The sequence below is a fragment of the Halichoerus grypus genome, chromosome 5 (genome assembly GCF_964656455.1).
Source record: "Halichoerus grypus chromosome 5, mHalGry1.hap1.1, whole genome shotgun sequence".
In the NCBI taxonomy this organism is placed as follows: Eukaryota; Metazoa; Chordata; class Mammalia; order Carnivora; family Phocidae; genus Halichoerus; species Halichoerus grypus.
This window is the reverse complement of record NC_135716.1, coordinates 12,926,625-12,998,713: the sequence shown is the minus strand read 5'-3', so window position 1 is coordinate 12,998,713 and position 72,089 is coordinate 12,926,625. Positions and strand designations below refer to the sequence as shown.

Here is a 72,089-nt window from a genome sequence, read left to right as displayed (position 1 = left end):
TTGTCCCATGGTCATTCTGACTGATTTTAGGTGCATATGGAGGAGAGAAGTAAAGGTCGAGGAGATGAACACTTGATGAAACTACTGGTATGAGTAGGAAACATGGTTAGTGATAAATGACTCCAACATATGTACCCAGTACAATAGACATGTGTCTAGCATTACCACATTGAGTGTTTTTTGGTCCTAAGGAAGTCCTGTAAGGTAGGTGAGTGAACGTTATTGTTTCCACTTTATAGGGAAGAAACCAAAGGTCAGAAGGATAAGTGACTTACACAAGATCACAAAGCTAATGCAAGACAAGGGTGGTGCATAGAGTTGAGGGGTAGAATGGGAATTTGTAGGCAGGTGTCATGATTTTAAAGTAAGGGTTTTCTGGGCTGCCCTCTTACCTTTTGGAGAAAAGTTATGTTAATAGAAGATATCTGTGGGCAGATACATTTGAAATAAGAGTATGATTAATCCTTACTATTTCAAGTGAGGTTGTCAAAATAAGTTCAAAGTCAACATATTTAAGGATGTGCTTCTTGAGCATTTTCTATGTGCCAGGCAGTGGGCCTGTTGACTGTCTATTTCCAGCAGGATGGATGAAATGAATTCTACCCATGAGCGATGCTGTACTACCACCCATCTTTCTTGGGAGCAACTCGAAAGGCCGACTGGTTTATTGCTTTTATTCTCTCAGCTCAAGGCCTGAGTCATTCCATTAAGTGAGGGTTCTGCTTTGGCCTTTTCCAGCCAACAGCTGCAAGATACCAGGTTGGCATGAAGCAGGTGAGTGAAATCAGCTTAAATTTAGCATCACAGAAATCTGTTTCTGTGGACCACTGGGGGCCACTCAGCATCTTCGGGACAGGGTGATTACCTCCACAGCCACTCGTCCCAGGATAACCTTTCAGGTTTTAGCAAGGGCAGTGTGTTTTTCCTTTATTTATCATCTGCCTGGTTGAATAGCATGACTCAACCCCTTGTTTAGAAAACAGCATAGTGATCAATGGGTAGACCCAGGGGGGGAACTGTAGTGAACAGAAGGAAATGAGAACATGCACTTTACGTGCATTTTCACAGAACCCCATGGCCAACCTGTAAGGAAGAGGCACTTATTATCCCATTTTACTGTGTGGTAGATGACTACGGTGGCAACTCCTGCTGGTTTGTCTTGAAATTTCCCAGGCTTCTCGCTCAAAGTCCCACGTCCTGGAAATCTCTCAGTCCTGGACAAACTGGGAAAACTGGTCACCTGAGGTGGAGCTGAGGTTCTACCTTTACCGCAAAGAGCATTTCTTAAACTTTGTGCTCTCCTACCTCTCAGTCATGAAGTCACCAGACAGTCTGAGCAGTTTGTAATTTGGGGATGTTACACCCATTTTACTGATGGGGAAGTGGAGGCTCAGAGAGATTAATGACTTGTCCAGGGTCTACTGACTAAGTGGTGACAGAGGCAGGTTTGGAATGCAGCTCTCTTTGGCTTGGAGGCTTCTCTACACAGCTCACCTAAAAGAGAGGTAGGAAAGGGAAAACCTGACAGGTGTGAGGAATAGGCAGCAGCGTATTTGGGGATGCCACAATCTGCTCCTGGGAGCTCCCTGGGCAATTCCATTTTCAGCCCTTTGACCTTTTATTCCAAAAGGACTTTATGGCTTTCTGACCACAGGCAGGATGCAGAGAAGCTGGGAAGGGGCATTGGGAGGGATGCCTGTATGGGCAGCTGAACACCAGGAAGCACTGAGAAGAACCAACAGTAGCAGCCATTATCATCAGGTGCCACAGACAGCCTGGGCCTGGAGTGAGGGCCTTGTGAGAGAGTGCCAACTCTGGGAGGGCGGGGGCAGTGAGCGACGGGGCCCCAAGGAGGACAGGGCTGGACCTTTCCTCACGTGACTCTGAAGTGACAGCCTGGAAAACCTGGCAGGAGTTGCATGTCCTGGGAGTGTCCTCTGTCCTAAGACTGTCCTTCACAAGCGTGTCCACTCTGCCCTTTTCCTCCCAGTGCATTTTAACACATCACATTTGAAATGGGCTGCTAATGCCCTGGGTTCGTTCATTCTCTTATCTAACACTTACTGCGTGCCTGTCGCGCACCAGGGTACTGGTGCCGGGAGTAGGAGATGAGTAACGCGTGTCCTTTTCTCTGAAAAGGCCTTCCTTAAGAGGACAGATAAAGAAGCAGCTCAGTGCATAAGAGCAATGGGCTTGGAAGTTTCTCAGACCTGAGCTCCCATCCTGGCTCTGTGACCTTGGTCAAGTTACTTGGAATTTCCCCTGAGCCTGAGTCTTCTTACCTGTAAAATGGAGTTAATAATGCTACCTCACAACTGGTGTGAGGGTTATGTGCGATGATAATGTCCAGGGCTAAGTCCAGTGACTGTTACATGGTAATTACTCAATTAAGGAGAGTTATTTTTCCAGTTCTTCCACTTACTAGCACTGTAAGCTTGGGCGAGTCTGAGAATCTTGCTAGGCATTGGTTTCCCTTCTATGAAAAGGGAATAGTAACTCTGTTATAAGAACGTTGAAGTAATTAAATCAGATGGTACATGAAAGCACTTAGAATAATGCCTGGCATGCAATATGAATTGAACAGAATAGTGATTATTACCAACACTAACGGTGATACATACCGCAGGGATGTGGACAAAGACTAAGACGTTCTAGGAGAGAATTCTAGGAAAATGGGTGGGAGGGTGTGTCAGGGAGTGGCCGCATGTGTAAGATATGGGGGTGTGAAACTGCCCAGTGTTCCAGAGAACTGGTGCAAATTGGGAGCTCAGGGTCACACCATGGGCAGAAGGGAGATGGGCTTAAATGAACCCAAGTCCAGGTTCTCCCACTTGTTAGCAAAGTGACCTTTGGAAAGTGGCTGAATCTGTCCTAATTCCAGCCTCCTCCTCAGTAAGCGAGAGCTCATGCTTTCTATTTTTTAATGTCAGTGTGAGGATGAAATGACATCATGTCTGTAATCACTCAGCCAGTGCCTGGCACAAAGGGGGCCCCCCATAGGTGGTGGTGAATAACCGTGGTATTTTACTAGAGGACATGGTGAAGGGTATGAGGAGACCGACAGAAGGAGAGAAATGGTGATCGGGTCAGGACAATCTCAACAATGGAGTCTTCCTTTTCTGGAAGCAGTGGGGGTGTGCAGTGCTCAGGACCCCTGAGGCTCTCTGATCTTGGAGCCCAGCTTCAGAGCCCACATCCCTCAGCTTCGTCAGAGTCTAAATTTACCCTCATCGTAATTATTCACACTGTGCCTCATCAGCTTGTGAGCAGAAGGAGCGGAAGCCAAAACTGGGAGGGGGAGGCGGGAGGGAAGAAGACAGAAAAGAAAGGAAGCTTCAGGCAGCAGGGCTGCCCAGCGTTGCCTGCAAGCTGCGGTATTGGCCAGTCCCCCTGAAATAACTCCTAAGGGCAAAGTTGGCTCATGTGTCTTCCAACGTTAACATTAGAGCGAACCGAGATTAAATGCTCCCGAGAAACTGACCAGCCTAACATTTTTCTCCTCCCTCTCTCTTTTTATAACTATGACCACAGTAGTAATTCAATTGGAAACATATTCTGTCCCTGACTGCTCCGCACTGGCACTAGATCATTCCCAGGGTTTGATATTTTTATTAAATGCACACTGCTGTTATTTTCTGCTGAGGCTAAAAATACATCTGACTGCAGCAAAGGCTCAGTTGGGGCCTCCTCCCTGTTCTCTAGGAGGCCAGGACCAGGCAGGACCAACAGATCGATGGGCCTCCCAATTAATTTAGGCAGCACCCTATTTCCAAGGAAAACTGCCCCGGATACTAATATAACTGTAAAAATAAAGATGGAGTTCTGGTCTAAAAGGACACATAATGGGAGCCCACATTCCTAACCTCATTTACTGCCCATCTCCCTTCACTTCCGGCTATCACCCCTCACCATGTCGAAAGCAGTGAGCTTTAATCACAGCATCACTGTGTAATTGAAGATCAAACACCACATAGTGCAAGAACTCAATAAAAGGTCTGAAGAGACTCTATTTTATAAACTTTCATTCTGAAGAGCATCTAAGATCCATTATTTAGGAATTAAGAGAGGAAAAAAAAATCCCCAAGGACTTGAGTAATTGGGAGAAGGGCTCAGGGACAAGGTGACACTTGAATTGGACCTTGCAGGACAGGTGACAAGGTTGGTAAGGGGAGGGGGGAGCCTCTGAAGGAAGCAGGGACTGAAGGGCCCTTCTTTCCAACCTCCAGTTCTATGTGTTGGTTTATTTGTTCATTAAACCTGCTGATCAAAAGCACAGACCTTCTCTGAATTCTTGGGTAGATCTGAACCTAGGATCTGGGTCCACTATCCAGGATTGGCTGGGGGCAGAGCCAGATGTCTCATTGCCATGGTGATGTGGTCATATGTGCAACATCCATCAAGATCCTGTGTGGGCAGTGGCCTGTAAGAGGTTTCTCTACCTTCCCTTTGCTTGTGAGTGAGTTTTACTGAAGGGGAGTCTATTATAAGAGAGGAAGAGAAACTTCTCTTTTCTCTCAGAGACCAGACTACTTCACAGAAAGTCTTATTTCTGCTCTGAGTCTGTGATTCTCAAAGGATGTGGAAGGACCTGAAGGAGTGAGTCTTTTGCAATGGAGAGGGATAGAGCCTGCCTGCTCATTTGGAAGCTAGCTATTTGAGAGGACTTGGAGGTAAGATATTCTAGCTTCTATTACTAGAGTCAGCAATCTGGCTTACAAAAAAAGCCTTGCTATAAAATAGTGTTGTGTGTGTTTGTGGTTGAGGTGTTTGTGTGTATGTATGTGTGAGTGGTTGTATGTTTTTGGTGCTCATTAGTCATTTTCTTCTAAAATTGATAAAAAGAAAGATATCCAAAATGGTAAACCTCTAGGAAGTTAGAGTGATTTATCAATTTTTTAAAATCTTGCTAATAACATGTATATTTTTTATTATGGTAAAAAGTACATAACATAAAACTTACCATTTTAGGTATTTTTGAGTGTGTAGTTCAAGGGCATTAAGTACATTCACCTTGTTGTACAACCATCACCATCATCCATCTCCGGAACTTTTTTCATCTTCTGAAACTGAAAGTCTGTACCATTAAACAATAACTCATTATTCCTCACTATTTCTACCCCTAATAACTAGCTTTCTGTCTCTAGGAATTTGAAGACTTTAGGTACTTCATATAAGTAGACTCATACAGTATTTGTCCTTTAATGACTTCTTTAACTTAGCATGAGATCTATAAGCTTCATCCATGTTGTAGCGTGTGTCAGAATTTCTTTCCTTTTTAGGGCTGAATAATATTCCATTGTATGTATGCCTCATTTTGTTTATCCATTTATCTGTTGATGGACACTTGGGTTATTACTTCCACCTTTTGGTTATCACAAATAATGCTGCTATGAACATGTGTGTGCAAATATCTGTTCAAGTTCTTGTTTTCACTTCTTCTGGGTATATACCCAGGAGTGGAATTGCTGGATCCTATGGTAATTCTGTTTTTAATTTTTTGAAGATTCACCATACTGTTTTCCACTGCAGCTGTGCCATTTTATGTTCCCATTGGTAATGTACAGGTTTCTAATTTTTCTGCATCTCCACCAACACTTGTTATTTTCTGGATTTTTTTCTTTTTGGTCTTTGTTTTTGTCTTTCTTTATGATATTCATATTAATGGTATGAAGTCTCATTGTGGTTTTTATTTGCATTTCCCTAATGATTTGTGATGTTGAGTATCATTTCATGTACTTATTCATTTTTTATGTCTCTGTTTTTACCCTTGATCTAAAACTAAACTCTTTTTTGGACCACTAAGCTAGTTTGTGTTGAAAAGCAATTCATCTAAATTCGGTATCATTCCATGAAACTCCACAGGTATTTATGGAACACTTACCCTGTGCAAGATAGTCTGATCTCTTCTAGGACTTCATGACTGCTCTTTTGGGGTAATCATTGAATGGGAGAGACCCATAGATACATAACTTGCAAAGAAGTCAGCCTATGAAAAATGCTAAAAGAGAGGATGACCAAATTATTGTGTGAGACACAGATTATTGGAATATGTAGATCAACTCTTAGAAGACTCTATGATTCATTCATTTGTTTATTCAGTAAACAGTTATTAAATATTTGTTTTGGGCAGTGTGTCAAGCGCAGGCGATGTAGAAAGGGGCTTTCTTTAGTCCAACCTGCTCCTTTACACTGGCCTCTAAGCCATCACCAGAGAGCTATGGTCCCTGGATATGGTCTCCTGATCTCCCACCCATCCTACCTCTGTCCTAGCTTTTCTACCTCATGCCACTTCATACTTCACTTCCCTACCTTCTATGTCACCTTGACCTAGGGACATCTAGTCCTATTTTTTCCCTCTGGATTCACACTCCCTTCTTAGAACTAACACTAATGGTGTTCTTTGGACCTTAGTACTGTTGTGGTGACCCTCTTTAGATCTGATGTACATTCACCCACTTATCCTTTGTGCAGTGTCTGCTCTGGCTAACTGCCTTGTCTGCTCCAGCACCCAAGGAGTGGGGACTTCCCCAAAGCTGGATGCCCCTTGGCCTCCAGAAAAGAGAATTTGACAATTCCTTCCTCCATATGAACCACAGCTTGGGGTGGCAGCAATGTGTTAACACATCAACACACAGCAAAACATGCAAAATATTAGAATGGAGGAGCATTTGCAGAGTAGTTTAGGAACATAGGGGCCAGGCAAGGAAGTTCTTACCAAGAGGAACTTTAAGTTGAGTTTTGAAGTAGGAGGTGCACTTTGAACTAGCTTTAGCGTTTAGTGCTAATGACAGCATAGTGAGGCATTCATAAAATGACATTCTATTTATGGAATAATTCCTAATTTTTATGGGCATTTGCAAAGTCATGAGGCCAGACGTACCTTTTGACTCCAAACCAAGACCAACTCGCTGAGTGTTATTTTGGGTCAGTGTTTGATGACTTCTGCTAATAGGGATCAAGAGGGATGCACCTATGATCTATATTTAGGCATGCACTCTGCAACATGGGGCTGTCCTCTCAGAGCAAAGCCTTCGGTGTCAGCTGGGGAAGTACTGATGTCAGGATGAGATCCTCTGATGATGTGGCACACGGCTTGGAAATTTCTGATACAAAAATACAAAAGCCTACTATGCTGTTTCCACACTAATTCCAGTCGTTTGATTAGAAGGTGCAGGAAAGACGTTGCAAGCCGAAAAGCACCACTTCGAATATTTGCATGTGGGTTGCTGTATAAGATTTTTTGTATTTAATGTAAAAATGGAATGAAGCCATAAGAATGTGTATCTGACTCATTTGGAAAGTGAACACTACATATTTGCCACATGCCAGGAAGCACCTATGCGTTCCTATACCTCTTCAAGTGGCTGCTTCACTACCTGTTCTCATTTTAGTATCACTGCTTCGTTGGCACACTTTAGTAGGGGGTGGAAAAAGCCATTTTGTGGATGTAAGTGGACACCAGTCTGGGAAGGACAAAACCTACATTCTAGGACTCGCTTCCTCATTGGCTGGTGGCTGTGTGACTTTGGACAAGTCCCAAAGCAAGACATTGAGAATGAGTTGGCATTGTCTTTCTCTAACTTTTGTCACCAAGAAATGGAAATTGAGTTAAGATAGCAAGAGGTGGGCTGGGCACAAATAGGCCTTTGATGTCACAAAAAAATTAAATCCCTGCAGCATACAATTATGGGTATTCAAATACAACAAAAATATTAATGAAAGAAACCAAATATTAATTCTGACTTCCAATATTCCCTCAACACGTGTTCTAAAATCTCACAAGAAGGAAGACTGAGGGATTAACATCCTCAAAGCTGATTCATTAATTCATTATCTTCTTAAGAGCCATTTGAGAGGACGAAATGTTAATTGAGATTTCAAGTCTTATGTTAATAGATCAAGTTTTGACTATTTACTATGGATCAGGTACTTTGTGAACAGTTGACATTCATCATCTAATTTAATCCTGACTATCAGCCTTATGAGGTAGGTACTATTATTATCCCCATTTTGCAGTGGAGGAAATTGAGGTTTGGCAGGGTTAAGTAACTTGCTCTAAATCTCACAGCTGTTAAGCGGCAGAGACTGAAATATTGGTCTGTCTTATGTCAGAGTTGCTGCTCTCAGGCATTGTCTACTCAATTCCTTACCTGTACGGAATCCTGAAGCACTGGCCTATACCTATATTCCCAAGGACTTCTGATTCGAGAAGGGTCCTTTCATTCAATATCTAACCAATGTATATTTCCATCTTTGTGATCTATGATAAGGCATTTTTCTTCAAAAAAAAAAAAAAAAAAAAGGCTTCATCTATCACTCCTTAGGTCAAAGCTTCTTTCTGTGGTTTCCTTTTACCTTCAGGATAAAATTTTGGGTCCATAACATGGCATTTGATGTTCTTCTAAATCTTTTCCCAGTGTAACTGTCCAGCATGAAATCTGTGTCCCAACCCAAACTTCATGCTCCTGTCAGACACCCTTAAAACCTCCCTCCTCCTGCCACCCTACTCACTTAAGAAGCTTTCCACTATTCTCCCCATGTATCTAGAACATGTCCATTTGAGGGTGCCCATTTGCAAGGTCCCTCTCCATTCTCAGTCCTTTGTGTAGCCCTATCCTGCTATGTCCACACATGTTTCAAATGCTGTCCATGTTCATTCATTGTGCATTCATTTACTAATTCACTCAAAGTTTATTGAGCATCTACCATGTACCAGGCTTTTATGCTAGGGGTGTCCCGGTAAACTAGATGACATTCCTTGGTAGCTGTTTTTCTTTTTAATTATGATTTATCTTTGCAAAGGAATAGTAATCTCCTTGATAGATATTTTTTCCAGCCTCTAGAACTGGACCATTGCACCTTCAACAACTGGCACATAAGAAGTGATCAGTAAATGGTTGTGGGATGAATTTCTGAATCACATTGCCTTTTTACCTTATTCATTTATATAATACCTAGGGGATTTACAACATGCATAAATCAAATCACTGGCAAGAATATTATGCCTACAAAAATATCAATTGTGGGGCGCCTGGGTGGCTCAGTTGGTTAAGCGACTGCCTTCGGCTCAGGTCATGATCCTGGAGTCCCAGGATCGAGTCCCGCATCGGGCTCCCTGCTCAGCAGGGAGTCTGCTTCTCCCTCTGGCCCTCCCCCTCTCATGTGCTCTCTCTCTCTCTCTCAAATAAATAAATAAATAAAATCTTTAAAAAAAAATATCAATTGTGGGGAAATTATCAGTTTCAAAAGGTGGTTTTTCTGCTCATTATCCTCACCATACTGCATGCAGAGCACCCAGAAATATGTCACATAAAATGTAATGTCGAGAAGCTATTTCTGGCACCTGTTACTTACCTAGAGATGAAAAGAGTAAAAACTAGGCAACTTGGCATGGCCATCTCCTTCATTGTTTTTATGGAAAATGTGCAAAATGTCTCTGGGTCAAAAGTCCAGATGGGTTTTGCAGAACTTCAGAAGTTCTTCATTGTGGGAGTTTCAGCCTCAAAGTTGACTTGAAGTACCTTAAGTCTAATTCAACTTAACCACTTGTGGTCACACTCATAGCCCTGCACATGGGATTTACGACTTAGACATTGATTGACAACATACTTTATGGTAATGCTCTCACCCTTAAGGAAATGGTCCAATCAAGGATGCCATAAAGCTGCATCTCCTGAGCAGCATTTCTGGAAGGTGTTAGCAGAAGCATCACACACACACACACACACACACACACACACACTGTGTTCCATGGTCAAGTAAGTTGGGAAGTCTATCTTTACTAGGTACTTAGTGAATATCACCTCCTTGGATATTTACTAAGCATATTTGCATATGACAGACTGACAAATCTATTTATCAAGAAACCTGGCTCACTTTGTTTCCAAAAATGATTGGGCAAAATGTATAATGTCATCCTCCACTCCTATCCTACTTGACCTGGTTTTTCCCACAACTGTACTGCATCATCCATTCATTTGGCAACCTTGCACTGCCCACCGCTGTGCTAGACCCTGTGGTGTAGGCTCCAGTCCCTGTCTTCATTAGCCTGTGGTGTCTTGGGGAGGTGGATACTCAGGACTGAGATGCAAGCACTAATGAAGAGCTTGCTGGGAGCTGTGAAACAGCACTGTTTGCAGGGAGGTGGGGAAGAAGTAACTGAAATGCATTCTTCAGGATTCGAAGTTGACCAGGGCAATGGTCAACAGAAGGAGATTGCAGGCCACAGGAGGTGTGTGGGAGCCATCAATCAGGATAATGGGATAATTAAGAAGTTTGGTCTGATTAGGATACAAGGTTTGCATAGGGCACTAAAGAAACATGACATGAAAGAAGAAAAACAAGAGCATGAAGAACTTGGTTCTTGTTTCCAATCTGGTTTTGTCTCTTGCTTTTCCAGAACTGCACTTGGCAGTCCTACTTGGGTTTTTATACCTTCTTTGTGGCAGCAGGGAGGAGAGGCACACTGGGATGATTCAGAATATGAGAAACCAGGTTCCAGAGTTGTAGGCGTTGGTCAGAACAGCAGGCAATTGTAGAAGCCCCTGGAAACTCCCCAAAGAATGATGAGAACTCTTGATAACACTTGTTTTCCTTCTATCAATGGTTTGTGATATAACAAAACAATTCATGCATTTATTCCTACAACATCCTGTTCTCCTTCAGACGTGGGCATTATGCTCATCATGACTCTGCTTGGAAATTATTGTGAAAGTGATTTCCATGTCATGAACTGTCATTATTGACAAGGGGCAAAATTGTACCCAAGGTTCTTTCTGTCTCTAGATCCTGGCTGTGTAACAATGCTTCTTCCAAATAATTGTAATTTCCCCCTTCAGCTATGTATGTATGTTTGTAAGATTGTAAGTGAAATAAAATATTATCCATAAATAGTATTATGTCATCAATTCCAAGAAAAAAAAAGCACTATAGCAAAATGATCTGGAAAAAAGAAAACTCTGAAAGTTATTTTTCCCTCATCTATTAAAAGATGGGGTGGACTAGTTGGTTTCTGAGGTCCTTTCTAGCATTAATATGATGTTCTTGGATTCTATGGGAGTTGTAGACAATTGTGGACAGCAGATGTGCAATATAATTGCCTCAATAGGGTATTTGTCTTTCACTGACTCTTTGGGAAATGGTGGGCATGTATTTTGTTTGTTGTTATGACTGGAAAATCTGAGCAATAATTATAGTAACATCCACAGAATTTCCCCTGTGGTGTAAAATACAGATAAGACTCTTATAATATTATCCCTTGGTAAGTGGTATTCATGATGGCTGGAAATCTCTATGTGGCTCACTGAGATTGGGACTGTGCTTCTTGTCATCTGGCTCTACTTGTCTGTGGGATGCCCAGGCCTTGGGGTTGGTTCCAACAATCAATTCATTCATCCATCTGACAAATATTGATTAAGCACCAGCCAAGTGCTGAGCATTATGCTAAGGACTGGGGACATAGGATGAGTAAGAGCTTGCAGTCAGAAGGGAACACACATATGCAGTGCATTCTGTATCGGGTGCCTAGAGTGTGCTTGGCTCTTGACCAACAGAGACAAATAAGAATGAAAAAAATAAGAACAGACACGTGTGTTCAAGTTCTGAGGTTACTAAGCCATGATATCTAGGGTCCAGAGACTTCCTAGAGGAGATGGCATTTATTTGGAGAGCAGAGTAAGGGATTACCTAATAACTAAGAAGACGGCCATCTCAGGTAGTTAGAACAGTATTCCTCAAATTACAGGGGCATGAAGCACATGGTGTAGTGAGCGAGTTGCAGGTTGCTGGGATGGCCTCAGTGTTTAGAGGCTTGAATGAGCCTCCTATGCCCATCTAAGACATCTGGAGGGACACAGAGAGCCACTGAAAGATTGTGGCAGGAGAACGACAAAGCTGCTCTTCTGCAACTCAACATGGATACAATTGGTATGAGCATCGGTAAGAATAACAGCAAATATTGATTGAAGGCTGCCCATAAACCAAGTACTGCTTTAAACACTGTGCATGTTTTATCTCATTTCAATGTTACAATACTCACAGAGTAGGTAGTATTATTGTCCCCAGGTTACAGATGAGGAGATGGAGGCACAGAGAAGGCAAGCGGACAGACATCACAGAGTAATTGAGCAGAAGGGTCAGGAATTGAATCCAGGCAGTCTGAATCCAGAATCCTGTCCTCTATTATAGTTTGTTTATTACATTCTAAACTTTGAAAAATTGGGCAACGAAACACATGTGGAGAAGTGCACAGATCATAAATATACAGCTCAATATAGTATAATATGGGTCATCAAATTGTGGCTCACAGGCCAATTTCAGGCTGCCATCTGTTATTGTAAACAAGGTTTTATTAGAATACAGCAATACCCGTCATTTACGATCTGTCAGTAGCTGCTTTTGAACTTCAATGGCAGAGTTGAGTGGTCAAGACAGATGCATATGGCTCCCAAATCTTAAAATATTTCCTATATGAACCTTTACAGAAAAAATATCTGTGAATCCCTGTGTTATCACACTGTGAGCATGGCTACCACCCAGGTCCAGAAATAGAACATACCCAATGCCCAGAAGGCCCTGACATGCTCCTTCCCGACCACAGCTCCTTCTCCTACCTAATGATAACCCCCTGTACTTCTCACACTGTGGATTGGATTTGCCTGTTTTCAACTTTATGTGAATGCAGTTATACTGTATGTGAGCTCTGCCATCTCAATTTCTGGGCTATGCTGGGGTGCTTAGCATAAGACCACAAAAAAATGGGAAGCCAGTCTCATTTGCCCTGAGCACTCAGTAGGTGAGTATCTAGGGGACAAGGCACACTGGCCCATGCCTTGCTTCTTCTGGGAAGAGGACATTTGGGGTTCACCATTTTCTGGTCCCAAGTTGAATTGTGGCTCTTTTTGACTACCTCTACAAGTTTTTTATTGCTTCTCTAACAAACTACCACAAATTTAGTATTTCAAACAATATGGAATTTATTTTCTTCTGGTTCTCAAGGTCAGAAGTCCAAAAGGATCTCACTGGGCTAAAATAAATGTCAGTAGGATCGTGTTCCTCTGGACACTCCTTGATTCCCATTCTACACACTCTCCCTGGATGATGCCTGTTACTTTCATGACCTTATTTACGGTCTCTGTGCCGATGACTTGCAAATCTCTACCTCTTCCACCTCCCTTCTGACCTTGAGACCTGCATCTCCAACTCCTTGACTGCCTGTCTGACATCTTCTCTTGAATGCCCCCACACACCTTGAACCCACACACCTGCACTGACAGGACTTCCAGAGTTTATCCAGCTCCCAGACTGGCACCACTTTCTACCTAATTGCTGAAAGCTGATTTCCTAAAACTCTTTCTGGATTTTTATCTCTTATTTAACCTCTAAATTCAGTCATTTATCTCATTCTGTCCATTCTGTATCCTTAATGCTTTCTGGGTATATCCACGTCTCAGCATCTCCACTGTGATGGCTCTAGGTCAGACTTCCTGATTTTTGTCTAGATCACTCTGCCTATATCCCAGCCATGGTCTTGCCCCTTCCACATGGTAGCCAAAATGGTTTATCTAAAGCAAAATCTAATCCTCTCTTTTCCCCATAGAGTTAACCCTTCGAAGACAGGTTTGTGCCTTGTTCACTATCATGCTCCTGACCCCTAGCAGAGCACCTGTAACAGGAAACTCTCAATAAATACATGTTAGTTAATTGCAACTCTGACCTATCCATCTGCTGCAGGCTCTTCTTCCACATCCTCCCACCTCGTTGGACTTACTCTGATTCTAAAATCCTCTATCCTGACCTGGGATTCCCTTCTCCTTTTTCTCACCTCTGTGATTCAAGAGCATCTTCTTTCCAAGAGTGATCTCTACCTTAATCACAGTGCCTGGTCTATAGCAGATTTCTAATGTATGTTTGATGAATTAATGAATGCTTACACGAATAAAGGAATAGAGTCACGAGGTTATCAGGGATCATTTCCCAGAATCTGCAAACATGCTCAGCCTATTTGTATCATCCAATTGAATATTGTATGGCAGGAAATGAACAGCTGATTTGGGCCAGGAGGGACTACGAAAGGTTATCTGGTCCAGTCCCCTGACTCAAGGCAACATTTCTCAAAGTATGGCAAGTCCTATAAGATACTCTAGGAATTCAGTGAACTAGGCCACAATTCACCTTCTGTTGGGGACTGACATTGCATCGTAGCATACTGAAGAAGAAACAACTCGACAGTAAAAAGAACTCCTCAACTTTTACCCTTTGAGTTTTTACTTTTACCCTACTGTTTCTCAAACAGAGGTGCCATGGGGCCCTTTCTTTCTGGTAATAGTTACTGACATCCTGCAGATCCAGTGCCCCAGTTGATATACCGTGGGCACTTGTCAGCCTAAACAAACCTTGACTTTTTGTGTGACTCAACTTTTACAAGGTGAAGAGAATTTATTTCAATGAATATTCTGCCTGCTGTATGAGCTGATTGTGTTCAGAGGAACCTGAAAATGACATATTTTTTTTAACCTGCCAGAGCAGAAGCAGGTTTTAATGTTCCCTTTGTCAAAGTAAGCTTTGCCTTTAGTTGGAGGGGAGGAAGAAAACCCAGGTAATTATATAGTGACGGGGACTGTTCTTTTTTCTCCCATTGAGTACCAATGTCAGTCTTCTCGAACAAAGGTGCTATTGAAATTGTGAATCATAAAATTGATTTTTCCAACTTCTGGGCACCAGCTGGGCTCAGTAGGAAAGGGTCTCTAGTACAGAGTAAGGCATTTTTAGCCAGAGGTACCTTATTGTGTCCTTCAAGGACTTCATACAGCTATTCTGCATGCCATTTGTTCGTTCCACAAACATACATAGAGCCTCCATTCTGGTAGGTGCTGGCAATATCCAGATTAACAAAACTCACTTGTGGCCACCCTGAGTGAGTAAAAATGGAATAAACTCATATGCCATTCTTCTCCTCCATTTTTAAGGCACTCAGTATGGACCAATAACCATGCTAGGTGCTTTCATTGTCTTTTTTTTTTTTTTCTTTTCAGAATATAAGACTTTATTATCCTCTTTAATTTAAGGTAGAACTACATCAGTCTAGATCAATTTCTTTAGCAAGACTACAAATCTCAAGAATCTTCCATTCTACTTCCTTATGCTTTTCTCTGTTTTTCAAATGCACAATGTATTAAACAGGATTAAGTGTGGCTATTAGAAGAGTGACTTAAGAGACAATCTATTTCTCTCACATCAAAGCCAAAGGTAGGTAGTGGCAGTTCCTTCTCTGCCCGAATAGCAGCAGTCACAGGTTTGGAAGGACATTCACACTCACAGGACCAATAGGCCTTATGGGACTGAACCCAGTACCAGACTCACTTAACTTCATAGGAAACAGCACAGCAGTGGGAGGCTTGTTTCAACAGGAGGTTTTACTCTGGTGCCCAACTGTCAGTTCAGGTGTAAGGACATAAGATCATTTGGATGGGTGCAGAAGCCATGCTGGCTTAGAACCTTCAGGCTTCCCAAGAACCAACATCTCTTGAAATAGCCATGACAGTAGCTTTCAGGAATCTTTTTAATAAGAAACACAGTCCTTGGGGTGCCTGGCTGGCTCAGTCAGTAGAGCAGGCAACTCTTGATCTCAGTGTTGTGAGTCTAAGCCCCACGCTGGGCATGGAGCTCACCCAAAAATACAAACAACCAACCAAACAAAAAATACACAGTGCTTAAGTAAGTCCAAAGTCCGTATTTTCCAAAGGGCATTTATAGCTGTTGTAGTCTTCTTGGTCTAGACACAGTTTACCAATAAGGGGTCTTTTTTTTTTTTAAGTAGGCTCCATACACAGTGTGGAGCCCAATGCAGAGCCTGAACTCACGACCCTGAGATCAAGACCTGAGCTGAGATCAAGAGTCAGACACTTAACCAACTAAGCCACCCAGGTGCCCCAATAAGGTGTCATTTTTAATCACAAACAATATTACCTGACTTCACAGTTGACATTCTATTATTATCTTCTCTAGCATAAAATCCAGAGAAACAGTGCCAAAGGGTAAACTTGAAGTCATTTCACCAGTGAGAGAAAGAAAGGGTTTTATTATTAACCTTTTTTATTCTTGGCAGTCCAGGGTAGCATCATATCAGGATCCAATCTTCTATCTTGTTGCTCTGTTACTCATGGCTCCTATTTCCAAGGTCTCTTTACAGTCCAAAAAGCCTGCTGAAGCTCTAGCCACCACATCCATGTTCCAGCAGGAAAAAAAGAGATCAACGGGCCCATCTCCCTTTATGCTTTAAAGTTTAAGCAAACTTTCCAGAAGCATCCACCACTCAACACTTATAATTCCATGTCACTGGCCAGAACTTAGTCATATGGCCACATACATAATATATACACATATATGGGCACATGGCTAATGTGAATAAATCTGGGATTGTTACAAAATAAAAAAGAAAGAACATGTAATTAGCAAGATGGGTCAGAGATAGGATGATGGAAGAAGCAAGAGATTTACTGGCTTTGAAGAGAAGAGGGCCATAAGCCAAGGAATGTAGGCAGCCTCTAGAAGCTGGAAATGGCCATCAGATGACAGCAAGAAAATGGGACACTGATGCTTCAAAGTGTCAGTGTTGGCAAAGAATTGAAATCTGTCAACAACCAAATGAACAAGGAAACAGAGTCTCTTCCACCCCCAACCTCCAGAAAAGAATGAAGTCCTGCCAAACCCTTGATTTTAGCCTGGCCCATGTCAGACAGCTAACTTACAAAGCTGTAAGATAATACACTTGTGTCATTTTAAGCCACCAAGTTTGCAGTAATTTGTGATGACTGCAATAAAAAAACTTATACACTTACCTTAATAAAACTTCCAATTTAAAGGACTTATCAGAGAAAGGTCCCTATAGTCATTTATACCGGATTTTTAAAAATTCAGTTCATATCGGGTCCTTAATGACGGGTATATTAAACTATGTTATAATCAGAAATGCATGTATAACCAACAAAACTAATAAAATAGTGAACAACTGAAAGTTACACGGTCAGTTATTTTATATAAAAACTCCAAAAAGTTTGTTACTAGTTATAACGAGAAATATTTCATCTAAGAGTGATTTCCAAGGCAATATCTGGAGTTTCCATAAAAAAACAGAACCTTCCATCTCAGAAGAAGGGATATCAAGAAGAGGACCAGAATTCTCTACTTCCAAGTTCAGTGATTCACCCTGTTCATTACTCAGGTTTGAATTATTTTTCCTTTGAATCTCTTGCTCTTCCAACTCCAAAGATTTATCTGAAGCTGGAGCTACAATGGTGTCATCTTCATTTTCACACGGAAAGCTACAAATCATGTTGGGTCTATAGGAGAAATCGTTGTCCTTGATTTGCAGGCATTTCACACCACCTATGCTTTCTTCTCCTTCTTTCTTTTCTGTCAAAAAAGTTCTTGTCATGCTGAGCTATAATTGCATGGCATTTATATTTTAGTATTGTTTTATTACTGCCTTCTGCATCACCATGTTCAACATTTGCTTCAAATGTAACATAGGTTCCACAAGTGTCTTCATACTCTCCAGCAAGGACATAGCTGCCCACTTGTAGAATGGGCCTCTCACATCAGGGAAATCCAAATCAAAACCTCAATGAGATACCACCTCACACCAGTCAGAATGGCTAAAATTAACAAGTCAGGAAACGACAGATGTTGGTGGGGATGCGGAGAAAGGGGAACCCTCCTACACTGTTGGTGGGAATGCAAGCTGGTGCAGCCACTCTGGAAAACAGTATGGAGGTTCCTCAAAAAGTTGAAAATAGAGCTACCATATGATCCAGCAATTGCACTACTGGGTATTTACCCCAAAGATACAAATGTAGGGATTCAAAGGGGTACATGCACCCCAATGTTTATAGCAGCAATGTCCACAATAGCCAAACTGTGGAAAGAGCCAAGATATCCATCGACAGATGAATGGATAAAGAAGAGGTGGTATATATATACAATGGAATACTATGCAGCCATCAAAAGGAATGAAATCTTGCCATTTGCAACGATGTGGATGGAACTGGAGGGTATTATGCTGAGCGAAATAAGTCAATCAGAGAAAGACATGTATCATATGATCTCACTGATATGAGGAATTCTTAATCTCAGGAAACAAATTGAGGGTTGTTGGAGTGGTGGGGGGTGGGAGGGATGGGGTGGCTGGGTGATAGACACTGGGGAGGGTATGTGCTATGGTGAGCACTGTGAATTGTGCAAGACTGTTGAATCACAGATCTGTACCTCTGAAACAAATAATACATTATATGTTTAAAAAAAACAAAAAGAAGAAGATAGCAGGAGGGGAAAAATGAAGGGGGGGAATCGGAGGGGGAGACGAACCATGAGAGACGATGGACCCTGAGAAACAAACTGAGGGTTCTAGAGGGGAGGGGGGTGGGAAGATGAGTTAGCCTGGTGATGGGTATTAAAGAGGGCACGTTCTGCATGGAGCACTGGGTGTTATATGCAAACAATGAATCATGGAACACTACATCAAAAACTAATGATGTAATGTATGGTGATTAACAGAACATAATAAAAAAATTTTAAAAAAGAATATAAGGAAATGGATGAAAAAAAAAAAAAGAATGGGCGTCTCAGTGTCAAGTCCCCTAATCTTGTATTTATTTTCACATTTTGATAGAAAGTCTGATTCAATAACTCCGGACAATTCCATCAGAACCAACTGCTCTACTTCTTCTTCTTCCTCTTTCCTGTCCTGCTGGATCCACTCTCAGTTGCCACCATGATTCCACAACATTTTCATTGTCTTGATAAATCCTTAAAGTTACCTGGGAGATGGTTATCACAACCACATTATAATTCCAGAAACTGAGGCTAAGGGACTGAGTCACATGCCACAGTTAGTAAGGGATGGTGTCAAAGTTTGAACCAGGCATGTCCCCTCCATGGCTCATTGCTCTCACAATTGGACAACGTGATGTCATTGGTGGAAAGTTTAAAGGTTAAACTTTTGCTAAAGGTCAAGGGTGAGCTGGTATAAAACAAACAGCCACCAAGTACGGCGTGCCTGTTTTTTAGGAGCTATCACTCAGCTGCAGCAGCAGCAGAGAAACTTTTCCATCCTATCTCAGACCTCATGCAAATTCCCTCACAGAACATTGGCTTTGTGAAGAATTACATTTCCTGCTGCAGTGATTAGATAGACAGGCTCCTTTAAGTCCTATCAGCCAGAACTTAGCCCTGTGTTTTGCTGGTAAATCTTTGAATACACTCTTCATGCCAGCTTTCTCCCTCTTTGCAGTGGGATAATAATGCAAGGCTCTGTGTCTTTCATTCACTTCCATCTACATCATTTCCTTTGAAATGTACCTATTTCCCTGTTAGCAAGACAGGTGGTACTACCCTGGTTTGTGAGTGATAGAACTGAGGACCAGAAGAGCCCAAGGCCATGGTTGAAGGTCATACAGGTTAGCACCCCATAAAAACTTCCATCCATCCTAGTACTGACAAATGGTATGATATACTTTTCTGTGTATCTGTCTCTTTTCCTCACGGCAGAGTACCTTGAGGGCAGAAGCTATGTCTTCCACCTGTATTTTTCTAAGGTATAGCCAAGAGTCTGGAGCATATCAATGTGTAACACATTTAAAAAGTAGGTCCTTGAATGGAATCTGGGATTCCGATTACTCCTGAATGTTTACCTCCAGCCCTCAACACACCTTGCAACTCAAGACATATCTAAATGCCAACTTGATATCCCTACATGCATGCTGCAGGCATCACAAGAATAATGTGACTAAAGCAGAACTCTTTATTTCTCACTACAAACCTGCTCTCCCTGGGTTTTGCCATCCCATTAAGTAGCTTCATAGTGTTGTACACCAGAAACTGAGTTATCCTTGATCTTTTTGACTTTTTTTTTTCTTTTGTCTACTTTTCAGGCCTAATTGGTCACCAAGTCCTCTGGACTTTATATTCAGAACGCATCCAGAATTGTCCACTTCTTCCAGCTCCCTGGTCTTTACCCCAGTCCAAGCCACCATCTTCTCTTATCTGAGCCATCACAAATACTGTCCCCACTGGTTCTCTTCCACTCATGTCCTCTTGCAATTCATTCCCCAGGAAGCACTCAGGGTGATCTTTTAAAAAGAAAAATAAGACCAAATCACTCTTCCACTTAAGACTCTTTGCGGTTTTCTTGTCATTGAAACAAAGAAATAAACAGACAAATTCAAACTTCTTTCCTTGGTTTGCAAAACCCCCTGTGATCTGATTGTACCACTCCTGTGACTCTATTCATTACCTCTCTCCTTGTGTTCTCCATGTTCCAGCCATGCTAACTTGCTTGATATTCCTTTGACTTTCCAAGTTCACTCAAGCTGAAAGGCATTTGCACTGGCTATTCCCTTGGTCTGGAGTGACTTGTCTCTTCATCCTGTTTACATGGCTGGTTTCTTCCTGTCATTCAAACCTCAGCCTACATGTGACCTCTTCAGAGAGGCCAGCCCCGACCACCCATTTTAGGCAGCCACATATCTACTCTCTCCCAAATTATCTTATCTTAAGTCTCTCTTTGGACAACATCTATTCTGATCTGAAATTCTTCTTGTTGTTTCTTTTGTCTGTTTCTCCCTCTAGCTTTCTACCCTCTGGATTATAAACTCCAGGAGAACAGGAATCCTCTTGTCCTTTTCAATGCTATGTCCCTTATATAGTGCCTGAAATATAGCTTGAGTCCCATGTATATTTATGCAATGGCTCTCAGAGGTGTCACTTCACACTGTATAGTGATTGTTGGTGCTTTCTGCAGGGTGGATGGTCAAGGATTAGAAGGCTGTCTAAATTAATTCTTGAACAGCCTGGAATGAGCTATGTTTTTATACCTTGTTTTTCAGAGGAGTCAACTGATGCTCAGAGAGGTTGAGCAAGTTGCTTATGGTTAATAGTTCATCATGACTAATTAGACCTGGAAGATGAGGGAAAGAAAGGAATCAAGGATAATTCAGATTTCTGTTATGAGAAAACATGCCACTCTCTCCTAAGATGGGAAAATCTGGGTGAAAACAGGTTTTCAAAGGGAAATCTAGAGTTCTCCTTTGGCCATGTTATTCTTGTAGTGCCCAAAGACGCCTTCTTCCTAATGAGAGGGTCAAGATTTGAGCTCCTGTTCTGAGCCCCAAATGTCATGCTGTCTTCCCCAACAGTGTTTTGAACTTTCACAGTCTCTTTCCTTCCCTGCAACTGGGGTGCTCCATCTAAGTGATTTTCCATCCAACTTACAGAGGTGGTGGGCCATGCATTTCTGCAGTCTTGAGATAAGGAAGATAATATTCCAACTGGGAAGTGTAAGTGATACCTCTTAAAAGGAGGCCAAGGAGGCAGTTTGCTTTGTATGTTGATGACTGATAAGTGGGGCCTTTGAAGGTTTGGGGGAAGAAGTGAATTTCATGGTCAGAATGGGGAGGAGGGAAAGCACAGGAAGGGCAACCTTTGCCTACAGCCAGGTCTGTGATAATAATGTTACCCCCTTACGTGGACAGGGCTTTACAGTTTCCAAAGTATTTCACATTGCTTATCATTCATGAACCTCTCAACAACCTGCAACATGGGATGTTTATTCCTGATAAACAAAAGAGGGAACTGAGGATCAATAGTATTAAGTAGTTGTCCAAGGTTATAGAGTTACAAGTGAGATGAGGCAGACCTCGAAAGCTGGTTGTCCAAGTAACATCCAGGTTCCACATGCCACCCTTCCCAAAGAAACCCTGTGGCCCTTCATCTCCATCCCCACGTGGAAGACCCTATCCCTCTCTCCCTTCTACTTGCCTCTATATTTTGTCCACTTCAGTTCTGAAGTTCATTGTCCTGCCAGACTAGCTGAAAAGCTGAGTTTATTATGCTCTGGGGCGTCTGTTGAAGAATTAGCTATCAGTCAGTTTCAGGAAGGTTATTGAGAAAGAACAAAACAGTGGGGGTAGTCGGGAAGATGTGTGTTGCTTGATGGTACTCATAGATCTGTTTCTTGTGCTTGAGGTCAATGTTTCTCAAACTTTAATGAGTTAGAGAATTATGTGGAGAGCTTATTAAAATCCAGATTACTGGGTCCCACCTACCAGAGATGTTGATTGAGAAGATCTCAGGGGTAGAACCCAAGAATCTGCATTTCTACATAATGCTGATGATGCTGGTCCAAAGACCACTTTGAGCAGCACCGCTCTAAAGCAGCTGCACCTGCTTGCCCTCCTTGGCAAAGTCCAGCTGAGGGAGATAATCTCAGGTGGTGTTGATAGAAGTATCTATTGATACAATCTCTCGGAGGCGGGGGGAGCAATTGGCAACTCCAAATTCTGAAAAGTGTGTTTTGACCAACAGTTCCACTTCTGGGAAATTTATCTTAAAGGAGTAATTAAGAATATAAGCAAAAATTTAGGTGCTATGTGCCAGGCATTTTTTAGAAGCCCAATAAATCTTTGTAGAATGATTTGAAGGAGAAGATGCTCATTACCGAAGCGTTTATAATGGGGAAAAATTGGAAGCAATCTAAATGTACAAATGTCAAAAAGGATTGATTGATGACCTTAACATACCTATTCTCAGTTGGAAACCAGGTTCCTTTAAAATGTTAGAAAGGATCATGACAATATAGGATATGTGAAAACAATTAGCATGACTTCATTTTGTTACATATTTTCAAAAACAATAGTGATATCAGTTAATCCATGTTGTGATGAATGGTGTTTTTCTGCTTTTTTTCATGATAAACATGTATCAGTTGCATCACAAAATAAAACTTGTCTAAAATCAGCATAAAAGTGTAATTCTTTGAGAGCTCAATTCTCTGATTCAGGACTTTTTCCTGGATCTGCCATCTTGGAGAAAGCAGGAATTTTTAGATTGGAGGGAGGAATGTTCTTTGCCTTTGAAGAGGCTGTTGCAAACCCAGTTAATGGAAACCAGATGTGTTTGAACCTCGGCTTTCCGGCTGGGTTGCTCTTTATCTTGGAGCCCACCCTTAACTCTGGCATGAGCTATCCTTTCCTGTGGAGCTGATGTGCAAGGCTGGTTTTTAGTGGAGGTGAGCACCTTAGGGATGTAAACATTAACTGGATTGGGGCATTATTTTGAAGTCACCTTGGGCAAATTGTATACATCTCCTTTGAAACTTTTAAATTAGTCAGTCAGTATTAACCAGCAATGATTGTTAGATCAACATTTCAGTGGACGTGATTGATTACTGTTTGATAATTTAAAAAATAGCAAGAACACTGGTATCTGCTTTCTGCATGAAAAGAAATGTTACCACTGATAATCTCTATAGCAGATATGATGCTATAAGCATGAAACTTTACTCATCTGGACTGTTAAAATGAACGACATTGCCTATGCTTGGCTGAATTGTGGGTTAATCCTCTTTCCATTTTGCAAGTATTTTCATGAAATAGGTATTGACTTTCTAATCACTCACTAAAAATGTAATAAAATAGGAACTAGTTAAGAAAGATGTTGCTAGAGGGGAAGAGGCAATTCAGTAGGTGGGAAATTTAGAATTTAGAGATGGGCATGTAGAACCTGGCAGTAATCTGTGTGATTATTGATAAATTGCTTCAGGGATCTGCCTTCATTTCTAAATTTTTGACTTGTGTGGATTTTGAAGTCAGACATTTAAGTTAGTGTTATGTTTATCAGCTGTGGAACCTGTGGGGGGGGGCGGGAGGGGGAGGAAATCCTCCATCTTTTTGGATTGCAGTTACCTTGTTGCAAAAAAGACAACCTAGATCCTCACATTAAATAGGTCCTGCTCAATACATGTTTGTTGTGGTAATGATGCTGATGGTTAATACCGAATCTCAGCAAATCTTCCACCTATGCACAGATTCGACCCTATTCGCTAAGCCAGAGAGTGAAAATGCATTTATACTCATTAGTTTTATTATGAGAGTGATGACATAACAATCCATTGGAAAAGAGTTAAAAAGAAAAGGTCCTGTAATCCCAACACTTCAGAACAGTCATTGACGGATACTTTTTTTTTTTTTTAAAGATTTTATTTATTTATTTGATACTTTTTATAGTGAAGGTCAGCAAGGTTAGAAAAATAAAAACTCTGAGTTTCAGGTTGGAGGTTGGATAAGAAGGCCCTTAACTTCTCTTCGACTCTGAATCTCTTGATTCCTAGGACCTACAAAGTTAATTTGGAGATACCTTCTTTTCCAAGTAGTTTTGAGGTTTAGCTGAAAAAATAATGAAATACTCTTTAAGACATTGAACCTCAGCACCAATTTTTATGAGAAGATATTGGAGATACAATAGTTTCATTCATTCAACAATTCAACAAATATTTAATGACTTACATATATTTGGAACTATGTACTGGGGATTACAGTGGTGAACAACAGCAATAAAAAACCCAGTCTCTGCCCTGGTGGATGTTACAGGCTGATTCAGGAGACATACTTTAAACAAGCAATCACATATATAAATACAGAGTTCCAAATTGTCATAGGGATTCACAAAGACAAGTAGAGAGTTCTAAGAGGGGGTGTAACTGGGAGCCTAGTTTAATTGAGGAGTCAGATAATATCTTTTAAGTGATGCTTATGATGGCAGATGGATAGAAATCAATCAGCTTAAGGGACAGGATGGGTCAGGCTTAAGGAGTATGGGAGTGAGGGCTCCAAAGTGAGAAATAACTTGGTCTTATTTGAGGATATGAAAGAATAGCATTATAGTTAGAGCACAGGGAGGGAGAGGGTGCATGGCACAAGATGAAGCTGGGGAAGTCAGCTGGGTCACATGGAGAGGGATTTGCTGCTATGGCAAACTATTTGGATTATCCAAAGTGCAAAAGGGGACACTGAAGGGTTTGGAGAGGGCAAGTGGCCTAATCTCTCCCTGCTGTGTGGAGATTGGATTAAAGCAAGGGGTGGTGGCAAACGGAGAAGCAGGGAGGACAGATAGAGGCCCCTGGAGTGGTCTAGAAAAAAGATGATGATGTCTTGACTTAGGACAAGGTCAATGAAGGGTTGAAAAGTGGGTGATTTGAGTATTTTTGAAGTCAACTTCATAGGACTTGGTGAAAAACTACTCATAAGAGTTAAGGAGAAGGAGGGTCAGGAGTGGCTCTCAGATTTCTGGTCTAAGAAACTTGACAGAGGGCAGTCCCTGTCCCTGAGAGAGGGGAAGCAAAGGGGAGATTGGGGTCAGATCTTTAACAAGTTGATTCTGAGATAGATACATGTGAGACATTCAAGTGAAGATGGCAAGTAGGCAGTTGAATATACAAATCTGGCAATTGCATCTGGCTCATTTCTTTTGATGACTCTAAGAACCAATGAGCTTCTCGACTGCTTTTGTAGTTTTTAGTTCTTGTCCATCTCTGAGGCATCTATGAGGCAATATGAGGTGATTTCTGTATTACCTTACTTAGCCCTGTTATGCAGTAAACCCTTGTTCTGTTCTAGCTAGCTATCTCTATCATCATCTTTATTACCTTTTATCACCTGTCTACTGAATTTAGTTTTCTGATATCCATCCATCCATTTCCCCAGAAATAGACATATGCCCTAGATCAGAAGGGCACTTACAAGATCATTAATCTATTCACTGTATAGATAAGAAAATTGAGGTCCAGTGGAGAGAAACTTCTAGTCCAGAGGCACTCGGTGCTGCTTAAAATTCCACTTCTGCTTGTTGCATCTACTCCATTTCCTGAACCAGTATTTGTCATCACTGCGGCTCCTTGGAGAATGGCTCTGCCAGAAGGCAAGAGAGACAACACTGCGAGGCCTCACTAGGTAGAGTGTGCCCCACTTTCCAGCATTTCTCCCCCATGGTGTTTAAATGTGTGGGGCTCCCCTTTGAAGTCCTGCAGAGTGAAAGCACCAGCAGGCGGCCTCTTCCAAGGAATCTGCAGTCAGTCTGCTAACAGGCAGCTTGTCTCCCCTGCTGCTGGGGCAAGACAGAGAACAGGTTTATAACAGGGGACAAGATAATGATCAAAGGACAACTTAGACTGATGGTTTCAGAAAATCTTGTGTGATTGATTTAGAGGTGGAGATGGAGGGACCTGCTGGCCTCTGAAGGTTGCAGATTTGGAAACTGCCAGGAGTTAACTCTTTGGGAACTGCTGTACTTCGTACCCCCAGAACAGATGGAATGAAGCATCAACAGGGTGGTATCAAAGTCTACTTTCTTTTAAAGAGCTCTGCCTGTCCTGACTTACCTCTGCCTTGAAATCACCCCAAACTTCAATGATGGAATGAAATAAAAAAGGAGGAAAGTCAAAGAGGATAAATCTACTGCTAATTTCTATTCTGAATACATTAACCCAGGAGTCAAACTGATCCTAATAAGCTCAATGGTTATGTTTCTTGGCCAATCACTGTAGTGCATGTTTATTAAGTGCCTGCCAAGTGCTAGGCACCGCCGGGAGCTTAGGGCTCGAAAGTAAGAAGATGGATCTCTCTGTGTTGTGGCTCTGGGCTCCACATTTAGTCTTATTATCCCTCCATTCTCCCCATCATGAGACCACACACTAGTCTCCCTCTGACCACAGACCTTGGCCTCTCTTGCCAAGAAGGTCCTGCTGCCCCTGGTCTGTCCTTTGAACATTTCTTTATCTTTCAAGTCTCATCTCAAGGGATGAGTCCCCAGGCTTCAGAGAGTGACTGGCTGTGTACTTGTGGGGAGTAAAGCCCAAAACTATGGAAGCCACCTGGAGACATCCCCTTGGAAAGGTGACAAGAGCTGTCCAGCATTAGAAATTGCTGCTCACTGGCTCTGCAGAAGTGGTGTTTGGGGGTGGGGTGGGGTGAAGGGTGGTGGCAAAGGTGTGTGAACTGAAAGAAGGCATGGCACAAGCAGAATGTAGCCCCTTCGTGACCAGCCTCATGACTGCTCATCTCCATCATGCTTAGTTTCTTCCTCTGTACAGTGGGAAGAAAACTGCCTCCTCTCCAGGTTGCTAGGGTAATAGAAATAGGTGATGATTATGAAGCAAAGAGCATCCCTCTGCCCACCTCTGTCAGTTTCAGTTTTCTGGAAAGCAGGTGCGAGACAGAAATAAATGGGCAAGAGCCTTGTTGGGGGAAATGCTGGTGCAGGACCAAAAGGAGAGTGAGTCGGGGAGGGGGAAAGAGGCTCCTCCTGTGGTCTGGGCCTGGCCCTTGGGAAGTAGAGGGGAAGTAGGAGGAGGCAGGAAGAGCTTGAGACCCCACTGCAGCTCTGATGAAGTCTCAGCCAACAGATGAGGAAGCCAGAGCCGACTGTCCCCTCAAGGCCTCCTGCACTGAGAGGTGAAATGGCCTGGTCCTAGTCTCCCTGCTGTGCGCAGTCATCAGCTGGGAGCAGCCCTGAGAACAAGGCCCTGGGCCCTCGGCGTGAGCATCTGCCAGATCCTCACGATGTGGCACTGGAGGCTCTCTGAGCTCCTTCCAGCAGGTTCTGTGTGGAGAGACATCTGAGAAGCAAACCACCACTGCGGCCACACACTCCTCTTTCTTCTTCCCTTGTCTGGGTGCAACCGGGCTGAACATTTCTACCACTTATTGTATCAGTCTGCCAAGACTGCCATAACCAAATACCACAGAATCAGTGGCTTAAACAACAGGAATTCACCTTCTCACAGTTCTGAAAGCTGTTGGCAGAGTTTGTGTCTCCTAAGCGCTCTCTCCGTGGCTTGTAGACGGCCATATTCTCCCCGTGTCCTCACGTGGTCTTTGCTCTGTGTGTGTACCACTGCTGTTGCTGCTTATAGGGACCCTGTCATATTGGAGTAGGGCTCCACCCTATGACCTCATTTAATTTTAATCTCCTCCACAAAGGCCCTGTCTCAGTACAGTCGCCTTGGGAGTTAGGGCTCCAAAATATAAAATTTGGGAGACACAATTCAGTTCATCACACTCCTGAACTTCACCCAGTTGTCTCTTCCCTCTCTTCATTCAGTTAATGTTCCTCCCCTCTCTTCTCCCTGCTCCCTCCCTCTCCTCCACCCTCTCCCCTCTCTCTCTCTCCTCCCTCTCTCATTCTTCAAATTAAGAGCCTGTCATATTTACCCAGTGTGCTAGGGATGGAGAGATAAAGATGCAGTTCTCTCCCTCAGGAGATGACCACTTACTGGGAAGGCACTAGTTGGGACTGCCAGGTGCTCTGATGAGAGTGAGCCTGCAGGTTGGAAAAAACACAAAGGAGAGATCTCTGATCCAACCTAGGCTTGCTGGGGGTAGTCCAAGAATGCTTCTTGGAGGAGGTGGCATCCAAATGAGTGTTAAAGAAAGGGTAGAATTTAGCCTGGAAAAAGATGTATGTACAAGTACAAGGGGTCCTGAGAGATTACAACCCGTTCAGCCAAGCACTGTTAGTCCAGCATGCCTGGGGCATAGGGCAAGGGCTGGGAAGTGTGGGAGCCAGGAAGAGAGTGGTCGTGCCGGTGCTGGTGCTGGTGCTGAGGGACTGTAGATCACACAAATCCTGATGCCCTGCTTGGAGCTTGAGTTTATCCTGAAGGCTGTGACAATGTCCCTTTCCCTCCTTCCTTCCTTCTGGTGATTAAATATATTAACAAACCAGCTCTCCATTTCAGGGTGCCTGGACTCGATCTAAGGTTCGTGGTGCTTTTTCTCTTTCTTTGCCAAATCACAGATGCAAATGATGCTTACATGGAAAAGGCATCTTTCCCTTCCCTCCTGCACCTTCCTTGCCCCCACCTGCCCACTCTGAAGCTAGACCTGCTGCTCACAGACATGCAGCTATCCCTGTGCTATAAACAGGGACACGCCACCGTCCCCCTGTTATTAGTGTAGCTGCTGAGCACGTCAAGCAAATGCCTTCCTCTTAGGAGCAGCATGCGGAACAGCCCAGAAACATCATATTAAGACCTGAAAGAGGCAATTTAAATTTTCTGTGGCTGTGGAGATACCACCGACATGGTGATTACATATGTCGAGCAAGTGTAATGCAGCAGGATGCCCTGTAATTGGGGATCCCAGACTGTGGGCTGTAGTTGGGGGTGAAGACCTGGTGAAAGGGGCCTGCACTGCTGGACAGTGCTCCTGTACGGTAGGCGTGTCACACAGGTTCTCGGGGTTATTCATCTCCGATGCAGAAACAGAGAGCAAGCCCTGAGTCTAGAGACCTGGTTGCTGCCGATGAGGAAGATCAGGCTTGGGAGAAGTGTTGGGGTAAGATCATTGTCACACAGCTAGTCCGTGGCAGAGTCAGAACTAGAATTCAGGACACCGAAATGCAAGTCCAAATCCCACTCACTTGTTCATGAAGCATATTTTCAATGCTTACAAAGTTCCAGGCTCTGTAGAAGGGAATTGGGACACACAGGGAATGAGGAAAAGGAATCTCCCACCTGGGAGTTTATAGTCTGATTATGTCCTAGAAGCATCCTGGTATTTAACAGAAAATACCAAAGCCTGGCCCTAACCCCAGAAATGTTGACCTAATGGGACTTTGGAGGGGCACAGGTATCAGCATTTTCTAAAGCTCCCCATGATGTAGAACTGTTGGTCCAGAGTCGTGCTGTCCAGCATGTGGCTATTGAGCATGCGCAATGTGCTATGAGACCAAGTTCGAGCAAAAGAATAAAAAAAAATCTCAGGAATAATTTCTTATGTTGATGCAACATTGAAATGATAATACTTTGGATATGTTGGATTCAGTAAAATATATCATTAAAACTAGTTTCACCTGTTTCTTTTTACTATTTAAAAATGTGGCTGCTGGGGCGCCTGGGTGGTACTGTCGATTTAGTGCCGGACTCTTGGTTTCAGCTCAGGTCCTGATCGCAGGGTGGTGGGATCGAGCCCCACATAGGGCTCTGTTCTCAGCTTGGAGTCTGCTTGAGGCTCTCTCTCTCCCTCAGCCTCTCCCTGCCACCGCCCCTAAAATAAATAAATCTTTTCCAAAAATGTGGCTGCTAGAAAATTGGAAATACATATGTGGCTCATATTAAGATTCCATTGGAGAGCCCTGGTCTAGAGACATTAACATTTTCTTTAACCACTCTACAATCTCTCTCTCTCTGGTTCATACACACAAGGACACAAAATGGTATAAATAGAGTGGCCCCTGATCATATCTTGGGCAGAAGTAGAAAGAAACTTTGCCCTCAAGTCACACTGCCTGGGTTCTAATCTCAGCTTCAATGATTATTTGTTGGATGACCTTGGGTAAGTCAACTCTCTGTGCCTCTATTTCTCCATCTGTAAAATGAGGAGAATGGGGCTATTTAAGTTTTCATTGAGATAATGTTAGTTATTATTATTACTCTCCCCTCTCTGGGTCTTTTCTGTTGAAATTTGCTTCTCAAACCCTGTTCTGTGACCACCTGCCACCGAACTGAAACCTTGTCTTAGTCACTTACTGAATGCATAATTACTTCTAGCTAATTGCAGTCTGCAAGCATCAATTTAATTTCATATTATAATCCATTGTCATGACAAAAAATGTAGCCCCTTCTGGGGCGCCTGGGTGGCTCAGTCGGTTAGGTGTCCAACTCTTGATTTTGGCTCAGGTCATGATCTCAGGGTTGAGATGGAGCCCTCTGTCAGGCTCCGTGCTCAGTGGGGAGTCTGAGGATTTTCTTTCTCTCCCTCTTCCCCTCCCCCTGCTTATACTTTCTCTCTCTTTCTAAAATAAATAAATAAATCTTTAAAAAAAGGTAGCCTTTTCTCCTTCTCACTGCCTTTTTGTTAACGTCCAAGGAAAAGAGAAGTTAGATGAAAATAAGATGAGTCAATGCCCCACCCCATTCCCTCCTCCCAGTTTCTTTACCAGCTTCAAATGACACTTTGAGCTGGGGAGCTTACCAGTGGAAGCCAGGCTAAAATATTCAGGCAGATTTCTTTCTGAATAAGTTTCATTGAGACTTAGGAGTTTATCTTTGGTGGCAGGGATGTCTGGATGAGGACTAAGCGCAGGGCTGACTAGATAAATCTTTGTCCAACCTGTGGGGGCATTTCTTCCATCTTCAGGCTGTTGGGCTCAAAGTGAAGATAGTCCCGTCCCTTTAAGATCCCGCACTGCATGCTTCGCTCCACACTAACGGAAGTCTTGACACAGCCCTGTCCTGCCAATATCCCAGTTCCTTTAGAAGATCAAAGCATTGCAAACATTTTTGGGGGGTGCAATAGGAATGAAAACGAGTTATTATTTCATCAGAATCTTCAGAAGTTCTGGTCTGGGACTCATCCTGGGATGAAGGGGATAGACAGCCACATACCCGGGGAATGAGTTTGGAGAGAATTCTCTTGGGGTGGTTTCACTAGAAAAGAGCACATTCTGTATCGTGGATGTTTTCGGCATATTCAGAGCTAGCTAGTGCCTGACACCTGAAAATAAATAATCCACCCTTGAGGATCCTTGGAACCACTGAGAAAAGTCTAGTGGCCACCCATCAACCAGGCAACAGCCAGGGGAATCCAAAAGAGACACATTTGAGACTTGAGTTTTGCACTAAATATGTGGACACAGGAAAACCACTTACCTCTCTCAGACTCCTTTTCCTTATCTGTAAAATGGGAGCAATCACATCAATTTATAGGGTTGTTATAAAGGTTAGATGAGAGGATGGGCATAAAAGTGTCCAGTGAAAAGCCTAAAATGAGGGCTGCAAAGACAAAAGGGGGCTGATAATTCTGAGTAGGCAGAAGGTAATGTGATGGGGAGTCACCAGAGATTCTGGCAGAGGAGCTGTGCTAGACACAATGGATTTATTGGGTTTTTGATGATTTTTAAATTTTTATCTTATCACAATAGTAGTACTTCCTTATTGTGAAAAACATGAGGGAGGGAAGCATAAAAAATTAAAATAATTTGTAACCTTACCACATGGAACGAATAGTGCCTGTTAATATTTTTGGGAAATCTTCATCACATAAAAGTTAATTTGCTGGGCGCCTGGGTGGCTCAGTTGGTTAAGCAACTGCCTTCGGCTCAGGTCATGATCCTGGAGTCCGTGGATCGAGTCCTGCATCGGGCTCCCTGATCGGCAGGGAGTCTGCTTCTCCCTCTGACCCTAACCCTTCTCATGTGCTCTCTCTCAAATAAATAAATAAAATCTTTTAAAAATAAAGTTAATTTGCTGAAATAAAAGAGAAAGAAAATTCCAGTCATTTAATATTTGAACGCAGAGGCATGGCTTGGGCAAGGAGGACATCTGGGTCGGGGTGGGGAAATGTAACAGAAGGTAAGGCTGGAGACATCAGATAGATTTTGTATGCAAAGGCACTAGTGATCTTCTCTTTTTACTTTCTTTTTTCAAGGAAAGTCCTAAAACCTTAACTTTCTTTTTTTTTTAAAGATTATTTATTTTAGAGAGAGCGCGTGTGCAAATGGGAGAAGGGCAGAGGGAGAAGAATCTTCAAGCAGACTCCCCATTGAGCACAGAGCCCGACTCCTGGCTCAATCCCACGGTCCTGAGATCATGACCTGAGCCAAAATCACAAGTCGGACACTTAACTGACTGAGCCACCCAGGAGCCCCATAAAACCTTAACTTTCTCGGCCTCCTTTTCCTGCTCCCGCACCTTCTGATTTTCATCAATTCCTTCAAATACATTGGCATGATTTGCCATGGGAAATGCATACTTTTGCCTAACCAAGAGAACAGAGAGCAGGGGGGCACTTCCGTCCCTGGCGGAGTTGCTGTGCCAGAATGCCTACTCACCTCATGTCACATGAATTGTGTGCCTGTGCTGGGTTCCCATGTGGGCTGCCCATTGGATTATTAATGATTGCAACGTGGTGGAACCTTCAGGCCCTCAACACTGCTGTACATATAAACCTTCTAGAGTGCATTTTCCAGCTTTTGGCTTCCTGGCCCGGGCATCCTCCAAATCTCCTGCATCTTTTAGAATGAGCTCTGTCCTTTGTGGCATGTGGCTAAAAAGTCAGTGGATTTAGATACTTTCCTGATTCCAAAGGTGAGATGAGGTAATGGAGCAGGAGAGAAAGATTGTGTGTGTGTGTGTGTGTGTGTGTGTGTGTGTGTGTGTGTGTGTGAGAGAGAGAGAGAGAGAGAGAGAGAGAGAGAGGGAGGGAGAAGGAAACTGAGCAGAGAAGCATGAAGGATAAAGAAAGGAAGAAGGAGCTAGAGAAACAGAAAATCGAAGGTGTGATGAAGAACAGACAGGGAAGACAGAAGAGAGAGAGGAGGAGGAAGGGAGACAGAAAAGGATGCTTGAGTGACAGAGACAGAGTGAGTGCAGGGGAGAGAGAAACAGTCATTACCACTTAATGATTAATACAGGATTTAGATGAAATATTCATGAAAGGAAATTGGAGCTATAGACAAATCCAAAGGCCACCCCCCTGATCCCACCTCCCCCTTCCTATGTGTGCTCTCTCCTGGAGATCCATGCTCTCTGCTGGTGTTAACAGAAAAAAACTGATGGCTGCTACTGGGAGGGGCAGCTTGGTCCTTTGATGGCATTTGGCTCCATTAAAAACTTGTCTGCTCTTCTGCATGGGTGGTTCCTGAGCTTCTGCGAGAGTGAGGCCCTTTAGAGAAGCCTCTTGGCACCTTGCAGGTGATCCAGACAGCTTCCACTTCCTCTGGACTCCAACTGTGGTCAGGCTCCAAGGATTCCCTGAGTCAAGGTCTTCCTCTCCTGCAAGAAATAGCTGGAAACATCCTTGAGGGTAGTGGTAGAATACCTCCCTGAAGAGCCCCGTGGTGGTAAGTAACAGAAACTCAGTAAATCCATGTACACTGCCATAGGCCATCTCCCCAGCCCAGTAAACAAGAAAATCGTGCCATCTCTCTGAGCCTCCACGTTCTCATCTCTTTGTATACGAATACCTGTCCTGCTGATGGTGTTACCCATGCACGCCATCAGAAGGGAGGTGAGAGTGCTCTCCCGGGGCTTGGTACAGGATGGAAGACTTGATGCTTTCCCCTTCACTTCCTCCTTCCCTCCCTTGTTTCTCATCAGCAGGGAATGAAACTCAGACCTCTACTGGGTCTTGTTCCCTGAGGAGCCATACCAAAGCCTGTGATTGGGAACTGGGGTCCTTCACTGTTCCCACCCCATAGCCGGGGATGTACTGGGGAGGTTTTGCCTTAGGGAGGTGGGTGTGGATGCTCTGCCTTTCTCAGCCCCCACAGCTACATCTACCTGCCTGGGGAACTTACTGTTTCCATGCTAAGTTATGTATGGGTTAAATTGTTTCTTTTGCCTGTTTTCTTTCTTTCTTTTTTTTTTTTTCAAGTACCGTATTTCCTCAGGCCTAGAGGAGCTGGGAGGTCAATCCTTTGATTATAAAAATAACTTGAGCTGTCAATTTCCCATTATAATGTTGTCTCAGATGGTCTCTTTCCCTTCTGACTTTCCTTATTTAGTCTTTGGATGTCGGTTTCTTCATTTAAGATGGAGATGATAATATTTATTTCCATGGGGCCATTTGAGGCTCAAGGGAGGGCTTTCTGAAGTGTTAAACCTATTCGGGTGTTGAATATGGTGACAGTGCGTGTGCAATCTTGCCTCCGTTGAAAGCTCTGGGAAGATAGGAAGCCCTTCCATCCGCTTAACGCCACGTAACCAGTGCCCTTGCAAAATGCCAGGTGCACACAAGGTGCTCAGTTAATATTTTCTGAACAAACGACTGACCTCAGATTTCAGAGGTTAATCTTTATTGTCTCCTACCTATTTTCATCACTATTTAAAAAAAATTTTTATTAGAGTTCATGGCTGCTGACATCACACTCCACCCACAATTCCCAGCCTGTATCCTGCACTCTGGGGTAGAGTTGATGGATAGCTCAGCAGTTCAGAGCATGCATTGGGTCAGCCAAGACTAGACGATAGGGATTTCAAGAGGCAAATACAAGGAGACTGGACCACTGAAAGCTGATTCAGAGCAGATGAAATGCCTGTGCTGGCCTCAGGAATAGGGGGGTTTTTGTCTGGCTTCAGGGAAAAAAATAAGAGGCAGGACCCAAACAACACAGTGGTCTAAAAGTAGCAACTGTATCTACCAACGATGGCTGGCCATAGTTTCACCTTTCTGGGCGCAACGTCAGGTGATTCAAACAATGTTGGGTTCATTTTACAAATAGGAGCTATAGGCATTTCCCATATTGTCTTACTTATTGCACCTAGGCAGGACATAGCTTTCTGTTTAAGACAGCAGGCCTGGCCTGACTCGCTATGGGTATTCAGTAGAGCTGACTGATTAGATGAGAACATGCAGGATCTATCTTGCATCGTCTTTTCTCTGTAGGTCTTAATACTCTCCAATATGCCACCCATGTTCCTTATTTATCTTGCTTATTGCATGTTTCCCCCCGACTCTGTAAACTACATGAGAGCAGAGATGTTTATTTGTTTGTTTGTTTGTTTTTCAGTTTTGTTGTTTCCCCAGCTAGATGCCCAGGTTCAGAGCACTGCCTGGTTCATATTAGGCATGCACTAATTATTATTTGTTTATTTAGTTAACTAATTTCCTACATAAGCAGTGCTTATTCCTTTACATAACACAAAACCAAAACACAAATATTTAAATGCATCTTTTTTTTTCCTGATGGAAATGCCTTAGAATACATTACTTGATCCCCTGACTTCCTAAACAGAACTGAGATAATGATAGGTGACGTTTTTAGTACTTTCACTTAGTAACAAGTGCTTTATTTGATTGGCTCATTTAATCCTTGTGATATATTTTTTCTGTAGATGAAGGAAATGAAGCACAGAGAGGGTAAGTGACTTGCTCAAAAATCACAGTGATTAAATTACAGACCCAGCATTTGAGCCCAGGCAGTCATGGTCTGAGAGTCTGAGGGCTTAACCATCATACTATATACTCTGTCTGAGTATGAGGGAGGTGGTTTGCAGAGAGTCAGTGCCTCCACTCTGAAGGCCAAATCTCCTATTACAGTGATACCCTGAAGGGATCCTGAGATGGGAGTGCCTTCTTGTCACACAGACCACAGAATAAAATCTAGTTTTCTGACGTTCCTTCTCCTTCATTGTTAGCTGTTACTAGGTGATGTTGTCAGGAGAAGTCCTGCTGTGATGATGCTTCGGTTCTGCTATATCCTAGAGGAAACCAGATGGTGAGGATCTTGTTTTATGCCCCGAGGGGATTAACCTACTAAATCCTACTAGCAAACCTCTGGAGAACTCCAGAAGTAGAAAACCCAACAACTTCTGAAGTGCAACCTCTCTGCAGAATGTCCTCTCCATAGCCTTTGGGGACAGAGGTACCTGGCACTGGGACACAAGTACCCTTCCCCACCCCCCCCAGAGGATTGATGTCTATGTTGCTCACGGCCCTTTATCCTGAAGCTGTGATTGTGTTGGTGCGTACTTGGTTAACATTCGTGTGTGTGTGTGTGTGTGTGTGTGTGTGTGTGTGTTTTGTGTCTTAACCATCATCATTTTTCTATTCTTATTGTGTTCCAAAAGGGAAGTGATCGCTCAAAGCAAATCGATGTGACACTTGTATCTTATTTATGAAGCACAAAGCCCTCCCCTTGCCCTTGGTGAACTAGAAGAGAGTTTTCATCTTGGAGCTAGGTCAGGCCCCAAGAATGCCATGTGTATGAGTTTTTCTGTACTGAAGCAATGATACAGGCACTAGGTACTCAGTATCTTTTGTTGGCATGAATTAAAGGGAGTAACACGCATGAGCTCTGTGACAGCCAAAAAGCATTTGCCCTTGCACCTGAGTTTGTGGTTGGGGGTGGCAGAAGACTGTTACCTACATAGGCTATACAAGTTTATGGGAACCAGCTCACTGATTTGAATTGACCTCATAAAGTCCATTCTCCAACCAATAAACACTTACACTAGTATTTATTAAGACCTAGGTCAAAAACAGATATAAGGCCACATGTTCATTTCTTAAGCTTATTTTTTTCCTCTTAAGAAATAAATATTGACAAGTATGGCAAAAAATTCAGTGATCATCCTTATTTTCACTAGTCAGAATCAAAGATCCATCCTATAGGTAACATGTTGAACACATTTCACACTGGGTACAGTACTAAGTGCTTTATTGGATTAACTCATTTAACCCTCACAATGGAAATGTAAACCATGGATATAAAGAATGCAGAAAGAATTTAAAACAAATTTCTTCCTTGCTCAATATTGGAGAAGCCAGCTTTGGGGAAATCTATAAGTATTCTGTCTGAATAGGAGTCTCACTCCTGATTTCCACTTTGAGACCTTCAGTTCATCAAATACTACCTCCCCCATGAAGTCATTCTGATTTCTCCTCAAACATGTGAGTTTTTCCTCTTCGTTTACACCTAAAAGCCATGAGACTGTACTTCTCTCGAGGGCACTGATCCTATTCCACCAGGCACCATGGTTCTCTGAGGAGGTGGGGTGTGCTGCAAGTAAGGGATTTGGAGTCAAAAGACATCTGCTTGACTTTTCCCAGGCTCCCTGGGTAAGTGCTACTAATCGCAGTATTATCTTCCTCAGGGAACTTATGAGACCTAATGAAAACACACATAGATAGTACTTTGATAACTGGAAGCATTGGCTACAGCATTTATTACTATCACTGATGTGTAAACACATCGAAAGGAATGCTGGCGTGAGCCATCTTTGTGTGTTCTCTGAAACCTTGAGCTTGCCTGGGAACTAGCAGACGTCCTAGATGTGTTATCAAAGGAATAGTTTTAGGTGACAACCAACTGTCTTCTTAGCAGCCCGTCGCATGAAACATCTCAAGAGCACCTTCCCCCCAGACGCAGAAGCAGGCTGGACAGACCCTTAGCTTGGGCTGGATTCTTTAAGGCCAAAGAGGCACCGTGTATCCTTTAGCTAGCCGAGAGGGGACAAGACTGCTAGAGGCTATGTCGGGAAAAGGGAAACTACTCTTTAAAAAAAGTCACCTTCATGTGACTGAATCCTTCATCATGAGGTCAGAAGACAAAGTCAGAGATGCAAGAGGTATGCTCCCCATGGGGCAGCATGACAACCCTTCAAGTTTGATTCCCAAATGCAGACGTGCTTGGCTGTTCTGCACTTCTGGAAGGGGGAAGGCTGTATTTGTGAAGTGATGGAATAATTTCCATGGTAACAGACTGTCTGGTGTCAGAAGAACAGACATGAAAGCTCCACGTGCCAAGTCTGTATTTATGTGATGCTTATCTCTTTGCCTCCTGCCACGCAGAGGGGGCTTGATCTCTCAGCAGACATCCTTTACTGTCCAAACGATGCCAATGTAGAAATCATGCCATTTCTATCAGACTTCCACATCTAAAGGTTGAGTGTACTATTTCTGTCTTGTAAAATTTTTAGTAGCCTGAATGGAGCTGTCAGGGTCTTTGTAAACAGATCTTGCTGGACCCTCAGGGGGTGACACGGGGGTGATGAAGGAGGTAGTTAGGGCCTGGGCCTTGGTCTCCTAGGGAATGTGGCATTGCCACCTGCCCAGCACCTTGCTGCAGGATGAAGGAAGAGAGGAGGTGTAGTCAGAGGACCAGGATGGACCCTGACTCCAGAAGCCTGGCCAACCAGGATAGAACTGGACAGGATGGGGGCTCCCTGTTGCTGTAGGCATCTTCCTGCAATTGATAGGCCCCAGGAGAAGCTCTGCTCTTACCCCTGGCTCCTAATCTCTGATGCTTCCCAAGACTTTCTCACCATAATCTGTGCACTGGAGACCTCAAACCAAAGACGGCTCTTGGCCTCCTTTCCTGACCCCAGGCTTCTCCACAAACCACAAAGCCCTAGACTGTTGCTCCTTAGGACTTAAACCTTCCTAACTCTTTTCCGTCTGCCCAAACCACAGGCCAAGTATATCAGGAGAAGCCCAACTACCTCTGTCTTGTTCTGTACCTCCGAGACTGGGGATCAAGTAATGTCTCCAAAAGGGAAGTACCTTCTTCTTCTTTTTTTTTTTTTTAAGATTTTATTTATTTATTTGAGAGAGATTGAGAGAGAGCACACAAGCATCAGGGAGGGGCAGAGGGAGAGGGAGAAGGAGACTCCCCACTGAGCAGGGAGTCTGACAATGGGGTTCAATCCCAGGACCCCAAGATCATGACCTGAGCCAAAGGCAGATGATTTACCAACTGAGCCACCTGAGGCGCCCCAGGGAACTACTTTCTATCACTGCGGGTCAGCAAGATGCCCACAGGGAGCATGTCGATAAACATTTTTAAATGCTTAATATTGATTAAAGTGTTCTCAACTTACCTGTGGTAATGGTTGTGCATATCTGTGAATATGTTAAAAACTATTCAATTGTACACCTTACATAGGCAAATTGTATGGTACATGAATCACATTTCAATAAAGCTGTTTTAAAAGGCGAGTTAATAGAAAAAGTACAGTCTCCTAAAACTAGGAAGATCAAATTTTAAAAATAAATGTATTTAAAAAAAATGTATTTAGATTGCAACAGATTTGGAGGGAAAAAATACTGTATACATCATAGAACAGGTGGTATGTGGATATGGTAATGAACGTTTAGAGAAACTGGTATAGTAGGAAAAGCTTGGGTGTCCCTTCTGGTAAATCTTTCCTACAGTCCTTGTTAGAGTATGTGCCACTTCTAAGTGTTCTGTACATTGTGGACCTACCCTTCATAAGGCAATTATTATACATGATGGTTGCTATCTGTTTATATTGCCCTTTTCCCTCACAAAAGCTTCTGTGTCAAGCACTGAGTAGTCCTTCTGTGGGATCCTTGGCACATTGTACGGTGTCTGTAGACAGTGTGTAGACTACAAGTCAGGGTTTCTCAACCTCAGCACTATTGGCACTTGGAACAGATAATTCTTGATGGTCCTGCACATTATACGATGTTGAGTAGCAAACCTGGTCTCTACTCACACTAGAAGACACCAGTACCCCCCTCAGGTATGACAAAATAAAATATCTCCTGACACTGACAATATCCCTTGGGGGCAAAATCACTCCCCGTTGAGAATGACTGCTCTAAGTCAATAATTATTGAACACTGGATAGATATTTATGGTCATCTTTGATGAACCAGGTACTATTCTAGGCAGTGGGGACAGAGCAGTGACCAAGATGGACAAAGTTCCTGCTCATAAGAAGTTTATATTCTAAAGAGGGAGATAGAAACCAAGTGAGCAAATTAATAAACATGCCTATTCAGATGGCGATAAATACTAAGAAGAAATTTATCAGGGTGATGGAATTGAAAGTGGTTGGTGGTCAAAGAGTCTTTCTGAAGAGGTGACACGGAAGTGAGCTCAGTGTCAAAAGGAGACAGTCATAGGAAAGGAAAGGGACTGCCTTGTAGGCAGAAGGACAACCAGAAGGCAAGTCCCAAAGGAGGGAATGAGCTTGGTGAGTTTGGGGAGCAGAAAGGAGGTAAATATGACAGAGCCCAGGGAGGGAGGTCATGTTAGGCATTCCAGGGCAAGACACTTGGGTTTTCTTCCAAGGGAGATGGGAAGCCGCTGGGGTGCTTAAGTTGGCATGGAGTAATTTGTTTGTAAAAGTTCATGCATTCAGGCTGCTGCATGTGAATGGTCTACAGGGGTGCACAGAGGGAAGAATAAAATCAGTGAGGGGATAGCAGCTGTGGAAGGTCTGGGGGAGCCTGAACTAGGACAGTGAGAGCAGTAAAAACAGATGGTAGTGACTGAGGGAGGGTAATCCCAGTCATAGAAAAGATGAGTGAAGACCTCAAGATGGCACGAGAGCCAGAAAAAGGGAGAGACTGAGTTTCTCTCTGTAACTGGGAGTCCATTGGTCTTAAAGGGGCCAGAGTTGATTGAGAGGAGAAACAGTACTGGCTAATCAAATTAGACTCCATTCTCTTGAGATTTTCCAGCCTGTGGTTCAAGTTGGGTTTCTTTTATGGAAGGACCATTGTTTTGTTCCTATAAAAGGGGTTAATAGACTGTAACACCAGCTTAATTATAACCTGCTTCCTTGACCACTTTGGTTGGTTTAATATTTACTCAGCTTAGCGTTTATCATGGATCTCAGCATAGGGTGGGGCCATTGAAAAAAATCCCTGACTACAAACCTTCAATAGTTCAGACCCTGCATTAAAAATAGGCCAGTCTTTCATAGCATATCTTAGAGGCCCAGGTTGGCGGGGAGGGGTAGCGGCGTGGACAGAGTCTCCAAGCCTTCTTGGGTCTCTGATTATTACTTCCCTTCAAGTTTTATGAAATTGATAGTATTGATAACAACAATGTGATAACTACAACTGCCATTTATTGAACCTACTAAGCACCAGGTCGTTGGTATTGCATTAGGTTTAATTCCCATTGCAACCTTACAGGGAGGTGTTACAGCTCTCATCTAACAGATGGGGCAGCAATGACTCAGGAAGGTGAAGTAATATCACCAAGATCACACAGTTCGTGTGTTAGTTTCCTAGGGTTGCTGTGACAAATGACCATAAACTATCACCACTCTGGGCACCAGAAGTCTGAAATCAAGGTGTCAGCAGGGCCACACTTTCCCCAAAGGCTCTAGGGGAGATCCTTCCTTGGCGCCTCCAGATTCTGGGGGCTCTGGGCGCTCACTGGCTTAATTCCAGCCTCGGTGTCCAACTTCACATGCCTTCCCCTCTTCTCCCTGTGTCTGCCCTTTTCTCTTATAAGGGCACTTGTCATTGAAGATAAGGCCCATCCAGATAGTCCAGGATGATCTCGTCTTGAGATATGTAATGTAACAACATCTGCAAGAACCTTTATCCAGATAAGGTCACATTCACAGATTCCAGGGGTTAACACATGGGCACATCTTTTGGGGCCACCATTCAACCCACTACAGCTGATGACCTGTAAGTGGCAGAGCCTCCCTCTGTGCTGCAGAGCCTCGAACACACTGAATTGGCATCATAAAAGAAATTGGTGTGCCCAGGCTTTTCTTCGTTAGTCTTCATAGCCTCGTACATTCTTACAGCCTGTTTTCAGTGTCTATGACCAAAGAGCCAAAGGATTTTTTTCATCTAAAAGAAACTAAGCAGCATAATACAGTAAAAGTTATAATTATAGGTTTCACAAGGTTGGAAGCTTTCAAAATGGTGGCAGGTATTTAAAGAACACTCTCGTGTTAAAAGATGCTGGTCTTGCTAACTCTAATTACAAAGGAGGGTAAATAATGTCAAAATACATCTTGGGAGTTTTCAGTGCAATAAAAAGTAAGCGTTAACAGCTAAACAGCAACTGACATCTGGATGGATTGATGATACAGCTTTTTTCTTTCCTTTTTTTTTTTTTCTGCTATTAATTAAAAGTTAGTTGTACCAATAGAAAGTGAGGCCAGATTTTTAATCCCTAACAGCTTCTCAACGCTTCCCCTCATTCACATTAAATCTGAAGTCTAAAGAAAACCCACAGCAGCTGGTTCTGTGTGTTACAGAGGGAGGCAGAAAGCAAATGAGTCACCTTCTAAAGTGATGGGGCATCCAAGCAAACCAAACATTCTTGGTTCAGGGGAACACCAGGCAGTTGGTTGCATAAAGTTAGCTGGGTCTGTTAGTCTGTGGATAGAGTGATAATCTTCAAGACAGTTGGCCATTTGTTGCTTGCTCTGCAGAGACCCTCTCTCCCTCAGCAATGTGAGGGGTTTTTTCTCTGGTAATGGATGGGGCTGGAATCTCCAGGGAATGAAGAACCATCCTCCTCCCCTCCATTGTGGGAATGTCAGCAACCCCAGGACTGTGTAATGTTTCAATGAGAAAGGAAGGAAGGACACCGAGCACAGCCAAGGTGAACCTAAACTCTTGACTTGAGTGACCTTCAAACTCAATGGTCTGAACTGGTTCTTGATGCACAGAGGGTGCAAAACCAATATATATGTGTCATCCTAAAACATGCAGAGGATAAGGAGGTATTCGGAAAATGTAAAAAACTAGAAGAAATATCGCTCCTTGATGATACTATTTCTTTGATTTTATAGTCTGCTTTTGGACAATGTACTATGATAGGATGTGGAACAATTGGAACCATCACACACGGCTAGTGTGGAAATGTAAAATGGTACAGTCACTTTGGAAAAAACTTTGGAAAAAAGTTTTGCAGCTATTCAATTAGTGAAACAGGGAGTTTCCATATGACGCAGCAATTCCACTCCTAGGTAACCACCCAAAAGAAATGAAAGCATACGTCCACACAAAAACTTGTCCTTGAATGTTCATAATAGCATTATTTGTAATAGCCAAAAAACGGCAATAATACAAAGTTCATCAAGTGAAATGTGGGTTAGCAAGTTGTGCTATATCGGCCCAAGGGAATATAAGTCTTAAAAGAGATATGAAGGATCGGTGCTAAAACATGGGTGGACCTTGACAACATAAAGCTAAGTGAAAAAGCCACATACAAAAGGTCACACGTTGCATTATTCCATTTTTATGAAATGTTCAAAACCAGCAAACCTATAGAAATAGAAAGTGTATCCTGGGCCTTAGGGATTAGGAAACATGGGGATTGTCTGCTGGTGAGTAAGGTATTTTTTTGGGGGGGGGTGATTATAGGTTCTAAAATTGATTGGGGTGATATTGTAGAATTCACTGAATATACTAAAAACATGGGATTTCACATGTTAAAGTGTGACTTGTATTGCATGTGAACTTTACCTCAGTAAAGCTGTTACAATGATTAAAAAAAACAAAAATGTAACATTATAAGCCCTTTTAAAAAATGTTGCAAGATGCAGCATTTAAATTGCTCTCCGCAGTTCTGCAGAGGAGGTCTGCCACAATTTCACCTCCTTCAGCATAATATGTTGTTTATTTGGATTGTTTGCTCTTCTTTGCTCTTTTAAGTAAATCCAGCAAGAACATCTTCATACCTAAAATGCCTAAAGCCTTAAAAGACTCTATCATCTGTCTATCTATCATCTATCTATCATCTACCTACCTATCCAATCTACCTTCCTTCCTTCCTCCCTTCCTTCCTTCTTTCCTTCCTTCCTTCCATTTCTAATCTTTATTATCTATCTATCTATCTATCATCTATCTATCTATCTATCTATCCATCTATCTATCTATCTATCATCTATCATCTATCATCTATCTATCTATCTCATCTATCTATCATCTATGTATCTCCTCCCTAGGGTTGATTCCTAGGTCAAAGGGGACAAATTGACCTTACAGGACCACCTGGATAGAACTGGAGTCTCTGTCCTCCTCCCTACTTCTCCTTTTTTCTCTTCTTCTTTTCTTCCTTCCCTCCTTCTTCCCCCTATTCGTTTATTTTTTCTTACTTTACAAACTTATTGAGATAATCTCTCCCTGGTAATTCTGGAACTTCGACTGCTAGGAATAGTCTAAGAGATAAATATAAAAGTCATGAGAAGAATTTTTTTCCCTGTATCAACACCCAAGAACTTACACATACAAATGATTCAAAGAGTCTTAAGGCTGGATCTAGCAAGGTCTTTGCTCATAGTCTGCATAGAGTCTATCGCATTTCTTTTCCAGATCTCTCCTTTTCTTTAGCTGCTTAGTTTCCGCTGGTTTTTGGATCTACTAAGTCGTGTTCTTGTCTTCAGGCCTTGCCTGTTCTTGCTCACTTGCCACCAATCGGATTCATTTTTTAGCCGATGCTCTGGGGCACCCGTGATGGGTACAGCTTGCTCCGTGCTCAGGAGGCTCCTTCTGATCCTGGTTGTGCTTACTGCAGCAGCGGGTACCAGAGGAGTATAGGATGTGCTCCTTGCCTCACAGGGAGGTACTGTCTTATTTCGAGGAAATAGGACATCAAACTTGGAAAAACACTTGGGAACAATACTAAAATATAGCCAGAGACACTAGCCATGAGTGGACACTATTATAAATGGAAGCTTTGCTTCAATTTCCTCCCAATGACGCTCAGGCCATTTTGCAGATGAGAAGACTGAGGCTCGGAGAGCTGTGGCAGAGTGTATTCACAGGAGCTCTCTCTGGCTCTACAGGGAGGATACTTCAGTCTTCATTTATTCCAAAGTCTTTTTTTTAAAGTTTTTTTGTGCTTTGCTTTTGCTTTTTGATTTTTTGGTTTGTTTTTGTTTGTTTTAATTTTTTGGAGGAACTAGCATGCTAACATGTGCCAAGGAGTGTGCTGACACCTGAGAATACAGAGAGGAATTAAAATATATATATTCATTCCTGGGGCGACTGGGTGGCTCAGTCAGTTAAGCATCCAACTCTTGATTTCAGCTCAGGTCATGATCTCAGGATCCTGGGATGGAGCCCCTGGGTCAGGTTTCCTGCTCAGTGGGGAGTCTGTTTCTTCCTCTCCCTCTGCCCTCCCCCCTGCTCTCTCCCTCTAAAACAAATAAATCTTTAAAAAATAGCCCTGATATCATGAAACTTACATTCTAAGAGAAAAATAAACAGATGGATGAATCAATGCATAATTTCACAAGGACAAATGAAGCAAGTAGGGGCTAGAGAGCAAGGGGACAGGGAGTAAGGACTCCTTTGATTCAAGTACACTGTGCAGAAGCATCTGAAAATGCTGCTGGTTAAGTGGTATGTGCAAGGTATTCTCAGATCCTGAGATTCATGAATAAATAAAATTATGGAAAGAACTGATGGGCAGACATAGGGCTGGCAACATTTTAGTTTAACAATTAGAAAATTCATCACAACATTAAAAAAACCCAAACAACTGCTGTATCTTATCATCATGAATTCAAAAGGACACCTTGACACCAAGTTTTGTCACAGATTGGTGAGTGCTTGATCATGTACTAGCACTTGGAAGCCACAAGTTTTGCCCATAGGTGTTCTGTGTTCAGCTAGGTAGATGGGTGGTACCAGAGTTTTTTTTATTGTTGGAGAAACTGGGACATTAAGAGGTGCAGTAAATTTCCAAAGACATATAACTAATAAATGGGAGAAAACAGTTCGAACCCAATTCAAGCCCCAACCAATTCTCTTCAACAAAGGAGGGATCTGAGTTTAGGCTTTGCTGAGTGCAGAGAGGGGTTGGAAATACATTTCAGCATTACGTTGGCTCTGTAGCTTCTCGTACATTGGGGATACATCATCCGTTCCCTTTGCATTGTTCTGTAAGTGGATATCTCCTGTTTAGCCTCTCTGTGTCCCATCCCTCTATTTCCAGTGATAGCACCCTTATTGTACTTTGGGGGTACCTCATCCCACTGACTACAGTCTTGATGGGGCTAACTCATAGTGCCCTCTCTCCCTTGACCAAGGAGTGGGCAGGTGATGTGAGTGAGGCCAGAGTCTTGGCATGGAATTTGATTCTTGAGCAGAGTAACACAAATGCTGAAAACAGATGCATCCCAGCTCCAGAACCCTCCCTGAAGAAAAGGCTGTTTGTTAATCCTTCTTTCCTGGACTCAAAGGAGTTGCTTTGATCCCTGCCTGTTCCTTTTTACTTCTTTGGGATTTTTTTCTCCTTACACTCATCTTCAATCCTTCCAATAAATTTCTTTTTTTTTTTTTTTTGCTTAGATGAGCTGAAGTCAATCTCTGTTGCTTGTCACCGGGTGGCATAGCCTGGAGATTACAACCTAGGTTTTAAACCAGATGAACCTCTGTTCTTATCCCAAATCTACTATTTACTAAGTATGTGACATTGGACAAGTCACTTAATCTCTCTAAGTATGTTTTTTTACCTATGGAGTGAGGATAATAGGGTGTTGAAAAAATGAGCCACCGCATGTAATTTGCTTAGTGGAGAGCCTGGACTCAATCATGCAATTTGCTTAGCAGAGTGCTCTTTCTTATCAACTCCTTAATAAATATTAGCTGCTCTGATCTGCTTTGGCAAACCAAAGAGAAGTATTTTCCCCCCACCTCAAACCAGGACCAGATAGTTTGTACAACACTAAATATAGACAGATATTGGGGGGAAAAATCACAGGAATGGAATTTTACAAAATCAGAGCCAAAGATAAACTGAAAACATACCAAAGGAGAAGAATCTGGACAATTTATTGGACCAGAGATTTTCGACTTCAGAGTGTAAAGAACTCAGAAAATCGTAGGATTCAGTATCTTGATTTCAAGTATTTAAAAGATTCTTATTCCTGTTTTACAGTTGAAATAAGGGCTGACCTTTCATTCCACAAATATTTATTGCATGCCTACTGTGAGTTTGGCATGGTGCTGAATCTTGGGATACAGAGGAGGAAGATACAAGGGTATCCAATATGGGTATTCCTGGTTAAGGGTGGGTGTTTTCCATCTGACGATTCAGTGACACAGGCTTTTTTCCATCTTGTGGAATCACCATCCTCAAGGGCCTCAGCATCCTCTGTCTCTAGTCGGATAATGGGGAAGGGAGATTGGAGAAGGTACAGCTGCTTCTTAACCTAAGATGGTTACAGTGGCCCAAAAACCTGGAGATGACACTCATGGCTCGCCCTCCCCATTGACTGGTGTGATCACATGGCCTCACCTGGATGGAGAGGATGGCTTTGCTTGTTCTATGGTTCTAAAGTCTCTGAAAATTAAGAGGTGGGAGATCTTTATTCAACTCACCAAATAGAGGTTTCGTTTATCCATAAGCTTAGACAGGCACACAGACACACACACGCACACACACACACACACACACACCAGTTGAAAACAGAGAGAGTACTGAATCATCATATTATATTATTTTGGTCATTCTTTGTAGCCTTTATCTAGAACATGTCTGCATACCTAATTCAATATCACACACACCAAACCTTGAAAGGAGAATATTTCATATTTATATAGATTTGCATATGTTGGAGGATGTGTGAAGTTTGTTGTACCTAAGGAAATTTTGGCCTTATTGATCTGGAGGGAAGGACAAAAGATTAAGATATGTTGGCTGTCATTAAAACTGTAAGCTTTAATTCTGAGGTTAATTTTTTTCCTCTTCTTCTCATTCTCTTTCTCTCCTCTTGTTTCTCCTCTTCTTCTCCTTTTTTGTTTTCCTTGGTAGCTGAAGAGAGACCTAAATCAACTGGCTTTGTGAAGATCAGTTCACACAATGTAAATCAGGAAATGTGGATTTCAAGTGTGGGTCTTTGAGTATGCAAATCAGACTGGGCTTTATATAATGTCAAGTATCTAGCAAGGAAATTAAAGGGAAATTAAATCCTACTTTCAAAATCTTACTTCCAACATTTCCCTGCATTTGTCCTTTTGTGCATTGGAACTGAACATTTGTTTTTACTAGTGTTTTCTGTGCTATGTGGACTTGACCTCTGTATCCTGCCAATATTTTCAACCACAGTTTGTATAAACATTGCATTGTCCCATGTGTCAGTCCAAATCAAACTTGAACACAAAACTGTGATGGTGAGCAATCATTTTCTTCTACGACAACTGGTTCACTCAATCATTGATCCAAAGTTTGGAGATAGAGGTGACAATACTGCCTCTGGATCCCTATATCTCCATCCTCATCTCTACCTCTCTGCTTATCTCTACTTATATATCTATATCTGTAACTACCTCTATACATTTGGCTAGGATTGCTTTAAATAATATGTAATAACATAATGCACCATGAGTTGGCAAAAATCCACAAAACCAATTTCCTTTTCCTTTCATGGCCATGCCTACCATGTACAAGTATGCTGTAGGTGCTAGGCAATTAAACAGCAATACCTCTACCCTTCCACAGTGGAGACAGATATGCAAAACAGAGGTCCCAAAAGTTAAGTGACATCCAAGATCATGATCCTCTGGAGTCACAAAGCCAGTATTTCAGAGTCTATGTTATTAATGATTACTCCTGTGTTGACATTTGTGTTGAGATAGAAATGATGGTGAGGAGTATACCATTAACAAGGCAGAAGGACAGTGGGACAGCAAGTGTAAGCCCTTGGAGTGGTACTGCTCTGTTAGAATCACAGAACATAAACATCTAATCCTGGAAGGGCTTCTGAATCCACTTCATCCATTGCTCTTAGTTAATAGATAGAGTGAGAGAGGTGTGTCAAGGGGCGGGTCACCCACAATGACACTAGAATTCAGGTTTCCTTGTCCCCAAGGCAATGTATGCTCCATTATTCCAGAATCAACTTATGACACCAGAGGTAAGAGGCTCTTCCAAGCTCTAGGTTTTATTTGCTAGCTCTTTGCCTTCTTTCCAACAAATCATCAGTTTGACAGTGTGGACTTTGGCCTCAAACTATCTTTATCCTTCCTCGGGTCTTAGTTTACTCCCGGAGATGGAATCATTTGCTCATTTGGTTTTCACTGAGTACCTGTAGGCCTCATAACCTGAGCCTGGGGCAGGAGATGGGTTTCCAGCATGTGGGTAACAGAGCTGGCTCTGTTGCTTACTAGATATCTAGTTATGGGAGAATCATTTAATTTGGGTTTTTTCTTTTGTTTCTCCCACCTCTAAAATGGGGCTGAGACTATTTATCCCATAGGGCTGTTTTAATAATAAAATGAATTTTATATGGAAAGAGATTTATCCTTATTTGAGGAAGTTATAATCTAATGGAGGAAACTGATATTACAGATATTTACAAAACTAAGTAACAAGTGTTGTGTAAGAGAGAGACCCAGGCTTCTGGGAGACTGTACAAGACAGCCATTTTCCCTGGGCTGGACGGTGTGGGGCCTCTAGGAGTCCAGGAGGATGTCTCATCTGGACCAAATTCCAGGGACGGCACTCTGAGCCCAGAGGGAAGGCCTGCAGTCAAAACGAGCACAACACTTTCTAGGCACAAGTAGCCCCATGTGCTGCTCCTTTAGAAGCAGAGTGATGGGTGGGGAAAGGGACAGGAGTTGGATGAGCCAGGAGAAACACACAGAGGTCAGATCACATGGGGCCTTTGCATCATGCTAAGAGGTTCAGACTTGTTCTTCAAGCCAAGTCAAATTGTTTGCAAAATCATTCAAAGCCACTGTTCTCTGATGGGAGCATGGGAAAGAGAATCAAGATTCAGTGAATGCTGGCTATGCCCTATGTGCTTTATTTAAATTCTCTAATTTAATCCTCGTGACAGCCCTCCATAGGAAGCATTATTACAGATGAATACACTGAGGCTCAGAAAGATCAACTTCCAGAAGGTTACATAATTGGTGGCAGAGCTGTGATTTGTATTATTCCGTCAGACTGTAAAACTTTCTTCTGTCATGCATAATACATTAATTCTCCCCCCTCCAAAAAAAACCCATATAAAAGCTGAAAAAACCCCAAACTTTGCATGTGCTATGGAGGAGTCATGTTCCACGGAATCCAAAAGCATTACTAAAATTCTTGATTATGCAATGATTATTTAAAACATTAAAATTGGTTTGAACATTAAATGCAAATAGTTCTACTCTTATGTAATTTCCTGCCTCAAAACCCTGATTTTTTTTTTCAGCTTATTTAAAGTGACATTTGGGAAGGAGAAGAAATTTATTTTAAAATGTAGGAAAATGACTGGCTAGTGGTGATTTTGCAAGAGACTCAGTAGGGAACTCAGCGTGAGGCTACAAGGGTGGTTTCATAGGATTTTACAAGATTTCTTTAAATATTTGTAGGCAAGACTTGAGTAGAGGACTATTTCTCCTCTTGACAAGCATGCTCAACCCTAAGAACTGCTCTCTTTTTCCACTTCCCTGCGTTTGGAATTCTGGAAGGGGTTTTGATGCCAATTTTCATCATTTCCATACTTTTTAAAGATCTCTCCACATCTTTCAATAAGGCTCATCTTTCAATACAGTCTTAGATGATCTATTTGCAAAGATTCCTATATGCTATTTAATTTGGTACCTGTTCTTTACGATTGAAGAGCTTGAATCCATCAGATTCCAACGGAACCAGAGATTCCTTGCTATGAACACACCAAGTGGTTTTTATCTGTGTCTCAGTTGTTTAACTGCTGGTGTCAGGGCTTTCATTTTTCCATTTCTTACTTATCTTTATAAAACATTAGGGAAAACTGTAGCAAAACATTGAAATAATTGCACATACATGGTTGCAAAAGCAGGTGATGCTGCTTATAATGTCTGAATTCCAAAGATGAGGTTGGTTTAAGGGTGCCCATGTGAAAAGCAAATATGTGAAAATCAAGACTTGCTTTAACAAATTAATTCAACAAATGTACTGTCTTAGAGAAGCTTATCTAGAAGAAGATTCTCACACAAGGATTTGTATAAATGACTGAAAAAACCTTCAGGGGATTGAGAAAGTAGGACAGGAAATGAAAGGAAGCCAGTCACTGGTATTGGGCATCTACCACGGGCACAATGAGGAAAATAAGCAAGAAGGGTCCCATGGAAGGAAACTCTGCTTACTTCTGCAGGTGAGCACTGCAGATAATGTAGATCATACCTCAGAGTTGTCCTGATCAGGGGAACGGGAGCTGGAGTATTTATACCCACCATCCCACTCCTTGGTCATTGGTTAAGGCTCTACAAATTCCCAGTCTTCAGTTCTCTGTGTTTTGGGGCAGGCAGCTCCAGCTGGGCTTCAGCAGCCTGGGGGCAGCCCTCCCCAAAGAGAAGCAAGTACTGGCTGCTGGGAATATGAACACTTTGGGCAGAAATATGCACAAAAATGGTAATGGGATCCAAAGGAATGTGGACAAGACTCTGTCAGGCACCCTCCTTGGGTGCAATGGAGAAGAGGACACGCATTGTCCCTACCTATTCTCACAGAGCTTACAGCTGGGTGGCAGGGAAACAGGCAATACCAAACCAATCATAGCTTGTTATATATGCAATGAAAAAAATAGGCAGGGGGCTGATATGGACAAAAAATAAGCAATCTACTGTATAGAGATGGTCAGTAAAGTGTTCTCTCTGGAGATGAATTTTTAAGCTCAGGCCTGAATGATGAAAAGGAGTAAACTATTTGACAAGTCAGGAGGGGGAACTTTCCAGGTATGGGTCATACATATTCAAAGTCCCTTGGGTGGGAGTGACAGTGGTGGTCTCCATGAACTGAGAGACCAGAGAGACTGGAACCCAAGCCTGGAGGGTGAGGGGTGTTCCAGTTATCTGTTGTTGTCCAGCAAACCACCCCAAACTCAGTGACTTATAAGATAAGACTTGCAGCTCTAGTCATTCTGGTGGCTGGATTGGGGCTGGCTGGTCATAGATGACCTTGTTCTGGCAGCTGCTACTGGGTCTTGGCTGGGCCACGTTTCTAATAGACTCATTTGTGCTTCTTTACTGGGAGGCAATATTTAAGAGAGTGAGGGCAGGAAGCAGCAAGGCCCCAGGAGGCTGTGTTTCAGGAGGTATATAATATCACTGCCACCAAATTCTACTGCTCAAAACTAGCCACAGGGCAGATTCAAGGTATCGGGAAAACGTCTCCATCTTTTGATGGAACTGCAATGTATTGGTGGCCAGTTTTTAATCTACCAAAGGAAAAGGCTATGATTTGAGACATGCTAGGGGTCGGATTAAGCATGTCATTGTGGGCCACATTAAAGTGTTTGGATTTGGGGATCTGAGTGTCCAGTAGCCAATATCCATTGTCATCCTTGATCAAGATCTGAACCAATACAGAAACAAGATGAAGGTATAAGATGCATGGACATCAAGTTGTTCCTTTATCTTTTAGACTGTGATTTATATTTGTGGACAAGTAGAATATTTAATAGAGCACCAAAGAAGAAAGCAGAATTACCCATCCAGTCACTGACTAGGGTCTTCAATTATTAGATGCATGCTCTTGAGGAAATAGTTTGACTTTTTTGATTTACTGACAATAAAATGAAACAACGCTTGCCAAGTGTTTAGTCTAGCCCATGGCAGGAAATGAGTGCTCGATAAAGTTTGCAATTGTTATTAATAAAGACAAGTAGCTCTAGGTGCCTGATTTGCATAAGGTTCCATAGAGGATACCATACCCACTGGTCTTTCTTTCCTTATCCCCATTTGAAAAGACCTTATTCACCCTTTTATCAAAACTTTCCTTCCCTTTCCTCCAAGCCTTTTGGCATTTCCTCACATAGATCCTTCGGCATAAGAATGAAAGGGACTGCAGCCGAGAAGAAATTTGCAGATCTTGACAAGTAGACCTTCAGGGTTTATTATCTTAGTGAAGTTGCAGATGAATTTTAATAACAATAACCAACAAATCCCTTTTATTCCTCTGTGAAGATAAAACTGATGAGAAGTGGTCCTTGGTGTCATCTGGTGTGACCGTTTCTAAGGAGATAGACAATGAAATATTTTCTTTCTAGAAGATTCCATTAAAACACACATATGTATATGAGGGCAGGCTCTCACACTAACACATCCAAACACTTTGCACAGAATTGCAGGCAACTCACAAATTCCATAATTTATTGACTGTCACTGCTCATACAGAAAGGGTGGTCATTATCTCTGACGTATTTATGGACCTGGTTAATACCGAGTATTAAAAACGTTATTGGGGATTTAAATCTAAGCAAGTGATTTCTATCCAGCGCTGAGAGAGCCACAATTTGCTGGCTCCCCTTCTAGAGGGATAGAGGGAGCTTGCCAGATATGGAAATATTATTACATGGTTGAATGAAAAGGAAACTGAATCTCAGAAATAACCTCCATCCCTAAAGAGCAATGACCTATGAAACAGCTAAAGGGAATAAGGAAATGAAGTTTTGCAATTAAAAAGAGAAGGAGGAAGAAAGCACACAAAGAGAAGTAGATGGTAGACCTAGGCACCGGAGACTGGAAGTCCATCAAGAGAATAGCAGTCTTGGAATTCAGCTTCCCGTGGACACCTGCTTTACTTCCATCTCTTGCCTAATTTCCTCTAACTGCTTCCTGCGAGAATATGAGCTTATTTTAGAATATCCTTTTATACCATACATAATAATTTTATGTTATTTGATTTGATTTTCACAGTCTCATGAGTTTGGCCTTATTTCTAGCTCCGGCTTGCACCTGAGGACACTGAGGCTCTGAATAGTTAAGTGACTTGCTTCTGCTATGGGACTGGTAATGGACACAGCTAGGAATTACTCTCAGAGCATCTAACTCAGGACTTGGTGTGCTTCTTACTGTGCCGAAGTATCTCTGACATCAATTCCTCCCCTCCAACCATGGCTCATATGGGTGGAATAATTATGGTTTAAACTTTCATTGGTATTCTCTAAAGAATCTTTTCACCTTCTGAGCTCATGGATGGAGCTCATTATGCATTGATTAATGGAAAGTTTTGTTGCCTGGGAATAAAAGGACACCCCTTTCTTGATTTCCTACTCCTAGCTCCCCAGTTTTTGGTACCCACATCTAAACCTTAGAAAATTTCTTCTTAAAAAGAATGTTTATAGCTAATGTGGTGCAGGGCCATGATTCACATCCAGGCAGCAGGGTGCAGAGGCCATGCGTTCACCACTCTGTTCTGTCCATTATCTTAGTGAAGTTGCAGATGAATTTTAATAACAATAACCAACAAATCCCTTTTATTGGGGATTGGGGATTGGACACAGAGCATCTGTGTCCTTGTTCAGTTATTAAAACTCTCTGAGCCCCAGAGTCTGTCATCTTTGGGGCTACTTTGCTTACCTCAGATAACTGGTATAAGTTTGAAATCCAATTATAACCTAGCCCCTTAATAAAGTTCCCAGAATTTAGTGGGTACTGGTTACATGGTAGCTACTCTTATTATTGTTGGACTGGTAGGAAAATGCTCATTCATACCATTTGACATACCATCCTTAAGTTTTGTTATTAACCTGCCATAGAATCTTATACCAGTCCTTTAACATTCCTTGGATATCAGTTTCCCCAATATCTATCTGCCTTTGCTAACAGGGTTGCTTTGAAAGTTATAAAACAAAACACAACAGGTATCAGAGTGGTTTGCAAGTAGCTATTTATCATGTGTGTATAAGATATTAATGTTGCTATTGTAATGATCACTACTCAGTGTCATCCATGACCTACAGGTTTGTTTTCAGGCAGTACTCCCATACCAATGGGCATCTCATAGCATCTTAGACTGTCAGAGCAATAAAACAAATTAGAGATAATCTACCACAAAGATGGAAAACTGTCACATACTTAGACTCAGACTGATATCTTTTTAACCACCCAGAGGTTTTTTCTTTTTTTTTTAATTCAGTCATCAACATTTAAAAATCAAGATTTTTTTTTGACATTGTAATACAAATTTTTCATATCTTTTACCAAAAAAGGCCTATGTTCTGAGTAATTGTGCAGGGCAAATATAGCTAGAGGTGACAAAAGGCTGCATTCTTTACAAGGCCGGGTAGCACTGTAGGCACTTGAACTGGCAACTGGTCTCTGCTTCTTCTCCTCCACCGAGTTTGACCTCTCATATACAGGTGAGGACATGGAGGCCCCCAGGCCCCTCTGCCTTTTACTTTTTCTATCCTTATTGACTACATTGCTTCTTGTTAGTTTTCTGGACCCAAATCCTTCTTCTCAACCATGTAAGAGAAACCATTCTATTTCAGTTTAGTTTAGTTTATTCTACTTCATTTAATTTTATCTTTTTAAAAAAAGATTTATTTATTTATTTATTTTTAGAGAGGGGGGGGCAGGGAGGGGCAGAGGGAGAGGAAGAGAGTCCCAAGCAGACTCCATGCTGAGCATAGAGCCCGACACAGGGCTTGATCCCCAGACCCTGAGATCACGACCCGAGCCAAAACCAAGAGTCTTACATTTAACCTACTGTGCCACCCAGGCACCCCTAATTTTATCTTACTTTATTCTTAATCTAAAAAACCACAGAGAGTCTTTCTATCTTTACATTTGTCTTAACCTGTCTTCTAGAAAAATACTTTTAACCTGGCTTGAAAACAGGCTACCACCAACTCTATATAAAAATAGTATTAGCACAAAAGACAATTGATTCTTTAAATTGCTGCAATTGGTCATTATCAGAGTACTCACTTATTCATGAACTTATTTGATCTGCAAAGGACCTGTGAGGTCAGGTGAACGTATAATAGCCCTGCCTTAAAGTAAGCTAATATAAAGAGGGTCCTCGAACCCCAAAGCTTCATGTCAATGTTCTACATTGTATCCCAATTTGTGAGAGTAGGAAATTAGTGAAAAAAACAAAAGAGATGAGCCAAATATAAGGCCTGAGTTGGGACCAGAACTGGTCTCCTGTTTTTATCCAGAGCCCTGGAAATATAAACAGAGCCAGAGAGAGCCTTGGGAGGCTGATTCCAAATTCTTCACTGACACAAGCAGAAACCAAAGCCCAAAGGAGAGAAAGTTACTGCCTCAGCTTTTTGTTACGGTTGAAAAAAATAGGCTTATAACATGGGATTTCTAGAACTTCGGCAAGAGTTCTTTCCTGATTCTCAAACCGATTTCTGAAATGCATGGTGAGATTTCTCTCTAAGAAAATGTAAGAGAATAAAAGGAGCTAAAACCAGTAAGTTTTCAAAAGGCTAAGGCCATTGATCTGTCTCAATGCATTTTCATGATACATTGATTAATGCACAGCAATTTTTCTCTGTTGCTGAAATCTGATTTTTTAAAAAGCGAATCAATAAGCATTTGTATATTCTGACTTTCCACCTTCCTGTGTTCTTCCTTTGTGCCCTAAACCTCTCACTTTCTCTTTATTCCAGTATTTTCTCAGATTTCCTACCCGATTTCATTTCTACAGTGAGGTGTGGTGGAAAGTACACAGACCTCAAGCCAGAGGGAGTTAGACTTAAACACTCCACTGGCTTCTTATTGGTGTGGCAAGCTGGACAAATCATTCAGCTTTGACACCACTCTTAGTAATGGCCATCCCCATTTTTGGTTGTGGGTTGATACATACTTACTGACCCACTCTCCAAGCACTGTTTGTGAATCTTTGCCTAGTTTCAGTGTATGATGTGACTACTTGAGCAGGTCACCTCCAAGGTCTAAGGGAGACAGATATAACTGGAATCATTTTGCCATTTACCTACTGTACAAAAGAAAATGCTTTTTTTTTTTTTTAATGCCAGTGAACCTTGTTCATTCACTCATTCATTGAGCACCTCTAAGTGGCAGGCAGTATTCTGGGTAGAGGAGACACAGTTGAAACTAGATTGCACATCTCTTGAAGGTTACATTCTGGAAGGGGAAGACAGACAACAAACAAGTAAGCTAGGAAAATACCAGATCCCAATGAGCATTATGCAAATATAAGGGAGTATGTCTTCCTTAGGTGCTCCCACTGGGTTTTGTATATTTTTTCCAGTTTTCCCTAGCGCCCTGTAATTGTCTGTCTGTGTATGTATCTCCTTCATTAGAATCCGAGTTTATGAAGAGATGAGACCCTGTCATTTTACATCTTAATTCCCGATTCTTACATGGTGTCAGCTACAGTGGCTGTGTTTAATAAGAGCTTGTTCACCTTTTGAATACTTACTTCATCCTTGGCTCATCTTCTTTTTCTCTGCTCTCATTCTCTCTACTCTTATTTGCTGTCTTCCTGATTTCTTAACATATATTTTTTTAAAAAGTATGTATTTTACAATAGCAAACTACCATAAATCTTTCTGGAACAAGATGAGTTTGTATAAATCAATAGTAAAAAATAAATAAATAAATTCATACATAAAATACCTAATGGGTGTTCAATGGGTAAATGAGTAAATTGACCAGGGTGTAAGCCCAGGTTAGACAAAGCATTTTAACCTTGTTCAACTAACACTAATGTAGGACTAACACAGTGATGCAGTAAGGTAGTTACAAGTGAGGATATGTGTCAGACAGACTTCAGTTTGAATACAAGCTTTCCAACTTCTCTTTTTTTTTTTAAGATTTCATTTATTAGAGAGAGAGAGTGCAGAGAGAGAGAGAGAGCATGAGCGGGGGTGTGGGGAAGGCAGAGGGAGAGGGAGAAGCAGGCTCCCAGCTGAGCAGGAAGCCCGACGCAGGACTTCATCCCAGGACCCCAAGATCATGACCTGAGCCAAAAGCAGACGCTTAACTGACTGAGCCATCCAGGCACCTCCAAGCTTTCCAACTTCTAATAGTTCTGTGACCTCAGGAAAATGGCTCATCTGTGCTGATCTCAGTGTTTTCATTGAAAATATTGCTTAATGATACCTGCCCCATTGGGCTCCTTAAAGGAGTAGATGGTATTATGTATATAAAAAAATCTGCATACAATAGGAATAGCTCATCTCTTTCAGTGCTGTTGTGTACAAATGTCTTATATTCATCAAAGACTCAGACACAGAGTGGTTGATGGACCTGTTAGATTGCTATAAGCAGTCCAGTGTTCTCAATCATAAATATTTAGGATCACAAAATTGGCACTCAATAAAAGGTAGCCACTATTAAGTAATAAGCTGATTACCTTTTGTTGTATTATCTCTTTGGCAATATTGAGCAACCCATTGAAAAACATTTTATGAAACACCAAACCAAAGACCAACACTCATGATATAAGGCATTAGGATCCTTAACTAGGAGGAACATGTGCCCCCCCCTTTTTTTTTGCCGGGTACTATTCCTGTTTGGTCTAATGGCCTTAGTGTAAGAGCCCCCCACTCCTTTTACAAAAATGTCCTGATTTGTACAGTCACCCTATCCTAACTGATTCACATCCAAAGCCAAGTGTGCACGGGAGGCAAAAAAAGGAAAGAGGAAGAAAGAAACACAAAGCAGTTTCATTCTGTGAACATGTCTTCTCCCCACGAACATATCCTCAAAAGGGGTCTTGATTTATGTGTCCTGATTCATGACAATTGGAGGTGTGGAAGATTTGTCACTTTGGATTTTGAGGGTCTAATTATTTATACTCAAAAACTATGGCTTCACCTCCAAGGGATGATAGAGAGATGGTATGTGAAGTTATCATGTTAATGGGAGGGCTACAAAAATCAATGGTGGGATCAGGGATGGGGGCTGTTTAATCTCATTGCTGCAGCTAGAGATGCCAGCACATTCATCTTTCTCAAGAGTATGCACACAGGTCTATTAGGTGCTGGGCGTGCCGTAATTCTACTGTAATTGCAGTGGCATTATAAATTATCATCACAACACACTGTAGTGAGTGCTCTGGTTCACAGCTCTGTGTTTTCTCTATGTGCAACCATTTATTTTTGGAGATGGTACAAGGAGCTATGAGCATAAATGTGCCCACGTCACCCTCATGTCACCTGATTAGTCTGTTGCCTGCTCCTCCGATCAGCTTTGTAAGGTCCTGCAATGAACTGAGAGAAAAGAGCTCTGTCTTCTACTACTAACCAGCCATATGACCTTGTGAAAGTCACATTTCCTCCTTCACTTTTATGGTATGGAAAATAAATGCGTTGAATTCAATCATAGACTGCCAAATTTAAGCCATTTTCTTACCTCATCTTAGGCTCCTTTTGCATATTACATGTATTTTTTTTTCTTTTTCTTTTGAGTGTAGCTGTCACACGATGTTGCGTTCAGGTGCTCAGCGCAGTGATTCAACAGCTCTACACTATGCTGTGCTCACCACAAGTGTAGCTGCCACCTGTCCCCAAGCAACACTACTGCAATATCACTGAATATAGTCCCTGTGTGGTACCTTTTATTCCTGTGACTTATTCATGTACTATTAACTTTTGTAAAAAGTTTGCCTACGCACAACACAAAATCATTATAATCACGGAGTTCCGCAAACAGCATGCAAGTTGGTATGGAGAGGGTAAGTAGTTTTCCCCAGTTTTGAGTATTTGGATGATAGGTAGAGAAGAAAACATGAATGTCTCTTTGGTAGATGCAGCTAAGTGTTTTCTCTGGGTTTTCACAACTTCTGTTCTAGCTCATTGTCACTGTTGTGAGATGTGGCGCCATGCCCCCGCAGACACACAGCTAGTGCCAAGAAATCGCCTCGGACACCTTCCCATCCTTGTGTCCACCTCCGCACCCCTCTGTGCTTTAGAGGCCCCTGGGGTGACCCTGACAACACTATGAACCCCAGTCTCTTTTACCTTTCACAGCTAACTCTGAGAGTTCCAGCGTTCTTGGGATTCAAACGTCACACCTTCTGCAATGAGTTTGGAAGCAAAGTGGTCTTGTGTATCTGTCCTTCACACAGTTCTGCATGATGCCCTGTTTCCCTGGCCTTCGATTCTTCTTTTCTGGTAGTACTGGGAAAATTCTAGAAGTCTATAATTAGGCAGATAACACATCAGAGAATGAAAGCCTCCTCTTGAAAGCTCCACCCCCAATCCTGTGTATAGCGATTTTTGGTCTTCCTCCCTTGGCTTTGACGAACGGTGGCCTAGCTTCGCTCCCCAATCATACACTTTCCCAAGACAACCACTTTTGAGACCAACCTCCCCTGAGTATTGACAACGCAAGGGTAGGAGGGAAGGGTGGGCACTGTTGTTGAAGGGGCCCATTCTCTAAACTTCGAGCTGTGCCTAAACTTTTGAGAATGTGTCCCAACCTTCTGCGGTTATCTTAATGAGAAGCGTTTAGCTTTTTGGGTCTTTGTTTAAGTAGTTGCTAACTTAGCATAGCACCCAGAATGATGCTTCAAAGTCAACTAGAAATCAGGTCATGTCACTTTTCTGTTTGAAACTCTTAAAATTTCCTCCCCTTCAGAGAAAAAGCTAAAATTCTTAAACTGATCTTCCAAGCCATTCATATGCTGCCCCCATCACCTCCCTGCATTTCTGCCCCCTCACCTCTGTCTTCCTGCATGCTGCCCATTCTGGACTAAAAGCCAAGACATTTCTGCCATAGGGCGTTTTCTGTTTCCCATTCCTTTTTCCTGGGATATTTGAATGTCTCCCTCCCTCACTTCTTCTAGCTCCCTGCTCAAATGTCCCCTCATCTGTGAGGCTCGTCCTGACTAATGTATCCAGGGTAGCAACTCCTCTTTCTCCCGGCATGCTGTTTCCCTTACTGTGTCTTATTTTTCTCCATGTATTACCTTTTGAGAAACAATATATTTTTCTTTGTCTATTGTCCATTCCCCTTCTTTAGAATGAAGGTCCAGAAGGACAGAGATTCCTGTTTCTGCCTGTTTCTTCTCATTGTTGCATACTCAGTACCGAGAACAGTGCCTGACCTATAATGGCATTCAGTAAGTATTTGCTGAATACATCTGCATACATAAATGGTTGGATCAAGTCTGCTACTTTTCCTTCCTTCCCATTGTGCTTCTGTCTTATTCTTTTTTTTCTGCTTTAAAAAAATTTACATGTAATAATCCATGTTATCCAAAACTTAAAAATACATATATAAAATGCTACACAATCCGAAGTCTCCCTTTAAACCTTATGACTTACCAAAATTTTTTATGCATATACAGGCTCTCCTTTGCCTACTTTTTACTGCTCTGGGTTTTTCTACTCTTTTTGAATTTTTTCTTTCTTTTCCTCCCTCTCTTCTTCCCTCCATCCTTCTTTCCATCATTCCATCCTTCCTTCCTTCCCTTCACTTCTTTATTGCTTTCCTCATTTTTATCCTTTATGACTCTCATTATATTTTCTGTAATATCTATTCCCTTTGTTTTCCTTCCTATTCTCTCTCTTTGTATGTAGGATATCGCTGCTTATTTCTTCTGCAGCCCACCTCAGCTATGTTTTCTCTAAGCTCTTCCTGTAGTCTTATTCTATCTTTCTGAGCTACTCCATTTCAGCTTGCAATCTTCTTTAATAACAGCAATTGTTTTATTAATATGTTTCGATTCATGACATGTTTGTTTACAATTTTCTTCTGATGAGAAATCTTCATCTCATGCTAAATGTTGCTTCTCTTTTCCAAACTTCTCAATAGTATCTTTGAATGGCTTTCTTGTTCCTGTGTAATTATTCATCTCTGAATGAAATGAGTGTTTTGAGCCCCTCTATTTTCAGCAGATTCTTATGGGTGGGAGAATAGCTTCAAAGGTTTCACATCCCGGAGGCTCTCTGCTGGTCCATTGTTAGCATGATCCCTGCAAATACTGGTGATCTATGTGATTTTTGTTGATGGACTTTTCACTGCCTCTCCACCAAATCTGCTTACTCCATTCCCTTACCTGTTGTAGAGAAGGGTGATAGCTTTTGTGCATTATGTCATGAACCTCACTTCTAAAAAGTGTATCTTTGCTGATGTTTCTAGGCTTTGGACCCTCTTGTTGCTCATCTTGCTTCTTATCTCTTCTTCCCTTTTACCTTCTACCACTCCCGGTTTGGGGCAACCTTCTATGTGTATTTTGGATTTTATGGATCCTGTGTGTCATCATGTCATATCTGCATTTTATTGAAGATGCAGATTTCGGGGTTTAAAACATTAAAAAAGTTATTATTAGTGTTTTTAAAACACAATTTCATGGAAGAGAAGTGAGAAGACGCTGACTATCTCATTATGTTCATATGGGAAATTCTTATTCCTTGTTTCTGACTATTTTGATTCTCATTAGAATTCTCTAGAGAGCAGATTGGGTAAATTCCCTGATTTTTTACGCTCTGAGCTTTCTGAAGTAAGGTATTTGGGGGCTTTCACTGCAGGATCAGGATGGATGTTGGCCCCGTCAATCACCTTCCCTCATGCAGCCTCCTGTGAAAGAGTTGCCTGGGGATAGAAGTGTGAAGACTCTGAAAATAAAATTTACATCCAAAAGGAATTCATTTTGCTATCGGGAGAAGTACTGGATTTTCCTAATCCTCTTGCTTTATAGAAGGTAATGTTTATTTATGGTCACATAACATTACATCAGAGCTGGAAAGCACCACAGATGCATCTTGCCTAATACATCACTTGAAAGACGAAAAAACTGAGTTCAGAGTCTGGAATTGACTTGTTCCATGGCTTCAAGGCCAGAGTGTTGACGCAGAAGATCATATGTAAGAGTAAGTTGGAGAGCATGAGATTCTGGGACACTACCCAGAGTACGCATTCCAGTGGGCAGGGTAACTATGCTGTGAGGATAACTACATAGCCGTGATCCTTGGTTTCTGTCTTACATTTGTTCAAGCCTAAAGTAGTCATGTGAGTGGGGTAATAATTCTATATAGGAGGAGAGCCACATGATACTTTCTGCTCTTCTCAAATGCATGCTCTGGTGCCTTATTCTCTTAAGTCTCTTTCTACCTGGGGCCACCCAGGTTTGATTTGTGTCTGAGCTTAAAAGTAAGTAAAACTCCTTAGGCTTTTGTGTACTATGTGTTCCAAGCCATGTCTCCAGCCCAACCTACTAAGGAATTTACCACTGGAGTCTCAGGTGAAAGCCCACCTAATTATAATAAAGTACTTGGTTTCTGATTTGTCATTTTCTCTTGTGCATATATTTCTTCCAGGGGCTTTATAAGAGGAAGGGGTGATGGAGCCTTGGCAAGGTGGAGGTATGGGTCCCATAAAGATCATCCATAGTATCCCCAAATTCACCATATTCCCAAACAGAAATTAGTACCTCCCAGCTCTCTGTCTTGTCCTTTGGCTCACTTACCAGAGCTAATTGGGAAGGAGCTCCCTGACTGTCTGCGTGTACACATACTGCTGAAACAGGCACAGGGAGAAATGATCTTCAACGTTAACTGCAGCCACGTAACTACTTAAGCAGAATCATATGTTTATCATTTCCCAATATTTTTGGAGAGTTAGTTCAATCTGTGCTGCAGATGCTTTTGAAGATATATTGTGAGCTGGCCAGGCCAACTTTGGGAATGCTTAGATTATGACTACATTAGCAGTGCGAGCAAACAGGCCACAGCAGGAACGTGCAAAGCAGCAATAAGGATGAGTTCAAGATGATCCCCCCTTGGTGAGCAAACTGACACCTGTTCCTCTTTGAGCATCACTCCAGCAGATTCTGTTTCCCTTCCTCTGTGCATCACAAGACTGGGGTTTCTTGCTTCAAAGGAAAAAAAAAGATGTATTTGGGGGGCATCTGGATAGCTCAGTCGGTTAAGCCAGTGACTCTTTGATTTTGGCTCAGGTCATATCTCAGGGTTGTGAGAGCAAGCCCCACCCTCCGTGGGGCTCCATACTGGGTGTGGAGCCTGCTTAGGATTCTTTCTCTCCTTGTCCCTCTGCCCCTCCCCCCCCAAAAAAGTATTTTGATCTAACTTTTTGAGGATGAGAAGGGAAAGAAAGTTCTAAGCAGGGGGAAGTCCAGACAGAGAGTTCAAGTAAATGGAAGGAAGTTTTTAGGATTATCAGATAGTTCTGAAGTTTGCCAAGTTCAGAGCAGGGACAGGAAATCGGGGCAGAGAAGGAAGGGACAGGAGAAGATACTAGATGTGGAAGCCAGCACTGGGTTTTGGAAGGTCTGCCACTTTAGGGATCATGGACAGTATTCTATGAACAACAGAGAAACATTGCATGATTTTATGCATGGGAGCGATATTACCAAGTTTATATTTCAGAAAATTCACACTGGCTGCAACTTTGAGGATGAATTTAAAGGAAGCAAGACTGGATGTGGGGTTAATTTTGAAGCTATGGAAGTAGATGAAGACCACAGTGATGATGGGGTGGTGTGGCAGACACGGGGCCAGTCACTGTCATACCTTCTGTGACTCCGCACTCACGGCAGTTCTGAGTAGAGAATATAATTTCCCTCACTCCATGGATGACAAAGGGGTCACACAGAGAGTAAGAGGCAGACTGAGATTCCATCCAGAGCTCTGGCTCTGCAGATTGAATCTATTCTGGAGTGGAAAACATGAAGCTCCTGACACCAGCCAGTTCTGTGGGTTGCAGATCGCTAGGTCAGGAAAGCACCTCCGCATTGGATTATCCCATTTCATCTCTTGGCACAATTTACCTGATACTAAAACTTTTCTCACTCATCCCCCCAAAATTCTCATTTTTTTCTAAAACACTTCCCATGGAGCTCTCAAGAAGGTGAAAATTTAATCCAGTATTTGTAGAAATTTTCAAACAAAAGGAGTTCTTCCTTATATTTATGAAGAATTATGGAAAGTATTGTCCCAGATGTGCTCTGAAATCCTTGAAGGCAAATGTAAGTCAAGTAAATTACACTTAATAGTAGGGCTGATATTCCATGAATAAATGAAATTTGGTCTGTTGTTCATTTCCATCAAAAACACTAGTGCCCTGTGCTAGATCTATTAACTAAAAATAAGTCTCCTCCATATTAGGTTCAGAAAGAGTCACATTTTAGATTATAAAATTGGAATACCATTTAGGCATCCAATTTTCATAGAAAATGAACTTTTTTAACCTTTTAATAATTCTGTTTTTCTTTCTTCAGATGAAAATAAGGAATGGACTAATTTCCTAAAACATCTTAAAATAAATTTGGTAGCTCTTTTCCTTCTTCCCTCCCACTGTCCCTTCCTCCTTCCTTCCCTCTCTCCCTTCCTTTTTAATTAAGCATTAACCAAAAGCCAAGGAAATCTATTTGAAGGAAAAATGAGCTCTTCCCTCTTCCTCCTTATGCTGTAAAATCTGCACATCGTTGACAGAATGTTGATTTAGAATTACACTAATTGACAGTGAAAGACTTCATATAATCCTGTTTATATGACCTCCAATAATGTTGAAAGATCAAATAAAAAACCGACCCTGGCAATTTTCAGAAGCCGTCATAGACTATAAGAGCCATGATTTAGATGAATGAACTTCCAGTCTCCACAAAATGTGAATTTGCATTTTACACAAAACCCACTTCATCAGTCACCAGGCATGCTCCAAAAGGATGACTTCCACAGGGCCAAGTGCCTGCTTTTCTTTATAGGCACATGCAAGAAATCCCCGTTCATTGTTCTTCATAAACTGCAAATACTGGTAACTTCTCCAGAAGAATTATCACCTGGCTTTGCTGTCCTTATGTTTTTAACATCCGTGCCAGGATTCATCAATAGCATAATGGGCCATAGCACTTGATTTCAGCAAGGATCATCGTAACCTTTGAACATGTAGATATTAAAAGAAGGGGGACAATCTCTAAAGGATAGCTTAAAAACACACAGAACACAATTTGAGAAAGTATTCGTTCATACTTTTCTAAAGACATGTCTTTTTTGTCATTTTGTTAAAAAATAGTGTTTCATACTATTGTGTATGTAACCTTCAATTGCTCTATTTTTTATAGAACCTTCAACTTTTACCCCTCCTACTCATAAAAAATTGATTCTGAAGGACAATGAGAACTCAATGTGGCATCAGTTAAGGAGCACCCTCTCTACCCAGGACCGGGCTCTGGTCTCCCAGGGGGAGCAATGCTGAGAACTAACAGCAAAATAGGCACCCATCAGATAGAGAATGGAGGTCAGCAATGGGTGTGGCAGAGGAATATTGTTGTAGATAGAGTTGTCAGGGACTTGATCAAAGTGCGGGTGAGAATCATGCAGACGTCCGGAGCAAGAGGATTCTTGGCAGAAAGAAGAGTGTGTGGGAGGTGGCTGAGGTGGGAGTGCTCACAGCTGGACCTCACAGTCTTAGAGGGCTGCTGTGAGGAAGGCGTAGACAGCATATGTGGTACCTATCGGTACTATCCTTTGAACAAGAGTTCAAAGTGAACGTCATCAGTCAGGTGACTCTCCTCTACACGGGGATCCGAGCTTAAGAATCACTTGACAAATTCATGTTTAAAAAAAAAATGAGATGGGACACTTGGGTGGCTCAGTCGGTTAAGCGTCTGCCTTCGGCTCAGGTCATGATCCCAGGGTCCTGGGATCGAGTCCCACTTTGGGCTCCTTGCTGAGCAAGGAGCCTGCTTCTCTCTCTGCCTGCCTCCGTCTCTCTCTCTCTGATAAATAAGATCTAAAAAAAAAAAAAGAGAACTCTCTCCATTGCTAGTTTTGGACAAAATGCCGAAGGCCTCAGAATCTGGTGGTGCCCCTCATCAGAGTTGATGCTGGGCATCCATGTGCACTTATTTTGAAAAGAAGTCTGATTACAGAGAGCTGCAGCTGATGTAGATTCTGAATAAAGCAAAATAATGCCATTTATAATAACTGTAAGTTACCAAGAGTTTCCTTTGTTAGAGTAAACAACAGTAGCTTCTATAACAACCTCCTAAAATACGGTTTAACACAAAACTCTTTTCATTCACAAGAAGTCCAAGTGCACGTCATTGGTCATGGGACTCTCCTCCACACGGTGATCCAACGCTCCAGCATCCAGCTACTTTGTGATTCTGATGTCTTTACTGTGCATTCACTGTGGAAGGAGAACAGACATGGAATGGGGCAGGTGGGGTTTCTGGGGGAAGACACAGCACTTCTATCTTCCTTCCCTTGGCTGGCAACATAGCTGTCCTCGATACTCAGAAGAAAGTGGAATAGTTGGTGAACACATAGGCACACAACTTCTGTGCATGGACTTTATAGTCATTCTCTCATTTATATCTATGAAGTAGGTGCTCTTATTCCCATTTTTTTCCGGCAAAGATCCTGCAAAATGTCACAGATGTGGCCAGTGCCATGCAGAGATTCCATTCCAGGTCTGTATGATGATAAGATGTCCCAAGTCATCACCTTATAGTGCCTTCCTGAACAACCGACAAGGTATGGTATCAGAAGGATGCTGGGCAGAGTGGCGTTTGGTAACCTGGCGTCTTTTTGGCTGCGTCCTTTAACAGCTTGGCAAATTAGAAGTCACACCATAACTTTGTATGTCAACTTCCTCATGAGAAATGGGACTATTTGATTATTCTCTCTCTTTCTAGTGCAGCAATTCATTTAATTTTATTGCTCTTACATTTTTATAAGCATGCTATTGGAGAATGACTTTCATGTCCCTTTTAATGGTCCTTAACAGGGGCTACAGGGTAGTGGGGGGAGATGCTCTGCTGGAATCATATCCGTTTGGAATGCTCAGCACCTTCTTAGCTCCCTCTGCCTCTGTTCCCCTTGAAGAATTTCCCATCTGTTAGCAGACCACTGTCAAAGAGCAGCTGATTCCTGTTGGTTTAGGAAAGCGTCCAGCATGGCTTGTGTTCAACAGCCCCTGGTCTCCTTTCCGGAGCACCCTGGGATTGGAACCTGCCAAAACGCTTTCACCATAAACTCGGCATGAAATGCGCCTGTCCAGGCTTCAGAGCAGCTTAGCTAATAAAGCAGGAGATTGCTGAGGAAAAGCGGATACTTGTGCTGCGCAGGAACTCCCAGCACCAGGAGCCCGCCCCTCCTGGCTCCCCTGGGGATGCTGAGGTTTTGCAGGTTTGAAGTCAAGACTACAAGTATGGCCCACAGCCAGCTTCCTGAGAGGGGATGAAAGTCCCCATCAGAACTCCTGCCCCCTCTCTTCGCCTTCTCTTTTCTGGTTAAAGCAGAACCTGCTTATTTTTCTTTTTTTCTTTTTCTTTCTTTCTTTCTTTCTTTCTTTCTTTCTTTCTTTCTTTCTTTCTTTCTTTCTTTCTTCTTTCTTTCTTTCTTTCTTTCTTTTCTTTCTTTCTTTCTTTCTTTCTTTCTTTCTTTCTTTCTTTCTTTCTTTCTTCTTTCTTCTTTCTTTCTTTCTTTCTTTCTTCTTTTCCCCAGAAATAGGAGGCTGTTTTCTGTTCACAGGAATGAAGCACAGTGGCAAGAAATGATGTCAAACATGATCAAATGTTACCAGGACAAGATGGTGATTTTTGCAAGCCTGTGACATGGGAAATCTAGGCCTATTATGAATGAGGAATTTCCAGAATGTGCTTTTAAAAGTTTTTCAGAGTAAGTCAAGTGCTGTGGGTGCTATGGGTGAGGGGGAGACATAATCACTATCAGCTGGGAAAGCGTTGGCCAGCCACAATTTTTCTGTAAGCCCCAGGGTAATCTAACCCATTCATTCATTCATCGTTCATTCATTCGTTCATTCTCTTGAGCTCTTCCACCAGGTCAGACGCTGTGGTTGGTGATGGAACAATAGCCCCACGCTGGCCTCCCCACTTCAACTCTTGTTCCTTCCAAGTCCTCAATCTGTTTTCCTCCTGTAGGGAAGTCAGAATGACCCTTTAAAAAATAAATCAAATCATGTTCCTTTCCCACTAAACATATTTTAATAGCTTCTGTTGCACTTAGAGCAACCAACTCTCTGTACTGTGGCCTGCAAGGTGCAGCCTGACCCGGCCTAGGCTTGCGTGGACCCTGTCCTTACCTGGTCTCCCTGGTGCTTACTACTTTCCATTGCATGGGGCCTCCTAGCTCCTCACACAGACCGAGCTCTTGCCAGGGAAGGACTTCTGCATGTGCTGGGCTTCCTACGGAACTGTTCTTGGCCCAGTTCATTGGGACCTGGATCTTCTTTTTATTTTCTATCTCAGCTTAAATTCTACCTCCTATAGGAGACCTTTCCTGACCACCCATTTGAAAGTGGTTGACATTCCTCTTTATCCTATACGATACATCCATCTTTTATTCCTGCACCCAATCCGTAATGGTTTGCTTGTTTATTTGTTTGCTTTCTCATTCATTGACTATCTCCCCTACTAGAATGTAAGATGTTTTTCTTTTCCCCAGTAATAAGGTAACAAAGAACATCTAGGTAAAGCCCTGTCTGTAAGACTGTCAGTTCAGTGAGAGAGAAAAAGGTTCTAAGACACGACCCAAATACAGGGTACTAATGACTGTGTCAGAGGGAAGCAGGGCACAATGGGAGAAGTCCTTGAGCCTCCCAGACTGGGTGGTCGGGGAGGGCTTCATCAATAAGGTGAATTCTGAGCTGGACCTTGAGCTTGACCTTGAAGTGGTTTGTAGTTGGTGAATATGGTATAGAGCTTTTCAGCGTTTTGAATAATGAAGAAATCTTTTTGTGTGGTTGAAGTATAACGTGTATAAGATGAAGGAGGGAGACGTGAATCGTAGGCAGCTGTGGCCAGATCTGAGAGACTGTGGGATGATGGAAGGTAGAGAGAGTGTCAACCATCCCAAATACCTTGAATCTAGTGAAAATGTTTATTCCTTGCGCTGCTGGTGCTCAGCAAGAGTAATGCTTCTCCTTGGTGTGGAGAAGCATCTCCTTGGTGTGCTTTTGAGGGGGGAATATCCATTTAACTATAGTTAATTTCTTGCCCTCAATATTGTCCCCAATTACATCCTCTACATGACTTCAAGCCTATCTGTGTTTGGCTTGGATATCCTTGAGCAACTTGGAAGAAAAGGTGAGAAAAACATCACATTATTCTTCTTCATTAATGTCATTCAGATAAAGCTTTTGAAGAAGAACCAAACTACCCCTACTGTTTAATGAGGGCTGTTTAAAGTGATAAGATGGGGGCACCTGGGTGGCTCAGTTGTTAAGCATCTGCCTTTGGCTCAGGTCATGATCCCAGGGTCCCAGGGTCCTGGGATCGATCCCTACATCGGGTTCCCTGCTCCGCCGGAGGCCTGCTTCTCCCTCTCACATTCGCCCTGCTTGTGTTCCCTCTCTCACCGTGTCTCTCTCTCTGTCAAATAAATAAATAAAATCTTAAAAAAAAATAAAGTGATAGGATGGTGGAACCTGCCTTTGGGAAAGAAAGGCCCTCTCAGCTGCCAGAGAGCTGGCTTGGCTGAGCTGCATTATTGAGGCTGTGTGAACAGCAGTGTGAGTGTGGATTTGTGTGTGTGTGTGTGTGTGTGTGTGTGTGTGTGTGTTTTCAATCAGGAGGACCAGACATGGTAGAAGAGAATAGAATGGGTCTGTACCAAAATAGGAAACTGGAAGGTCAAAAAGGAGTTCACATGATTTTATTTGGTATTGTTCTCTATTAGCACTAATGGGTGTCATTCTGCTTTTTATTAAAGCCATTTCGTCAAACTGGTTTGTTATTTTCAGCTGCAAGTAAAGAGGCTAGTTAGGGAGAGGAAGAGTATAGCACAATGGTTTAGGGGTGAATTTGGGTCAGACAGACCTGGGTTTGCTTCTTGGTTCTGTCCCACTTCCAAATTATATAATTTTGGTCATATTACATAACCTCTCTGAGCTCTGATCTCTCCTCTATAAAACTGAAGTAATAATTCCTATCAGAGAGGATTATTTAAAATGCTGAAGAAATGATGCATACAAGATCCTGACTATTGTGTCTAGAATATAACACACATCAATATAGGCCAGGGCATTATCTTATTATTATTATTTGTCACTCCTCCTATCACTAGGGATTTCTGTATGCTTCCTGGACTATAAACTGCAGGCAGGCAGAATTCATGTCTGATTCCTTTTTATTCCCACAGCAGCATGATAACTAGCACATAAATAGCCCCTGATAAATATTTATGAAATTATTTTTAATTACTAATACATGATTTTGATGTATTCATAGTTTCTTAATAATTTTAATAATCATTAAATTATTTGTTCAGGAAGCATTTGACTAAATCCCTTTTTCCTCTTGTAGTCTCTCTTCAGTGGGTTTCAGCCAACCCCTAGGGAGAAGGAAGACAGAGGGGAAGAGGGGAGCCCTGTTTTGATGGGGTTAAGAATTGGGGCTCGGAAACCAGCCAGAGCCAGATCAGAACACCTGTAATGTGGCTTCCTTGACTCAGGTTTTTCATCTACAGAATGAGGCGAACATTTACAGTGATAGTAACTATGACAATGCGTATCTCACAGGTTTGTGGCGCTAAGCACTTAATCGGTTATCATTTCACCAGGTCTCACAAACACCTTGGGAGGGAGGTGTTAGGATCGTGTGTTAAACAGGCTTCTGTGGAGGTAATGGGAACAGAACCAGAGTAGATGAGCGAAGTGCCTGGTTCGTGGGAGAGGCCCAAGGACAATTTGTTCCTTCTTCTTGCTTCCTCTGTTTCACTGGGCACCGAGGTGCAGACGGGTTCTGGCCACCCAGCCGCTGAGGGCTGTGGAGGGAGGGGTGGGGCAGCGGGTTCCAAGTTCATCCAGCTGGTTCTCAAGTCCAGGTCCTTTCTCCTGGGCCCTGGAGCTTCCCTCAGGGCTGTGGGGAAGAGACCTCTGCATTTATGTGAACCCCACCCCCTCAGCTCAGAGCCATCTCACCTAACTCTGTCGGGGCCATGAAGAATGAGTCAGCTGGTCACACGGCTCCCAGGGCCACCTTCCAGGGGACAGAGACAAATATCACAGTCGAGCAGGACATAAAGACCTGCCTGGACCAGCAGGACTTATGTTCATGCCCTGTGAAAGCCCTCTGCCATGTGGCTCATTAAAAAGCCAGCATTGTCTGCCCAGCTGCTGCTTCGTGGGCAGTGACTTGCTGTGGAACCAGTCTGATGTCTCCTCAAAGCTGCCTTGTCTCTTTTTTAACAGCTGATGGTGGAGGATTGCTGAGGCCAGAGTTGAGTCACCTTCATCGCAAGCTTCTTTTGTGTCGGCTGCCAATTGCCAAGAGGCCTTGTCTGCTTTTCTGATGCAAGGAACAGCAAGCACCCATCCCTGCCTCAATGTCACCCTGCTGGCTGGTTCTGTCCACACAGCTCCACAAAACAATGTAACCTGGAGAGGGAAAGAGAGAGGGAGGGAGGGAGGGGG

The 72,089-nt window shown here is 42.4% G+C and overlaps 1 protein-coding gene across 1 annotated transcript; it reads right to left on the bottom strand.

The window, feature by feature from the left end:
* Window positions 1–17,032: 17,032 nt before the first annotated feature.
* On the bottom strand, window positions 17,033–55,133 carry LOC118530823 (general transcription factor 3C polypeptide 6-like). The gene is given in 6 exon segments (XM_078071660.1): window positions 17,033–17,441; window positions 17,443–17,589; window positions 18,618–18,756; window positions 20,013–20,126; window positions 52,203–52,335; window positions 54,966–55,133. Coding segments are annotated over 6 exon segments (1,110 nt in total).
* Window positions 55,134–72,089: the final 16,956 nt, after the last annotated feature.